At 41.5% G+C, this 71,811-nt stretch overlaps 1 protein-coding gene and 2 long non-coding RNA genes across 3 annotated transcripts in view; 1 reads left to right on the top strand and 2 right to left on the bottom strand.

The window, feature by feature from the left end:
* The first annotated feature begins 21,009 nt into the window (after positions 1-21,009).
* LOC111483338 lies at positions 21,010-43,376 on the top strand. Its single transcript, XR_002718348.1, has 3 exons — positions 21,010-21,545; positions 41,778-41,783; positions 43,363-43,376. It is a non-coding gene; the product is annotated as an uncharacterized LOC111483338 (long non-coding RNA).
* Positions 32,216-32,500, bottom strand: LOC111483318. Its single transcript, XM_023129512.1, has one exon. The coding sequence runs from the start codon at positions 32,432-32,434 to the stop codon at positions 32,216-32,218; it is 219 nt and encodes a 72-aa protein (XP_022985280.1). The 5' UTR covers positions 32,435-32,500.
* Positions 43,377-66,461: 23,085 nt separating the features above from the next.
* The window catches only part of LOC111483324, a 10,194-nt gene continuing 4,844 nt past the window's right edge, over positions 66,462-71,811 (bottom strand). Inside the window, exon 3 of the long non-coding RNA XR_002718335.1 lies at positions 66,462-66,475. This is a non-coding gene — a long non-coding RNA (uncharacterized LOC111483324). The remainder of the gene's footprint in view (positions 66,476-71,811) is intronic.

Raw genomic sequence — 71,811 nt, 5'->3', positions numbered from 1 at the left:
AAGATTGCTGAATGAAAGAAGAAAGATTCTCTGTCAAGCCTCTCAGGAAGGGGAAAGCGGTATTCTAATTTGACGAACTTTCACTCTTAGGAAGATCTTTCTCGAAAAAGCCCTCATAGCCGAGAAAATCGAATCTCTTGGAAGAAAAGAAGGGACAATTCGTCGTTGGGAATAACGAAAGAGAAATCCGTCACATATCCTGTTTTTGACCGCTACGCCCTCTCATACCCTACTCCAACTTTGCTCTCTCTTCTTATACTCTAAAATAATCAAAGAAAAATGGAAGCAGGGCTAGTCGAATTGTTGACCAGGGCCTTTAGGCTCAAAAGGTCTAATAAAGAAAGTATACCCCGAACTCTTTGAACATTAGACTCAACTAACCTTACCGAAAGGAGCTTATGAAAGAAGATCAGTCTCTTATTCTTAATCAGACTTTCCTCCTTTCTAAGCAAGAGAAGGGCTTTATGGCTAATGAGATAGATGAATCACTTGAATCAGTTGACAGCTTTCTTACGAATGCTTTCTGACTGTGGGATGATAAGAAAACTTCCGTCCTCGTATGAAGGAATTCCCAGAGTATAGAGTTGATGGAATATGAATAGCTAAGATTAACTAATGCCTTTTCTTTCTATTGCTTTTTAGCGGATGTAGGCGACAGACAAAAAAGGGAGCTTGGTTGAAGTGGAATAATCAATCCTCCGGTCTAGTGAGCGTATATGCCTCCTTCGCCTCCGGCTTCTAGCCTTCTTAGCTTCGCTACCCCTGCCCTGTGGTCCGTCAAGAGAAAGAAAGAAAGAAAGGGTTGGCCCATAGGTGAAGCAAAGAAAGAAGATAACCTTACCCAGTTGTGCGTTAAGCAATTACCATTCCATAGCGGATTATAAAGAAAGAAGATGGATTCCCCTCCCGAAGATCAGTCGGCTATCCTGTTTTCGTCCCGGGTTGACAAATGCAAATCAAATCCTTTGGTACACAGCTGTTAAAAAAAACCTCCCTTTGGACAGAAGAACGGGAAAGACGAATCCGATTCTGTTCTATCCATAAAGTTCTACTACCTTTGATACGTGGGCGAGAAAGTCAGATGCTTGCTTCCTTCTGTCGGCTCTGGGGCTCTTAGGGAATTCTCTTGCACTCCCGTAGGACAGCTATCTTCTTACCGAGAGGGAAAGGGGTTTAATCAATTATCTTCCTTGTAAAGAGAAAAGAACTATATATGCTCTTGCGGTAGTCTTGATCAATCGACTCTCCTACCTAAATCATCTCAATTATAGCGCTTATACACTCCAAACGAAAGAGGTTATTACCGGGAGAGCCCGCGTACTGCACAGTACTTTAGTTGACAGTGAAAGCTATCTGAGTCAGATTTCAAATGAGTATCCCCAGCGGTTCCGTTGCAGGCGGGTGCCGGTCCCCAGATGGTCTAAGTCCTTTTCTGACTTGAAAAAGAACAACAAAAAGTAGACAGGGGAAGGTCGGATGATATAAGAAAAATCACCCATGAAGCATGGAAGGGCGTTGAGCGGGAGGAATAAAGCAGACAGACGTTCACTTGAAGCCGGGGGCGGGAAGCCCATGTAGCGGTATTCACTAAAGAAAGCATTTATGAAACCGGTTCGTATCCTCGGGAATGAAACTAGTGCCCGGGGAGGGACGTAATGAAATGAATAAAGATTAGATAGAATACTAGACAAGCTATATCTATAGAAGACTCTCATAGAACATAGAAGAGATCCGATAAATGCCTACAGTGATTACCAGGCTAAAACAAGAACCATAGAGCACCGCGGCTTGGTTTCTATTCTATATCTCTCCTTTTCATTCCATTTGTGTTGTGACGAAGACTCGGGTTGTCTTAACTAGGTGCTACACCTCAAAGCGTAATCCGATCTAAAATGAACTGGCTTGGCCGGCCTTGGGACAGTCAAAAGAACGAAACTAGTTACCCTACCTTCTCTGCTTTCTTCTTTCGCCCAGATTCCCCATGGGTGAGGAGCTAGAATCAATGTTTTTATATCTGATATGAGAAACCTGATCCCTTTCGAGTCTTTCATTCCACGCTTTCTGTCCATGTCTGGTCACTTAAAACGCTTTCTTCTCCGATGATAGAAAGAGGTAAGAAATAGATAGGGAAAGAAAACTCAAAAAGACTCTTAGCAAGTAGTGCCTCAATGTCCTTAGGCAATGCACCACGGCTGTCATCTCTTTCTGTGTCCCGAAGGAGAGCTGCTTTTAAGCAGGTAAAGAGCTGGTAGTGAGGGTCTTCCATCACTTTTCCTGTGGCTTGAGTTCTGAGACGAAGATCAGGCTTGACTTTGAAGGGACATATAGAAGAACGAGGCATCTACGATGCGGAGATCCATTTGTGCTTGCTGCCTATCCACTTGGCGAGGCAGAGGCTCTGTGCAAGAGTGGAAGGTATTCCTTGTGCCTTTGGTTGCTCTTCTTAGCCTTAGCCTAGCCGGTTCCTTAAGTGGTCATTTAATTCATGATTGGCTTAGTCAATCCGTTCACTTTCCTATGGCTTTCCCTGCCCCTTTTAGTTTAGTAGTGCTTTAGTCATCCCCGAACCCCCTCCTCCCTCTTCTTTTCAGTCGAGACTGATTCTAAACCTTTACAGAAGATTAAATTGTTTAGAATCAAACTTAACCGCTCCGGAACCTATTTACCGAGTTCAAGAAGGGAGATGAGAGAATATGTGAGACCGAGTTTACAGGAGAGGAAATTAATTAGCTGCTTTACCTTTGACTCTATTCCCCGAGAAGGAAGCTTACAATTTATGCCTTTGGGTTACTCTCGACAAATTCTTCTTTTCTTACTATTACAAATGTAACAGCTTAGAATAAGACAAGAGCTAACAGGTGACGGTCAAGGTATCTCCACATTTCCAACCGATAGGGAGAGGATTGATTGAATATGATGTGAGACTGTAAAGGAGAAGGAAGCGAACAATTTATGCCTTTGAGGTTACGAGAGACAAATGATGATTTGATTACGAGAATCTTCTTTTTCAGTTCAATTCAGGTGAACGAGAGAATAGGAACAGGAGTAAGTAGCTCGACTCTAAAGGTGAAGGATAATTAATAAGGAAGAGTATTGATCTTTTTCTTTTACCGACTGTAAAGGGGAAGTAGCTCTTTTTCGATTTCTTCTTCTTTTCTTACTGTAAAGGAGAATGAATCTTGTTTCGTCTTCTTTTCTTTGAGAAAGGTAAACTCTAGCTCTAAGCTTTCTTTCCTTTGATTCTAGAACGGTAAGGAAAAGGGTTGGTTTCGGTTTCTTCTTCTTCTTTTCTCTCCTGTAAAGGAAAAGGAGGTGAAGGTGAAGGTTTTCGGTTCAGTCTTGAAAAGCAGCTAAGAATTGAATTCTTTTACTCTCCTGTAAAGCAGCTAATGAATGGATTCCCCCTTCAAACACTATGTAGGTTTCGGAGTGAAGGATCATTAATCTTGTTGAGTTGAGTCTTTCTTCTTGTCTTGCTTTTGGATTGACTTCCTCTTCACAATCACTTCTTTCTAATAACTCACAATCACTGACGAGGATAGAGGTTTAGTTGCTTTACCTGATTCTCATCCTATTTCCCTTGTTCAAGAGTGAAAGCGAGCCAGCCAGCCAGCCAGCCAGCCAGTTCCTTCCAACCCAGCCAGCCCAGCAAGAAAGAAAGAAAGAAAGGATAAGATCAAGAAAGAATGAATCTTGCCTGCTGGAGTCTTGCCCTTGTTCAAGAGTGAAAGCAAGCCAGCCAGTTCCGGTGATTGAGTTCAGGAGTTTACAGTCAAGTAAATGAATTAGTACAGTGAAGGGAGAGCCCATTCATTGAATATGCTTTCCCTTGGTCAAGAATAGATCAACCTGAGGGAAATGGCCTAAAAAATAGGGAGAGGTGAACAAGAAGTTAAGTCTCATTCATTCACAGGCAGGCAGGAGAGGAAAAGAGTGAAAGAAGGTTCAAGGAAGGTTAATTAATAAATCAAGGTTCAGGGGCAGGGGCGAAGAAGCTCCACGAGAAGAGGCGCGAAGCGGCTCGACTGTAAAGGAGAGGAGAGGGTCGAAGCCACGAGACCGAGTTGGAGAGGTGAAGGCAATGGAATTGAAGCTGCTTTACCTTGTTTACTGTGAAAGAATAACTCACAAGAATCATCCTCCAGTTCACCTCCTGAAATAAGGGAAGGGAATAGAGGTGAGGGAGTGAAATCTAGTTCGTGAAGTAGTGATTTCGTTTACCGAGTGAAAGAGAAAGAACAAGGAACAATCACTGAAGGTAATATCAGGGAAGGAGAAGAGAAAGAATGAAGGCAATAGCGGGTCAGTCAGGACTGAAAGCAAGCAAGAAAGCCAGCCAGTTCCGTAAACTCTCTCTCTCTCATTCATCTTTTGTCTTGAAAAGCAGCTAATTCATTTCCAACTCTCCCCTCTTGAACTGTAAACTCTCAGTCATCTTTCGTCTTTCCTCTCCCTTCCGGTCGAGCACTTCGTTCCTCTCCTAACAGCTAACTCCTGAATTTCTTCTTTAACTGTAAAGAAAGATTAGCTTTACCTCTTGTCTTGCTTGAGTCTTTCAAACACTGTCAGCTAATTCCTTCATTTCTTCTTTAACTTCTAACTCCTTCATTTCTTCTTGTTTCGTCTCCCTATCACTGTAAAGGAATAGAATATCTTCTTCGAATTCTTTCTCAATCAGGTTTAGGGGAAGGTTTTCTCTTGAGTCTTTCCTCTCCTTTCCTATATTATTGATGGATAGGGTGGCTACACTCCCTTTGAGGTGAGGTAAGAACAGTTCCTTTTGATTCAATTGCAAGAAAACAACCTCTTTTTAGAGTTTGATACGAAGACTAAGTTAAACAGTCTATTTATACGTACAGATTCCTCAAAAATGAAAGAAGAGACTATCATCATATATGACAGAAGCATCACCATCACTCTGTCTGTAGGTTGTTGGATGCCCTTCTTCCTGGCAACAAGATCAGATCAAGAATAGCCAACTAGGATAGCACAGTCAGACTAGTGCCACGCCCAAAGCACCAAGACTGCTTATTCCGCTAAAACAGTAAAGAGAAAAGACCTCTTATGCCGGAAAAGAAAGTCAAGTGCTAACGTGCAGCTCCCATTCCTACACCAAGAGAAAGCCTAAGAGAAGACCATGCTACCAGTCCTAGCTGGCAGCGAAGCCAAGGGAAATTGAACAAGAGAATGAAAGAAGAGCTTAGTCGTATTCAATGCGGGTCGACCCAGCCTCCCAGATCTGCATTAACGAGTGGTGTGACGATGACCAACTTGATTGAAAATAATGATTTGAATGTAATTGCCTCTGGAAAAGAGAGAACAAGCGGAACAGCTTTATCTGTTATATGAGAGGACGGCTGCCACTTCCGTATTACCATTTATTTAGACAATCCCCGATCCTTACTAGACTAGATAGGGGTCAGGAGATTCTGATTAGTGTCAAATAGCCCTAGCCTCATTCACTCCCGGTGAAATAGCAACTACGCCCCTTGGTCCCGAGTGTTTGAACGAATCCCAGTCTCTTGAGCTCTTTATGTATGGCAGCTAGTCTAGATCGATTCCTAATAGGATTGGAAAATCTTTCTTTGTTAAGACAGAGGAGAGATTGGAAATTCTAGAGAAAAGAAAGGTTTGTAATCCCCTAACCCAGACCAGGATGCGCCTTTCTCCCTAAGCCTAGAAGCAAGTCAAGCGGTAAGAAAACCCATATCCCTTGAGTGCGTCTTTTTTTTATGATCTCGTTTTCTCAGATAGGACAGGTCAGGGGCAAGTGTCTTCGATATGCTATATCCGAGACTCTTTCTCAAGTGGGTATGAGATATCCGATATGCGATGCGAGATGCGCTTTCCGAACAGGCTATATTGCTTTATCTCTCTGTCCTTTCTTTCCGTCCTCTCGGGCTGGGCTATCGCGTGTCCTGGGTCAAATCAGATCAACCAGCGATCGGTTTACAGAACAAGGAGTGAAGCAAGGGACAGGAGATTGATAGAAGAACTTGGCCTAAGCTTGACTAAAAAGGGCTTGTCTTCAACTCCGGGTGTTGGCTGGTTGGAAGGGATTGCTTTCTGTCGTCTGTTTTTCCCTTCAAGATCTTCTCTTAGCAAAGTAGGTTCAAGTCACACTTTTGGCTTGCTACAAGCTGGGCTCAGGGACTGCAGTCAGCCGCTTCTCCTGTAGTCGTCAGCTCGTTCTTGACAGATCCGATCAGGTGTTCATAATCTAGAGTAAAAGGATTCGAACCTTTGCATGCCGGTACCAAAAACCAATGCCTTACCACTTGGCTATACTCCATACGGCCTTGTTTTGGATGGTAGAAGGGGAGAAGGGGAAGGGAGAAGCATGGCGAGACCGAAGGGAGAAGAGTTGTGCAAGAACGCGGGGATATAGCAAGTAAGCAGCAAGATTCTCTCTTGTTTGTTGGACCGACTACAACAAGCTCGCGACTGTAATAGAAAGAAACGGTAAGCTCTACTCTGTTCTATTTGCTTGCAACAATGCTATACCTATCAAAGTTGGCGAACGCTTCTGTAACCTTAGACTCGTTACGCTGTTCGACTGAACTCGTTGGCTCCGCGTCCACCGAAAGTAGGTTACCTTCGTCACCGTCAGCATTTGGTACTCTCTCGATAGCTTCTCTCGTTCACTTCAAGCCTTTGGTGTAATGATGACCCGTAAGCCCTGAAGAAAGAAAAACATCAAAAAAAGAAATGGTTGCGGGAAACGACGTTCCCTTTGTAAAGTCGACCTTTTCCTTTTCTAACTAATGTGAGTTTACATGAAATGGATCACGGAAGAAGATGTATCCGATGAATGAATGATTCAATCCCCTCCCACCCACACCGGTTCTTCGATTCTATTGACGGGGTTCCCCTTCTTCTATGTGAGGTGGGGCGTACGTTAGAGCGGAACCTATCTCAAACGCGGAGCACTGGCTCTGACCTTAGATACAGTTACCATGCTTACCAGCTCTGACCATTGCCATAGATATGGGGGGTAGGCGAAGGTAGCTTGCTTCTCTTCTCCTAGGCTACTAGCACATGTGACTCGGGAAGAAAAGGCAGCGAGCGGTTCTTCGCTTTCTTGTTCTCGCCCAGCTCTTTTTCTTTTCTTATTATTTATTATTTCCTAGAAAAAAGAAGAAGCTCCTGAATCAGCACAGGGCAAAATCAGCTGCAGGAGAACTGTACTAACCTGCCGCCGGTGACTTGGGCTCCGTAGGAGAAGAAAGAAGGTCCGGGGCAAATTGATAATGAAGCATAGGTCCCCCTTACTCCCTATTCTCTCTTAAAGCTTTAGAAAGCTCTAACTAAGATAAAGGGTTGGTTAAGAACTATTTACTGTAAACCATAGCAGTGACAGTCACTCAATGGAAATGTTCGCCTTTGGAATGAAGATGTATGAGCACTTGAACCTGAAACTGATGAAATTTGGGGGAAAGATGGAACCGGTCACTATACTGAGGGGAGCGAGACATGACCGCGACTGAAGATTCAAGTACCGTTGAAAAGACCAAAGGAACGGGGGGAATGACTACCTGTAATAAAGCACAGGCTACTAGACCAGAAGAAGCAAGGCTTAGATTACTAGATCCTGGACACAATCTTCCTAGAGAGAGCCCCTTGCCTCGCCTTTTCTAGCCTCTCTCTCCTTCTTGCTTGCTTACCTAGCTCTTGTCTTAGTGACTCTTCTTCCTCTTTTCTAGGGTTTTTTCTGGTTAAAACGATCTATTTTTCATTTGCCAACGAATTGGATCCGCCCCGATTTGATCCATAATGGGATTCTTGGCTAGAAGAAAGGTTCTGTGACATGGACGCCCTACCCAACTAACTCGGTTGGTTGTCCCACCTAACAGATGATGAGATTCTCGATCGATTTGAGAGAATTTGGAAAAGTCTTTCTCACTATTCATTATATTCGAGATAGGGGGGAGCTTTCGATCAAGATGTTCTCGCCTCCCTGGGCTCTCGCTCGAATCGGAACCTTTATGAGTTGGTAGGCTTTCGACTCAATCTAATAGCCTACTGGGCGACAATCAAAGATAAAGTTGTCGCATGGGCTCATCAGATGATGCAGAACAGATTTCATAACCACCATCCAGCACCAATTACATTCCACATCCCACTTCAAACTTTTCTGTCGCTTCCTCGGGGGGACTATTCTATTTAGAGAAAGGCATTCCAGGAAGGAGACTGCTGAGATTGGATCGGATCCATCCTACTCGAAGCACTCCCCACGAATAAGAGTCAGAAGGTTGGATAGGCAGTCGAGATAGGAACTCCTATCTGTAGGGCGGGCTTTCAAGACAGAGATGCACTACTCCATCTAGAAAGAGCTTTACCTCGTGAAGAAAGAGAAGAACACCTGATTTAAAGTCAAGGCCAGAAGGGAGTAAAAAATCAATAGAAAAAAGACCTTCCCGGCGGGACTCTACTACTGGGTCTTATTCCATCTCAAACTCAGATTAGGAAGAGTGCTCTTGAACTACAGATCAATCATAATACACAACACAAAAAAGGAAATCGATTCTCGACGAGAAAGAAAAAAAGGGGGGAGGGGAAGAGGAGATTCAGAATAGTCACTCCACTCTATATCTCGAGAACACAGATTCTTCTTTCATTTGCAATTTCTTTCTTGAGTGCGTCTTTGATGATCTCTTTTCTCAGATAGGACAGGGCAGGGGCAGGGAGAAGGGCTTCTTCCGCTTTACAACCGGAATAAGGAACCTTAGAATGAACCCTACCTGCTGTCGATCAAAAAAGAAATGGGATTGGAGAGGTGAATGAGTAAGTAGGGAGAGGAGAAAGAGAAGAGAAAGAATAAAACACCTATGTTACCTTGTTCAAGAATAGTGAAACCCTAGTGAAATGAACGAAAAACTAGGGAGAGGACAGAAGGATCATTCTTCTTTCTTTCGTCTTGACTGACTGTTCTTTCTCATTAATCTTGAGTTGAGTTTTTGACAAGGGAGAGAAATTGAATTAGATTAGCTGCTTTACCTCAATAAATGACCTAAAAAATAGGGAGAGGAGTGAAAGAAGGGTCCGATTCAGGATTGAATTAATTTACTCAACTGTAAAGGACAGGTGATTGAGCAAAGCAACTTTACCTAGTTCAATCAGGGAATATATAAAAGAAAGCTAGCTCGGCTAAGTCAGATAAAAGAAAGCTAGCTCGCCTAAGACAGAGAGGAGCGCAGCAACGAGACCGTACGTAAGCTTTACCTATTTACCGAGTGAAAGAAGGGACAAGAAAAGTTCAGAAGTTTCTTTCATTTTCTCTCCTGTCAAGTTTCTTCAAATAGCTTTACCTCCTCAGGGTAGGGAATAGAGGAAAAGAGTGTTTGAATCATCCTACAGTTTACCGAGTGAAAGAATAGTTAAAGAATAAAGAGGAGCGAGCGCAGCAATGAGACCGTCAAATAGCTTTACCTATTTCCTTCCCTTGTGTTTGACTGAAATGACCGTAAAAATAGGGAGAGGACAATCAGTTTACAGTTAGGTTCCGGCTCAGGAGAAAGAATATGTATGCTTTCTTTACCCAATTCCAACAGGGGAAGTAGTTCAGGGAATAGAGGTTCAGTCGCTTGCTGATCTTTCTTTCATTCTCTTTTCATTCATTTACTGTGAAAGAAGGGAAGGGAATAGAGTAGAGGTGAAGGATCAAGAACCAACCAAACACCACCCATTTTAATTACCGAGTGAAAGAATGAATAAAGAGGGTCGAAGCAACGAGACCGATAGGGAGAAGAGCCAAGTCGAGGTTCAGGTTTCTTCTTTTCTGACAGATCCGGTGAAAGAGTGAACTCGAATCAATCAAGAGTTATTACAGGAGATTTCTCTTTCATTTTCTTAGTTTACAGTGAAATGAGAAGAGAAAGAAAGAAGAAAAACTCAATTCAGAGAATAAAGAGCACACAGAACAGACCGAGTGTAAAGAAAAGATCAGTGAAAGAATAAATCAAACAGGTGGAAAAGTAGAATGAGTGAAAGAAGGTGAAGGAGAACAAACCGAGTTGGATAGGACAGAAGTAACCTATTTACCTAGTTCAAGTTAAGTAGGCAGAGGAGAAAGATCCATGAATAAATAGGTGAAGGAGAGAAGCCGAGTCTTTGAATAGTCTTTCCCTCGCTCAATCAGTAAAAGAGTTCCATCAGGGACAAGTTCAGGAGTGAAGGATAATTCTAGTTGAGTCTTGACTTTCAACACTTTCTCTTTGTCGGTTTCTTTTTCTTTTCCAGTTCAACGAGAGTCAAAGAGTGAAATCAAGGCTAAGATAGAGAGGAGGTAGAGGTAACCAACCTTTGAAGGAGTGAAATCAAGGACGGACAGTAAATTCATTAGCGGCTTTCTTTCCCTTGGTTACTGTGTTTGACTTCTCCTTAATGCAATAACTGCACACTTTGACGTATAATTAGATTCTCAGATCAAATCTTGACTTCCTTAATGAAAGAAGAGATGAGAGACCGGCCAATAAATAGAATAGGTTCAGGAGAGAGAGGGGAAGGATCGATCATTAATTAGGAAATAAGGTAATCATAGCCTATTTACCTTATGTTTGAAAGGACAAGTTCAGTAGCTTAGTTCATAAACAAGAATGAATCGCAAGTCTTTCCTTCCGAATTACCGAGTCTTTGAATAAGAAGGAGTCGGAATGATGTTTGTTCAGTTTTATTCATCTGGCTTGATTCTTTCACTGTAAAGGCTATTAGGATAGGGTTCAAAGTGATAATGAATGTTGAGGATTGACTTCCTAATTACCTCGATCAATAAAAGAGCTACTTCATGAATCGAGGTTACAGTCTTTGAATAAATAGGTAAAGGAGAATGCATCTTGAGTTGAGTCTTTGTTTACAGTTTCGGATTTCATACTCGAGAAGAGAACGAATGAATTTCATATGCTTTGTTTACTGTGAAAGAATAACTCACAAGATAAGGATCCAGAGAAGAGCTAGAAGGGGAAGGAGTTCATTCATTTAGCTTTACCCCGAGTGAGTGAAAGAATAGTTCAATCAAAGATCAGAGAAAGAATGAATCTTGAGTCTTGCTTTCGTTGAGTCGTAGTTTACCGTTTAAGCAATCAGGTTCAGAAGAATGAATATCTTGTTGAGTTTCGTCTTGAGTTTACTATCTTTGAAGGAATAAATAGGGAGAGGACAGAAGGATCATTCTTGTTGAGTCTTGACTTCCAGGTTCAAGAGTGAAATGACAGAATAAATAGGGAGAGGAGAAAGAGCAGTGAAAGAATCCATAGGTTCAGGTTCAGTAGTGATTCAGTTTACCTCGTTCAATCAATCAAAGGGAAAGGGTTGAGTCTTGCTTGACTTCCTGTTCTGAATCATTCATCCTTCTTACAAGCAGGAGAGTCAAAGAGTTTAGGTTCAGTAGTTCACTCTCATTCTTGGTGAGTCTTGACTTGTTTATTACGAGGTTCAGGATAAAAAACCAAAGAAAGCTAGCTAAGGAGCGGCGAAGCAGACTGATAGATAGTTTATGCGCGAGGTGAGGGATAATCTTGAGTATTGATCTTTTACAGTGTTCATTCATAAATAGGAAAAGGAGTGAAGTGAAAGAAGGGACAGGAGTTTACAGTGAATCAATCAATAGGTTCCGGAGTTAAGGATAATTCTGCTTGATTTCAGTCTTAGTTTACATACAGTGAAAGAATCAATCAATAGGGAGAGGAGTGAAAGAAGGATTGAAGGAGAGAAGCTGATGGTTTACGAGGTTCAGGTTCAGTAGTACAGTGTCATTCTTCTTTCGGTTTTGTTTACAGTTCAGGGAGGGAAAGTCAAACAAAGAGTTCCATCCGGAAAAAGAGTTAAGGAGAATTGAGTATTGATCTTTTACGGTATAGTGTGAAAAAATAGGTTAAGGGGAAGGATCCGAGAAAGAATAGTCTTTCTCTTGTTCCATCTATCAAAGGGTGTCAGGTGTCGGTTGAGGCTTCCTTTCTTACAGGGAAATCAGGGACAAGTGATTGAGTTTACCGTACTGTGAAAGAAGGAATCGGAGAATGCTTTCGGCTTTACAGGCAGGAGAGTAAGTTAAAGAAGGGAGAGGCGAAGGAGCAGAGCTTGACCTTCTTCTTTTCTTACAGGCAGGATAGTCAAAGAGTTCCAGAAGGGAGAGGAGTGAAAGAGTTTACCGAGTCCGAGTTTACTGTTCAATCTGGCAAGGCAATAGAGGAAAAGGAGTTCCATTAGTCTCATTCATAAGAAGAGTCTTTACAGTCGAGGAAATGAATTAGCTGCAGCGAGACGAGGAGTGAAAGAAGGAAAAGGGTTGAGGTTCATAAGTAGCTCAGGCAGGGAATAGAGTATAAGGAGTTCTAAGGAGTTAAATCAGGTTAATCAGTAATAGTACTGTTCTCTCTAATAAGGAGTTTCGGCTTTACCTTGGTTCCAGTTGAGTAAATGAATTGAATATGTATGCTTTACCTTATGTTTGAAGGAATAAATAGGAAGAGAGTATAGGGAAAAGAAGTGATTAAGTTCCATTCGTCAACTCTCTTTCGGCCCTTGCTTACGGTGTTTGAATAACTCACCTTAACAATAACAGATTCTAATATATAAAAGAGGTTCATGAGTTCGGTTTCTTCTTCGTTTACTAGGAACAGAATAAATAGGTGAATCAGTCAGAAGTTTACCGAGTTGTAGAGGTTCAGGAGAATGAATAAGGAGTCTCCCTGAAAGAAGAAAATCAATAGAAATCGGAAAGAAAAGAAAATAGAATGAGTGAAAGAGGTCAATCAGGTTACGGAGAAAGAATATGCTTTACCTTATCTTGTTCAAGAATAACTCAACACAATCACTTCGTTCTAAGTAACTGACAATAAGAAGAATTAAGGAGAAAGATCAGAGCTCAGATTCCCTACTACAGGTCAAGAAGGGAAAGAACAGAGAAGATACCGTAAATAAAGGATAGGTTGGTTCGTTCAGGGGCTAGGATAAAAAATCAATCAATAGGTTACGACGGAGTGAAGGAGAATGAGTGTTGAGGCTTCCTTTCTTACAGGAAAATCCGGGACAAGTGATTGAGTTCCGTCTCTAGAATCTATCTTGAGTTGAGTGTTTACTGGTCAATCCGGGAATAGAGTAGATTATAAGGTTCCAGATTGATGAATTTCCTCCCCAGTAAAGGAATGAATATCTGATTCTTCTTCTTTCTTTCCTCTTCCGTCTCTAGAATCTTTCGTTGTGTCTTTCAAAGCTAAAGCTGCTAACTCCTTTATTTATTCAAAGACTGTAAACAACTATCATTCATCTTTAGTCTATCCTCTCCCTTCTTTCAAACAAAGACTGTACGGATAGTCAGGTTGAGTCTTTCAAAGCTGCTACTGCTAATTCATTTATTTAATATCCCTTATAGAACTGTATAGGTTCCGATTCAGGTTCTTCTTCTAGCTTGACCTCCAGAAAGAAGGTGAGGGAATAATAGAGGGGCAGGTTCAAGGTTAGTTAAGGTTGAGTCTTAGTTTACAGACAGTGAAAGAAAGGAGAATCGTCCTATTTACCGAGTTCAATCTGTCTGATTCATCTTTCTTCTGAAGGAAAAGAAGCCAAGCTGCTCGACCGTAAAGTAACAGAAGATGCTTTAACCTATTTATTACCGAGTGCAAAGAAGAAAGAGGAGAAGAGCACTCTCTTCCATCCTTTCATTTGTTTACAGTCGAGTAAAAGAGTGAATGAAAGAATCATCCTCCTCTCCTATTTCCCGCCTTCAATCAGGTTCAGGAATCTTCAGTCTTTGTTTACAGTTAATAACGAACCATACAGGTAATGTAATATCGATTGGAAAAGCAAAATGAGTAAGTTAAGTAGTGAGAGGAGAAAGATCAGTTCACTCTAACGAATAAAGAGAGTTGAGTCTTGAAAGCAAGCGGAATATCAAACAAAGGAAAGAACAGAGAAAGAGAAAGAAGTAGTTCACCCCTTCAGTCAGCGAGTAAATTAATTAGTAGCTTGACCTTTGAGTCAAAGAGTGAAATCAGTCATAAGGGTGTCGGTTTCGTCTTGACTTCCTGGCGAAGTCTCATTAAATAAAGGGTCAGGAGAATACTGACTATCTATTTACCTTGTGGAAAGAAGGGACAAGTGATTGGGTTCAGGGGAAGAAGGGGGTTTGTTTCTCTTGAGTCTTTCCTTCTAAATTGAATTACCTCGTTACATCGGGTTCAGTAGTGAAGGAGCTGATCCTCCAGGTTTCCTTTAGTCTTTAGAGTCAAATAAATTAACAAGAACTGATGGGAATAATAGAATCAAGAAAAGGTGAAGGAGCCCTTGAGAAGGAATCGGAAAGAACCAAGCAAGCAGTTTATAGAGTTAGAGTCGAAGGGGAGCCAAGCTGAGGTTATTTAGTTATTGAGTTTACTGAGTGAAAGAAGAAATAGGTGCACCAGCAAAGCAACTCGATTAGAAGAGGAGTGAAGGATCAAGAATGTTGAGTCTTGACTTACATTGAGAATGAATCTTGCTTGAGGCTTTCCCTTGGTTACTTTGATTAACTCACAGTAACAGAAGGGAAGGAATAGTCAAGGAAAGATGAGGAAGGGGAAGAAGCGAAGCAGCTGGCAGGTTTAGGAGCTAAGTCAGTTTAAAGAATGGGAACAGAGAGGAGAAGGAATTGATAGTCTTTCCTCTCCCTTCAATCAAACAAAGACTGTATAGGGTCGGTTCAGGTTCCTTCATTCATTTACTTACTCTCCTTCCTGAAAAGTAGCTAATTCATCTTGAGTTCAGTCTTCACTTTCTGAATAAGGATCAAGATCAGAGAAAGAAGGTGAAGGAAGTAGTTCAGGCAATGAATGGGTTCAACCGACAGAATAAATAGAGGGAGGAGTGAAGCAGTTTAAGAAGGTGTAGGGGCAAGTGTAGGTCAGGTCATATCGGTTCAGGTTCAGTCGCTTCTCTTTCTTGACTTTCTCTTTTACCCCGACTGTAAATGAACAAGAACTGAAGGTCATATCGGGGAAGTAGCTTAGGAAAATGCGCTTCTCTTTCTTGACTTGACTTTGTTGAGTCTTTCAAGCGAGTTAAAGAATCAATAGGAAAAGGGGCGAGGCCACGAGACCGAGTTCAATCAGTCGAAGGGTTACGATCATTTGTATAGGGAAGCAGCTTTACCCACTGGTTCAGGATCATTAATCTTTCGTCTTTCAAGTAGAAAAAAAAGAAGAAGAACAACAAAGAACAGACTAAAGCCTAAAAAATAAATGAGATAGTTCCACCCCAGTCTTTGAATAAATAGGTGAAGGAGGGAACGGGAACTCTCATTAATCTTTCTCTTTCGTCTTGACTTCTGAATTACCGAGTGAAAGAGTGAAATATGTCTCATTCATCTTCTCTTTGCTTTCTTTCATCTTGACTTCCGAATTACCTTGTTCAATCAGGGAGAGTCAATTCAATCCTCAGCTGCTTTACCGCCGAGTAAGTTCAAGAATCATCCTCCCGTTTACCTCGTTCAATCAAAGTCCAATGCAGGGTTGGTTACTCTCAGAGCTTCTCTTTATCTCACTGTAAACTCTCTTTCTTTCATTCTCTGATTCATTCATTCACTCTCATTAATGTTGAGTCTTGCTTGAGTCTTTCCTCATTACCTCGGTCAATCAAAGAGCTATTCTATTCATTCTATTTACCTCCTCGTAAAAAAGAAGGTGAATAAGCGGAGCAACTCGACCATAAAGAATAGGTGAATGAGCTTGAGCTTCTCTTTCTTGACTTTTGCTTAGTGCTTGCTTTACCGAGTGAATAAATAGGTGGGTGGGAGTTCCGTCTCATTAATCTTCTTCTTGAACATCCTTTCATTTGTTTACAGTCGACTAAAAGAGTGAAAGAAAGAATCATCCTCCATCCCTTCAGTCGAGTAAATGAATTAGTGGCTTTACCTCCTGACTGAAAGAAGCGAGAGAAAAGAAAAGATGTAGGTCATGGAATAGAGTCAAAGGTGAATAAGTTCAATCAGGTTCCAGCAATGGAATGGAAGTTTACCTTGTGTAGGAATAGTGAAAGAGTGAAAGAGGGTGAAGGTTCAGGAGTTTACAAGAGAGAGAGTCCATTCAAAAAGATAAAGGAGTGAAGGAGCCAGAGTGAAGGAGCTTGCCCTTCTTCTTTTCTTACTTTACTTACTATTCAATCTGTCTCATGAATCGAGAGTTGAGGATTGATTGACTGTTCACAATCACTGACGGGAATAGAGGTGAAGGAGAAGAGAAAGAATAGTTCCACCCTCGCTCGGGAAATGAAAGAAAATAGGCAGAGGTGAATGAGTTTGCAGTTCAATCCGTCTCATGAATAAGGAGTGGTTACAGGAGAGTCAAAGAGTGAAAGGTGAACAATCACTGACTGTTCAGTCTCATTCTACTTGAGTCTTGACTGACTGTGAAGGATCATTTTGTCTTGCTTTCTTTTACTCTTGCTTGAAGGATTGAATGAATGGGCTCTTCTGTCAGCTAATTCATCTTTCATTTGATTCCCCCTGAACTGTAAAGTCTCATTAATCTTTCATTCTCTGATTCTGAATGAATAATAGGGAGAGGGAATAGAGATTCGTTCAGTAGTTCTGTCTCATTCTTCTTCATCCAGTTCAGTAGCTGATCTTTCTTTCATTCTCTGATTCTTCTTCTGATTCAGTAGTTCAGTCTCTTTCCTCTCCCTTCTACAGTTACAGTCGGTAAAAGAAAAAAATCAATACTTCTTATTTATTAATTAATTATCATGAACCTATTTATTCTTTCACTGTAAACTCGGTTCATTCAGTAGCTCTTTGATCGAATTTGATTCTGCTTGAAAGACTCTTCAAATGAAAGAAAGATCAGCTCATTCACCTTCCCCTGAACCAACAATTCTGTTTCGATCGAACCCCCTTTCTCTAATAAGTGGAGGTCTTCGTAAACATGTTAAAGGGCTAATCTTATCCCCGTAAGTGAGATGAGGGTACTCTACTTGTTTGAACTCTACATGTGAGGCCTTCTCTCTCTTTCTTCTGACCGTCATCAGTCTTTTCTTCTTTATTAGGAAGAGATTGCAGCAAGAATTGAAGAAGAAGAAGAATGCAGCTAAACCTCCCAATCCAAGAGCCATCTCTACTTCCTTTTTTCTTCTTTCATGAGGATCAAAGGGAAAGGGGTAATCCTTGATGCTTTCATCCATCCTCAGAATAGCACAAAAAAGAGTCCCCTTCTTGGTATCCATAGGAATCACAGAGAGAAGAAACCCAAAGGTCTTGAATTGCCACCAATCAACAATGTGAACTGTTGAGCCCTGTCTGTTAGAGGCAGAGAAACCAAGAAACATGCATTCAATCTTTAAATTGCTTGGAGAGGTAAATTGGGAAAGAAGAGGACTTGTAGGCCTAATCGACGAGTACCCGATTCACACCTGGATCATTTTCATTGCATCTCTGTACTCAATCCAAACCGTTATCTGTCTACCACTGGTCAAATCAATCCCCCTTTCAACAACATTAACGGAAGCCAAAGATACTCGCTTATATACCTAGATGATTCCCATTGATGTCAACAAGCGAAGGGTCAAACTGGTATCAAATTCCACAGCGATGAATGAATCTTCCCCATCCCATCTAAGGATAGTTCTGGGAGACCCATATACCCTGGAAAGAATCCGCATTAGAGGTGATCAGAAAGGCAATCCCATCTACAGAAGGACACAGTGGGGAAGATAGTTTTGAGAAGGAGAAACGACATGAGAAAGATGCGGTGGAGTTCGTCTCGGAATCAAGAAACCGAATAGGGTAGACATAAAAAGCTCTGCCCACGCCTGAAGTAGAGGAAGAAGAAGAAGAGAGGGACTAATTGAGTGAGACTAATGGCTTTCTTTCTAAAGTAAGCATCACCAAAGAGGGTGACATTCTTTGCAGGCAAGAAAGGTGTACAAAAGCGTGGGAATACTGAAGATGAAAAAGAAAAAGAAATGGCTCCGGAAGAGTCAAACAATAGGAGAATGCATTATAGAGTCACAAATAGGAAAGATCACTGGGTAGAGACTACGAATTAGACAAAGAGAGCTCCTTCGGCTGAGAAACTTGTAGAAGATCAAGAGTCAAGAGATTTTATCGCCTCTTTGATTGGGTCAATCTTCTTTCTCTTGGAAGTTTACCAGCTTGTTTCCATATGGCCTCCTCGTTTTGAGACATTATCACTTTGGAGTGGTTTATCCGTGGACACCCCTAGGCTCTGCTCTCGCTTACTTTCATGTACACTTCTTACCTCTTCCCTACAACCCATGACATACCTTGCTTTCTATGCCATGCTTCCTCCAATACTGGAACAGGGCCTTTCCTTTACTTTAAGCTTAGGCTGACCTGCTTCCGTAGCTGTCCTTCCTTTTCTCATTGCCACTAGGCTCGGGAAAAATACTAGATTTCCGAACCTTTCTTTCCCACCCCATTTAATGGAGGGTTGTAACTGAAGCAAGCACTTGGCTTTATAGCCCTATCACGTAAGGGAGAAGAAAGATTGAATGTGTGAAGCGGGGGGTCAGAAGGGAACTTCTCCCCCTATCTGTCATCTGCGACCAATGCACTCAATTTATCTTGATTTGGGCAGTCACGGGCGGGCTCTTTGAGGTCCTCCACAAATGAAACAACCGCAACCCTTCTTCTTTGTTAGGTTTACCAAGCTTGTTCCCAGCTCTTTGGTAGCATGTTCTTCCCCTTTCTTTTGCTCTCCACTCCCCCCTTCTTGTTGCCTCGAAGAGATTTCCCCTTTGTTTGTGCGAATGAGTAGGTTTTTCCATGTCATCTACCATTCTTTCTGTAGCAATGATCGCTTCAGCCAAATCCGGTACATTTTGCCAACGAAGTTCTTGTCTAGCCCAAGGATGAAGACCGTTCGGGAAGAAAGCCTTCCTTCCCTGATTTAAGGCTTTAAGGCTGCAAACACTGAACTCTGTTTTCCCTCTTCAGGCACTAGTCTTCGCCTCAACGGATCTCCGACAACTCAACCTCACTCCTGAATGGTGGCTTAAGGAAGCAAGGAGGCTCGTGGAACACAGTAAGATAATGTGACAGATAGCTAGACATACAACAGGAAAACTAAACTAAGAAGATGGATAGACGGTTGTGAGAAGAGATCACTACTTTATGCTGCTATACAGACCATAAGAACAACAGCTACTGCGCTACGCTCATTCCTAATCGATTTGTACCATACCAAAATGCAAGGAGGATGTATAGCTGATTGACTTAGAATACCAAAAGAAGAAGGAGCTGAAAAGCTTTTAGTGGAGGAGAAGCACTCGTAGTCCTCTTGATATATACGCATCGCATGGGGCTCCCTCAGAACTACCTACCTCCGAAAGAATACATGACGAAGTCAACTACCCCTCACTACAACATAGTTGCTACAACATTACATGGTAGTTGGTACTCCCGGAACGGTCCGGGCCTTCCTCTATTCGCTTTGCTCATAGCGGACCGGTATTGAACAAGTGAAAAACAAGGAAAGCCTCTTAGCAATACAGTGCAGCGCCTACTTACTAACAGCTTTCGAGCCTACTGTCCTACATATGCTTCTCTCTCCTTTACAGTCGAGCATATTCAATCCTCTCTCGCTCTTCAAGCCTAAAAGCGCTCTCGAAATTAAGCACCTTTCCAATGCCTAATGCAGCTCTAGTTGATGCGATAGTTGCAGCTCCTTAATGCACTACCCTGACTTGGCACTTGACTTAACTAACCTGCCTTCGAGACAGAGTGATGGTGCCCCCCCTCATGAGCAGCCCTTACCTGCCTTGAACTACAGGAGCGGCATACACACATATGTAAATCAGGCCTTTTCTCGAGAGTGATTCTAGGCCTTAGTCAAAGAATTTACTAAATACTAGAGTGCTGCTACAGGGAATGCTACCTTGACCNCTTTACCTATTTACCGAGTGAAAGAAGGGACAAGACAAGTTCAGAAGTTTCTTTCATTTTCTCTCCTGTCAAGGTTCTTCAAATAGCTTTACCTCCTCAGGGCAGGGAATATCGGAAAAGAGTGTTTGAATCATCCTACAGTTTACCGAGTGAAAGAATAGTTAAAGAATAAAGAGGAGCGAGCGCAGCAATGAGACCGTCAAATAGCTTTACCTATTTCCTTCCCTTGTGTTTGACTGAAATGACCCTAAAAATAGGGAGAGGACAATCAGTTTACAGTTAGGTTCCGGCTCAGGAGAAAGAATATGTATGCTTTCTTTACCCAGTTCCATCAGGGGAAGTAGTTCAGGGAATAGAGGTTCAGTCGCTTGCTGATCTTTCTTTCATTCTCTTTTCATTCATTTACTGTGAAAGAAGGGAAGGGAATAGAGTAGAGGTTCAGGATCAAGAACCAACCAAACACCACCCATTCTATTTACCGAGTTCAAGAATGAATAAAGAGGGGCGAAGCAACGAGACCGATAGGGAGAAGAGCCAAGCCGAGGTTCAGGTTTCTTCTTTTCTGACAGATCCGGTGAAGGAGTGAACTCGAATCAATCAAGAGTCTTTACAGGAGATTGATCTTTCATTTTCTTAGTTTACAGTTCAAGGAGAAGAGAAAGAAAGAAGAAAAACTCAATTCAGAGAATAAGGAGCACACAGAACAGACCGAGTGTAAAGAAAAGATCAGTGAAAGAATAAATCAAATAGGTGGAAAAGGAGAATGAGTGAAAGAAGGTGAAGGAGAACAGACCGAGTTGGATAGGACAGAAGTAAGTAACCTATTTACCTAGTTCAATCTGTCAAAGGTGAATGAGTAAGTTAAGTAGGCAGAGGAGAAAGATCCGTGAATAAATAGGTGAAGGAGAGAAGCCGAGTCTTTGAATAGTCTTTCCCTCGCTCAATCAGTAAAAGAGTTCCATCAGGGACAAGTTCAGGAGTGAAGGATAATTCTAGTTGAGTCTTGACTTTCAACACTTTCTTTTACCTTGTTCAATCAGGTTCGTTCATGAGGTTACAGTAAAAGAAGGGACAAGTGATTGAGTTCAATCAGGGAGAGGTGAACAATCGCTACAAAGAAAAAGGGAGAGGACAATGAGACCATACAGAATAGGAAAAGTAGCTCTTTGTCGGTTTCTTCTTCTTTTCCAGTTCAGCGAGAGTCAAAGAGTGAAATCAAGGCTAAGACAGAGAGGAGGTAGAGGTAACCAACCTTTGAAGGAGTGAAATCAGGGACGGACAGTAAATTCATTAGCGGCTTTCTTTCCCTTGGTTACTGTGTTTGACTTCTCCTTAATGCAATAACTGCACACTTTGACGTATAATTAGATTCTCAGATCAAATCTTGACTTCCTTAATGAAAGAAGAGATGAGAGACCGGCCAATAAATAGAATAGGTTCAGGAGAGAGAGGGGAAGGATCGATCATTAATCAGGGAATAAGGTAATCTCAGCCTATTTACCTTATGTTTGAAGGGACAAGTTCAGTAGCTCAGTTCGTAAACAAGAATGAATCGAGAGTCTTTCCTTCCGAATTACCGAGTCTTTGAATAAGAAGGAGCCGGAGTGAAGTTCGTTCAGTTTCATTCATCTGGCTTGATTCTTTCACTGTAAAGGCTATTAGGATAGGGTCCGGAGTGATAATGAATGTTGAGGATTGACTGACGAATTACCTCGGTCAATAAAAGAGCTACTTCATGAACCGAGGTTACAGTCTTTGAATAAATAGGTAAAGGAGAATGCATCTTGAGTTGAGTCTTTGTTTACAGTTCCGGATTTCATACTCGAGAAGAGAACGAATGAATTTCATATGCTTTGTTTACTGTTCAAGAATAACTCACAAGATAAGGATCCAGAGAAGAGCCAGAAGGGGAAGGAGTTCATTCATTTAGCTTTACCCCGAGTGAGTGAAAGAATAGTTCAATCAAGGATCAGAGAAAGAATGAATCTTGAGTCTTGCTTTCGTTGAGTCGTAGTTTACCGTTCAAGCAATCAGGTTCAGGAGAATGAATATCTTGTTGAGTTTCGTCTTGAGTTTACTGTCTTTGAAGGAATAAATAGGGAGAGGACAGAAGGATCATTCTTGTTGAGTCTTGACTTCCAGGTTCAAGAGTGAAATGACAGAATAAATAGGGAGAGGAGAAAGAGCAGTGAAAGAATCCATAGGTTCAGGTTCAGTAGTGATTCAGTTTACCTCGTTCAATCAGTCAAAGGGAAAGGGTTGAGTCTTGCTTGACTTCCTGTTCCGGATCATTCATCCTTCTTACAGGCAGGAGAGTCAAAGAGTTTAGGTTCAGTAGTTCACTCTCATTCTTGGTGAGTCTTGACTTGTTTATTACGAGGTTCAGGATAAAAAACCAAAGAAAGCTAGCTAAGGAGCGGCGAAGCAGACTGATAGATAGTTTACGCGCGAGGTGAGGGATAATCTTGAGTATTGATCTTTTACAGTGTTCATTCATAAATAGGAAAAGGAGTGAAGTGAAAGAAGGGACAGGAGTTTACAGTGAATCAATCAATAGGTTCCGGAGTTAAGGATAATTCTGCTTGAGTTCAGTCTTAGTTTACATACAGTGAAAGAATCAATCAATAGGGAGAGGAGTGAAAGAAGGATTGAAGGAGAGAAGCTGATAGTTTACGAGGTTCAGGTTCAGTAGTTCAGTCTCATTCTTCTTTCGGTTTTGTTTACAGTTCAGGGAGGGAAAGTCAAACAAAGAGTTCCATCCGGAAAAGGAGTTAAGGAGAATTGAGTATTGATCTTTTACGGTACAGTGTGAATAAATAGGTTAAGGGGAAGGATCCGAGAAAGAATAGTCTTTCCCTTGTTCCATCTGTCAAAGGGTGTCGGGTGTCGGTTGAGGCTTCCTTTCTTACAGGGAAATCAGGGACAAGTGATTGAGTTTACCGTACTGTGAAAGAAGGAATCGGAGAATGCTTTCGGCTTTACAGGCAGGAGAGTAAGTTAAAGAAGGGAGAGGCGAAGGAGCAGAGCAATGAGACCGCTAGGCTCAGGAGCTTGACCTTCTTCTTTTCTTACAGGCAGGATAGTCAAAGAGTTCCAGAAGGGAGAGGAGTGAAAGAGTTTACCGAGTCCGAGTTTACTGTTCAATCTGGCAAGGCAATAGAGGAAAAGGAGTTCCATTAGTCTCATGAATAAGAAGAGTCTTTACAGTCGAGGAAATGAATTAGCTGCAGCGAGACGAGGAGTGAAAGAAGGAAAAGGGTTGAGGTTCAGAAGTAGCTCAGGCAGGGAATAGAGTATAAGGAGTTCTAAGGAGTTAAATCAGGTTAATCAGTAATAGTACTGTTCTCTCTAATAAGGAGTTTCGGCTTTACCTTGGTTCCAGTCGAGTAAATGAATTGAATATGTATGCTTTACCTTGTGTTTGAAGGAATAAATAGGAAGAGGGTATAGGGACAAGAAGTGATTAAGTTCCATTCGTCAACTCTCTTTCGGCCCTTGCTTACTGTGTTTGAATAACTCACCTTAACAATAACAGATTCTAATATATAGAAGAGGTTCATGAGTTCGGTTTCTTCTTCGTTTACTAGGAACAGAATAAATAGGTGAATCAGTCAGGAGTTTACCGAGTTGTATCGGTTCAGGAGAATGAATAAGGAGTCTCCCTGAAAGAAGAAAATCAATAGGAATCGGAAAGAAAAGAAAAGAGAACGAGTGAAAGAGGTCAATCAGGTTACGGAGAAAGAATATGCTTTACCTTACCTTGTGAAAGAATAACTCACAACACAATCACTTCCTTCTAAGTAACTAACAATAAGAAGAATTAAGGAGAAAGATCAGAGCTCAGATTCCCTACTACAGGTCAAGAAGGGAAAGAACAGAGAAGATACCGTAAATAAAGGATAGGTTGGTTCGTTCAGGGGCCAGGATCAAGAATCAATCAATAGGTTACGGCGGAGTGAAGGAGAATGAGTGTTGAGGCTTCCTTTCTTACAGTGAAATCCGGGACAAGTGATTGAGTTCCGTCTCTAGAATCTATCTTGAGTTGAGTGTTTACTGGTCAATCCGGGAATAGAGTAGAGTATAAGGTTCCGGATTGAATGAATTTCCTCCCCAGTAAAGGAATGAATATCTGATTCTTCTTCTTTCTTTCCTCTTCCGTCTCTAGAATCTTTCGTTGAGTCTTTCAAAGCTAAAGCTGCTAACTCCTTTATTTATTCAAAGACTGTAAACAACTATCATTCATCTTTAGTCTGTCCTCTCCCTTCTTTCAAACAAAGACTGTACGGATAGTCAGGTTGAGTCTTTCAAAGCTGCTACTGCTAATTCATTTATTTAATATCCCTTCTAGAACTGTATAGGTTCCGGTTCAGGTTCTTCTTCTAGCTTGACCTCCAGAAAGAAGGTGAGGGAATAATAGAGGGGCAGGTTCAGGGTTAGTTAAGGTTGAGTCTTAGTTTACAGACAGTGAAAGAAAGGAGAATCGTCCTGTTTACCGAGTTCAATCTGTCTGATTCATCTTTCTTCTGAAGGAAAAGGAGCCAAGCTGCTCGACCGTAAAGTAACAGAAGATGCTTTAACCTATTTATTACCGAGTGCAAAGAAGAAAGAGGAGAAGAGCACTCTCTTCCATCCTTTCATTTGTTTACAGTCGAGTAAAAGAGTGAATGAAAGAATCATCCTCCTCTCCTGTTTCCCGCCTTCAATCAGGTTCAGGAATCTTCAGTCTTTGTTTACAGTTAATAACGAACCATACAGGTAATGTAATATCGATCGGAAAAGCAGAATGAGTAAGTTAAGTAGTGAGAGGAGAAAGATCAGTTCACTCTAACGAATAAGGAGAGTTGAGTCTTGAAAGCAAGCGGAATATCAAACAAAGGAAAGAACAGAGAAAGAGAAAGAAGTAGTTCACCCCTTCAGTCAGCGAGTAAATTAATTAGCAGCTTGACCTCCGAGTCAAAGAGTGAAATCAGTCATAAGGGTGTCGGTTTCGTCTTGACTTCCTGGCGAAGTCTCATTAAATAAAGGGTCAGGAGAATACTGACTATCTATTTACCTTGTGGAAAGAAGGGACAAGTGATTGGGTTCAGGGGAAGAAGGGGGTTTGTTTCTCTTGAGTCTTTCCTTCTAAATTGAATTACCTCGTTACATCGGGTTCAGTAGTGAAGGAGCTGATCCTCCAGGTTTCCTTTAGTCTTTACAGTCGAATAAATTAACAAGAACTGACGGGAATAATAGAGTCAAGAAAAGGCGAAGGAGCCCTTAAGAAGGAATCGGAAAGAACCAAGCAAGCAGTTTATAGAGTTAGAGCCGAAGGGGAGCCAAGCTGAGGTTATTTAGTTATTGAGTTTACCGAGTGAAAGAAGAAATAGGTGCACCAGCAAAGCAACTCGACGAGAAGAGGAGTGAAGGATCAAGAATGTTGAGTCTTGACTTACAGTGAGAATGAATCTTGCTTGAGGCTTTCCCTTGGTTACTTTGAATAACGAACAGTAACGGAAGGGAAGGAATAGTCAAAGAAAGATAAGGAAGGGGAAGGAGCGAAGCAGCTGGCAGGTGAAGGAGCTAAGCCACTTTAAAGAATAGGAACAAAGAGGAGAAGGAATCGATAGTCTTTCCTCTCCCTTCAATCAAACAAAGACTGTATAGGGTCGGTTCAGGTTCCTTCATTCATTTACTTACTCTCCTTCCTGAAAAGCAGCTAATTCATCTTGAGTTCAGTCTTCACTTGATGAATAAGGATCAAGATCAGAGAAAGAAGGTGAAGGAAGTAGTTCAGGCAATGAATGGGTGAAACCGACAGAATAAATAGAGGGAGGAGTGAAGCAGTTTAAGAAGGTGTAGGGGCAGGTGTAGGTCAGGTCATATCGGTTCAGGTTCAGTCGCTTCTCTTTCTTGACTTTCTCTTTTACCCCGACTGTAAATGAACAAGAACTGAAGGTCATATCGGGGAAGTAGTTCAGGAGAATGCGCTTCTCTTTCTTGACTTGACTTTGTTGAGTCTTTCAAGCGAGTTAAAGAATCAATAGGAAAAGGGGCGAGGCCACGAGACCGAGTTCAATCAGCCGGAGGGTTACGATCATTTGTATAGGGAAGCAGCTTTACCCACTGGTTCAGGATCATTAATCTTTCGTCTTTCAAGCAGAAAAAGAAGAAGAAGAAGAACAAAGAACGGACTAAAGCCTCAAAAAGAAATGAGATAGTTCCACCCCAGTCTTTGAATAAATAGGTGAAGGAGGGAACGGGAACGATCATTAATCTTTCTCTTTCGTCTTGACTTCTGAATTACCGAGTGAAAGAGTGAAATATGTCTCATTCATCTTCTCTTGCTTTCTTTCGTCTTGACTTCCGAATTACCTTGTGAAATCAGGGAGAGTCAATTCAATCCTCAGCTGCTTTACCTCCGAGTAAGTGAAAGAATCATCCTCCCGTTTACCTCGTTCAATCAGAGTCCAATGCAGGGTTGGTTACTCTCAGAGCTTCTCTTTATCTCACTGTAAACTCTCTTTCTTTCATTCTCTGATTCATTCATTCACTCTCATTAATGTTGAGTCTTGCTTGAGTCTTTCCTCATTACCTCGGTCAATCAAAGAGCTATTCTATTCATTCTATTTACCTCCTCGTAAAAAAGAAGGTGAATGAGCGGAGCAACTCGACCATAAAGAATAGGTGAATGAGCTTGAGCTTCTCTTTCTTGACTTTTTCTTAGTGCTTGCTTTACCGAGTGAATAAATAGGTGGGTGGGAGTTCCGTCTCATTAATCTTCTTCTCGAACATCCTTGAATTTGTTTACAGTCGAGTAAAAGAGTGAAAGAAAGAATCATCCTCCATCCCTTCAGTCGAGTAAATGAATTAGTGGCTTTACCTCCTGACTGAAAGAAGCGAGAGGAAAGAAAAGGTGTAGGTCATGGAATAGAGTCAAAGGTGAATGAGTGAAATCAGGTTCCGGCAATGGAATGGAAGTTTACCTCGTGTAGGAATAGTGAAAGAGTGAAAGAGGGTGAAGGTTCAGGAGTTTACAAGAGAGAGAGTCAATTCAAAAAGATAAAGGAGTGAAGGAGCCGGAGTTCAGGAGCTTGCCCTTCTTCTTTTCTTACTTTACTTACTGTTCAATCTGTCTCATGAATCGAGAGTTGAGGATTGACTGACTGTTCACAATCACTGACGGGAATAGAGGTGAAGGAGAAGAGAAAGAATAGTTCCACCCTCGCTCGGGAAATGAAAGAAACAATAGGCAGAGGTGAATGAGTTTACAGTTCAATCCGTCTCATGAATAAGGAGTGGTTACAGGAGAGTCAAAGAGTGAAAGGTGAACAATCACTGACTGTTCAGTCTCATTCTTCTTGAGTCTTGACTGACTGTGAAGGATCATTTTGTCTTGCTTTCTTTTACTCTTGCTTGAAGGATTGAATGAATGGACTCTCCTGTCAGCTAATTCATCTTTCATTTGATTCCCCCTGAACTGTAAAGTCTCATTAATCTTTCATTCTCTGATTCTGAATGAATAATAGGGAGAGGGAATAGAGGTTCGTTCAGTAGTTCTGTCTCATTCTTCTTCTTCCGGTTCAGTAGCTGATCTTTCTTTCATTCTCTGATTCTTCTTCTGGTTCAGTAGTTCAGTCTCTTTCCTCTCCCTTCTACAGTTACAGTCGGTAAAAGAAAAAGATCAATACTCCTTATTTATTAATTAATTATCCTTCACCTATTTATTCTTTCACTGTAAACTCGGTTCATTCAGTAGCTCTTTGATTGAATTTGATTCTGCTTGAAAGACGAAACAAATGAAAGAAAGAGAAGCTCATTCACCTGAACCTGCCCCTGAACCAACAATTCTGTTTCGATCGAACCCCCTTTCTCTAATAAGTCGGAGGTCTTCGTAAACATGTTAAAGGGCTAATCTTATCCCCGCAAGTGAGATGAGGGTACTCTACTCGTTTGAACTCTACATGTGAGGCCTTCTCTCTCTTTCTTCTGACCGTCATCAGTCTTTTCTTCTTTATCAGGAAGAGATTGCAGCAAGAATTGAAGAAGAAGAAGAATGCAGCTAAACCTCCCAATCCAAGAGCCATCTCTACTGCCTTTTTTCTTCTTTCATGAGGATCAAAGGGAAAGGGGTAATCCTATCTGCTTTCATCCATCCTCAGAATAGCACAAAAAAGAGTCCCCTTCTTGGTATCCATAGGAATCACCGAGAGAAGAAACCCAAAGGTCTTGAATTGCCACCAATCAACAATGTTCACTGTTGAGCCCTGTCCGTTAGAGGCAGAGAAACCAACATGCATTCAATCTTGAAATTGCTTGGAGAGGTAAATTGGGGAAGAAGAGGACTTGTAGGCCTAATCGGCGAGTACCCGATTCACACCCGGATCATTTTCATTGCATCTCTGTACTCAATCCAAACCGTTATCTGTCTACCACTGGTCAAATCAATCCCCCTTTCAACAACATTAACGGAAGCCAAAGATACTCGCTTATATACCTAGATGATTCCCATTGATGTCAACAAGCGAAGGGTCAAACTGGTATCAAATTCCACAGCGATGAATGAATCTTCCCCATCCCATCTAAGGACAGTTCTGGGAGACCCATATACCCGGGAAAGAATCCGCATTAGAGGTGATCAGAAAGGCAATCCCATCTACAGAAGGACACAGTGGGGAAGATAGTTTTGAGAAGGAGAAACGGCATGAGAAAGATGCGGTGGAGTTCGTCTCGGAATCAAGAAACCGAATAGGGTAGACATAAAAAGCTCTGCCCACGCCTGAAGCAGAGGAAGAAGAAGAAGAGAGGGACTGATTGAGTGAGACTAATGGCTTTCTTTCTGAAGTAAGCATCACCAAAGAGGGTGACATTCTTTGCAGGCAAGAAAGGTGTACAAAGCGTGGGAATACTGAAGATGAAAAAGAAAAAGAAATGGCTCCGGAAGAGTCAAACAGCAGGAGAATGCATTATAGAGTCACAAATAGGAAAGATCACTGGGTAGAGACTACGAATTAGACAAAGAGAGCTCCTTCGGCTGAGAAATTTGTAGAAGATCAAGAGTCAAGAGATTTTATCGCCTCTTTGATTGGGTCAATCTTCTTTCTCTTGGAAGTTTAACAGCTTGTTTCCATATGGCCTCCTCGTTTTGAGACATTATCACTTTGGAGTGGTTTATCCGTGGACACCCCTAGGCTCTGCTCTCGCTTGCTTTCATGTACACGTCTTACCTCTTCCCTACAACCCATGACATACCCTGCTTTCTATGCCATGCTTCCTCCAATACTGGAACAGGGCCTTTCCTTTACTTTAAGCTTAGGCTGACCTGCTTCCGTAGCTGTCCTTCCTTTCCTCATTGCCACTGGACTCGGGCAAAAAACTAGATTTCCGAACCTTTCTTTCCCACCCCATTCAATGGAGGGCTGTAACTGAAGCAAGCACTTGGCTTTAGAGCCCTATCACGTAAGGGAGAAGAAAGACTGAATGTGTGAAGCGGGGGGTCAGAAGGGAACTTCTCCCCCTGTCTGTCATCTGCGATCAATGCACTCAATTTATCTTGATTTGGGCAGTCACGGGCGGGCTCTTTGAGGTCCTCCACAAATGAAACAACCGCAACCCTTCTTCTTTGTTAGGTTTACCAGGCTTGTTCCCAGCTCTTTGGTAGCATGTTCTTCCCCTTTCTTTTGCTCTCCACTCCCCCCGTCTTGTTGCCTCGAAGAGGTTTCCCCTTTGTTTGTGCGAATGAGTAGGTTTTTCCATGTCATCTACCATTCTTTCTGCAGCAATGATCGCTTCAGCCAAATCCGGTACATTTTGCCAACGAAGTTCTTGTCTAGCCCAAGGATGAAGACCGTTCGGGAAGAAAGCCTTCCTTCCCTGATTTAAGGCTTTAAGGCTGCAAACACTGAACTCTCTTTTCCCTCTTCAGGCACTAGTCTCCGCCTCAACGGATCTCCGACAACTCAACCTCGACTCCTGAATGGTGGCTTAAGGAAGCAAGGAGGCTCGCGGAACACAGTAAGATAATGCGACAGATAGCTAGACATACAACAGGAAAACTAAACTAAGAAGATGGATAGACGGTTGTGAGAAGAGATCACTACTCTACGCTGCTATACAGACCACAAGAACAACAGCTACTGCGCTACGCTCATTCCTAATCGATTTGTACCATACCAAAATGCAAGGAGGATGTATAGCTGATTGACTTAGAATACCAAAAGAAGAAGGAGCTGAAAAGCTTTTAGTGGAGGAGGAGGACCCGTAGTCCTCTTGATATATACGCATCGCATGGGGCTCCCTCAGAACTACCTACCTCCGAAAGAATACATGACGAAGTCAACTACCCCTCACTACAACATAGTTGCTACAACATTACATGGTAGTTGGTACTCCCGGAACGGTCCGGGCCTTCCTCTATTCGCTTTGCTCATAGCGGACCGGTATTGAACAAGTGAAAAACAAGGAAAGCCTCTTAGCAATACAGCGCAGCGCCTACTTGCTAACAGCTTTCGGGCCTACTGTCCTACGTATGCTTCCCTCTCCTTTACAGTCTCGCATATTCAATCCTCTCCCGCTCTTCAAGCCTAAAAGCGCTCTCGGAATTAAGCACCTTTCCAATGCCTAATGCAGCTCTAGCTGATGCGATAGTTGCAGCTCCTTAATGCACTACCCTGACTTGGCACTTGACTTAACTAACCTGCCTTCGAGACAGAGTGATGGTGCCCCCCCTCATGAGCAGCCCTTACCTGCCTTGAACTACAGGAGCGGCATACACACATATGTAAATCAGGCCTTTTCTCGAGAGTGATTCTAGGCCTTAGTCAAAGAATTTACTAAATACTAGAGTGCTGCTACAGGGAATGCTACCTTGACCGTGCTATGCTACTTCTAACGCTTAAACTGTCCTCGCTCCTCTCCTCTTGCCAATCCTTATCAATTCTGATTCTTTCTTTCTCCTTATCTGATTCTTTTTCTATTGATTCTCAATTCTTCTTCTTTCATTTTCGCCTTGACTTGAGATTTGGAAATGAAAATTTAGTAAATTCCTTGAGAGCTACTCCTGGACTAATTGAACTCGGTAAAGCAAGCACTAAGAAAAAGTCAGTTCTTGAACAAGGTAAAGTTGCTTCTCTCCTGAACCTCGGTAAAGCTGCTTCTTTCCTCTCCCAGGTCATCATAAGAAACCCCCATTTTTCCGAAGCACTATCTGTCCCTTTCTGCGTCTATAGTAGTGTAGGTCTAACGAGATCAACAAAATTCTTAACGAACTAGTTTCATCACATAATTGTTATCTAGTCCTATTTTATTTTTCAAATCCAACCTTATTCTACTGTATCTACCCCAGAAAACCCTCGATCTCCAAGCCCCTTGTATAGGTGGTTGGGCAAGTTTGGATGCCCCTACTCCCAACAAGTTTATGGTCGGGATCGTGGAACTATCGCTTGAGAAGTAAGTAAGTTGGTCCTTGTTTGGTCATAAGGATAATAGTTCTTATTAGGTCAGGGGCAGCCGGCCCGGGGGTTACCCGCGATTGGTAATGGCATAACCAGAAGAGGGGTAGGGGAAAGAAGGTTACGTGCTGGTTAGCGCAGCGCATCTGTTTCGGGTACAGAGGCGACGAGGGGTGCTAACCCGACCACCCAACCCAGCAGGTCAGGGGCGGGCCGGCCATAGGTTCGAATCCAGCCACCTTTCTTGTGGATCATCCTGTGGTTACCGGATGATGGGAATAAGAAAGCATACATTAGGAAATGAGCACGAAATGTCAATATATGAATTGTTTCATTATTCGTTATTTCCCGGTCTTTTCGTTGCATTTACTTACAACAAGAAAGAACCACCAGCGTTTGGTGCAGCACCTGCATTTTGGTGTATTCTTCTTTCTTTCTTTGGTCTTTCGTTCCGTCATATTCCTAATAACTTATCCAATTACAACGTATTAACCGCGAATGCACCTTTCTTTTATCAAATCTCAGGGACATGGTCTAATCATGAGGGTAGTATTTTATCATGGTGTCGGATCCCAAGTTTTTATGGATTCCTTCTTTGTTACCGGGGTCTACCCCGAAGCCATAATGTCTCAAAACGAGGAGGCCATAGAGAAACTCTTTTTTATTCCTTTCTTTCGAACTTCGTGAAGAACCCCATTCGAGATCTCCCTTGTTACGAACATCAAAGTGGGGTTGCGCCCCTGTTGTGCACTCCCTTCGTTCTACGAACCCTTGTTGATTCTGAACTTCGTTTGCGGAGGAACAGGACTTTTGACGGGCCAACCCTTTTTTATGCGCCGCTTTACCTTGAAAGGAAAATGAGCTTTTCTCCTCTGGGCTCCCGGCGCTCCCGTGGTTCGCGAGAAGGAAAAAGGACTCATCCTTTTTTGCATCTGGCACGAGATGATAAAGAGAGAGCTTCATCTATTGATGAACAGCGGATTGACGGAACTCTTGGTATTGCTTTGTTTTTCTCTCCTTTCCTATCAGCGAGTTCCGATCCTTTTGTTCGAAATTTCTTCGTTCGTACCGAACCGCTTGCAAAATCAAATCCTGTTCCACAAGATCCTATATCAGCTATACATCCTCCTTGCATTTATGCCGGAGACGTCGCCAGTGCTATGGGTTTTGGCTTATGTAGATCCAAAATGATGAATGGGATTGTGGCACTTNCTTATCATATATTTGCCATAGAGGTTCATTTTCCTCACTCAGTAAACGATAAAGGGAGGAGGGCCCAGAATTTGAGCCCGATTCCAAGCAAGCAAAATTGGAGAAAGAACATCGTCATCTAATCTAATTGCTCCTGAACTCGTCCCTGAGCCTGAGGCCCCCCTTGTGATAGATGGGAAAAAAGAAAGAAGGTTTCNACCGCCAATGCGGAAGGATGCCCCCGAAAAGAATGGAATGCTGCTTCACTCTACTGGACGGATCCCGTATAAGAAGCGAGCTTTTTACCCTCAAATTCAAAGATGTGGGCGTAAAATGCTATCCTGCTCTATTGTTGCGTAGCAATAGAAGCCTGCTCATGCTGCTTCGGAGGCGCTTTTTTGCCTTCTCTTCCCTCTAGGCGGGAGGGCTAGTGGACACGGGGAGGGAGATGGCGAAGCGTGTCGTTCGTAATGCAAAGAAAGAGACCACTACTTCACTTCTTTGTTGGACCGGCGGCGCGAACACAATGGTCTCTGACCAGGACCAGGAACCCATTCGAATTTGGATCTTGATATGTCTGTGCTTTTTAATCGNTTGCGCTTAATGGCTGATATCATTCTGGAGTCTTATTTGGATTCCCTTGCTCATGAGCGATACACCTAGTTAGACGTAACACAAAGTCTTGCTCGGTCAGCTCCAGGGATATAGTCACTCGAGATGAAAGAAGTATGCTACTCGACCAGTTGCATAATCCGGGCAGTGAAAACGGTATTCAAGCCTTGGAGCTCTTNGGGTGGCTGGTGGTTTTGGGATCCCGTTGAAAATGCTTCTTTTCTGCCTCGGGTATTAGCCACAGCTAGTATTCATTCAGTCATTTTACCCATTCTTTATTCTTGGACCCCGTTTCTTCATATTGTGACTTTTCCATGTTGTGTCTTAGGAACCTTTTCAATACGGTCCGGATTGTTAGCTCCCGTTCATAGTTTTGCTACAGATGATACACAAGGAAGATTTTTATGGTGGTTCTTCCTTCTAATGACCGGCATATCAATGATTCTTTTCTCCCAGATTCAGCATCAGGCATCAGTCCGTAGAACCTATAAAAAAGAGATGGTTGTGGCGCGAAGTACTCTTGTGCACCTACGGCACTCGGCTCGCGCGCAACCCCACCCCATTATGTTATGGAAGAATTGAACTGATTGCAGGGCTGGTTATTCAGAGCCAGCAATTGGCTGCCGCCATTATGTTATGGAAGAATTGAACTGATTGCAGGGCTGGTTATTCAGAGCCAGCAATTGGCTGCCGGATTTCATCCCGCAACTAGAGGAAGATCGCATCGGGGGTCACAGTGGCGTGGCTGAATGTAGAGCAATCCGTCCGCCCGCGTTTGATCAGTCGATTCTTTTTTTCTTCGGAAGATGGTCAAGGTAGCTTGCTTCCAAGCCACTGCACTAGATGCGCATGTAGTCGTAGTAGTCGGCTCAGAATGCCTCTGTTCTATACTAAAAGACTACTTCCTTCGGAGGGGTCTTTGCTCTGCAAAATCAGGCAGACGGTATACCATTGATTCTTTTGATGGTTTTCTCAGTTTCGAATAGTATATGAGCGGAGCGAGAGCGACTAGAGTTTACTTCAGGAATAGAGGTTTTTGACGTAGTTGCGCACGTTTTTGCTTTTTTCATCGAGATTGGGTTGGTATTAAGCGCTAGTACAAGATCGAAAAGAATTCATAGCATTTTAAGTGAGATGTCCAAGATAAAAGGAACGAAGGGAAGAGTCGACGAGCTTTTTAAGCCCCAAAACTCCGAATCTATGGAATGAATGTATCTAAATCCATGAAAAGTTCTATTCTATCTGTATAGATAGGGAGGGGAAACCCAGAGAGCTTGACTTTAAGATAGCTCGGGCAAGCAACTCCTCTGTCTTTATTAATGATCTTTTCGTACTTGACTTATTCACCTTTGACTGATGTAACTCGGTCTCGTGGCTTCACCCCTCGTAAACAAGGGAAAGCTATTTTACGGTCTCATTGCTTCGCCCCTTGACCTTACTTATTCAGGCCTTTAGGTGAGCTTGTGTAATCGTAATAAGTAAGCACAACTCAACTCTTCTACGGGTGACTGGATCGCCTCGGTGGGGTTGCTCTAACTCGGCCCTGAGAAGCGCAACACTCTAGTAACTGATCCTTTTGTAGGTTCAGGGGCAAAGAAAGCGTACCTTCTTTGATAAGCTCCCTTGGCGTTTCACTTCTGATGTTCTGCCTTGATGAGTGGGAGAGGTAGCCGAATTAGGATCTAACTATTGGCACGGACACAGCGCAGGAAATTTCGATCCTCAAAATGGGAAAGAAAGATGGAGGAAAACACAGCCCTTTCAGTTGCTCTCTACACGGTGACTGTCCTTTTGGGTGTTACCTACCTTATCATATATTTGCCATAGAGGTTCATTTTCCTCACTCAGTAAACGATAAAGGGAGGAGGGCCCAGAATTTGAGCCCGATTCCAAGCGAGCGAAATTGGAGAAAGAACATCGTCATCTAATCTAATTGCTCCTGAACTCGTCCCTGAGCCTGAGGCCCCCCTTGTGATAGATGGGAAAAAAGAAAGAAGGTTTCCGTTTCATTCAACCAACTATCTTTTTGAAATAGTGAACAGTGCTCATTCTATAGATACTGGAAAAACCAAAGAGAATGAAATTGAATCTTAGTCAATTGAAATTGAAGAACCACATCCCGACCCAGCCACAAATCCCGAACTTTTTGGCTTCGACCTGCCCGCATCGGATTCCGCGGATACTTTGCGCTTAAAGGCTGATATCATTCTGGAGTCGTATTTGGATTCCCTTACTCGTGAGCGATACACCTGGTTAGACGTAACACAAAGTCTTGCTCGGTCAGCTCCGGGGATATAGTCACTCGAGATGAAAGAAGTATGCTGCTCGACCAGTTGCATAATCCGGGCAGTGAAAACGGTATTCAAGCCTTGGAGCTCTTAATGTCATAAGTGGCAGGATAGGAGAGGGGTGGGTCAAATTGCTTCGAGAAAGAGAAAGATAGGAAAGATGCCAAGTCAAGCCATGTACTACTATCGGCCATACAATGATGGCATTGTGGATCTCATTCGTATTCCAGTTTTTTGGACTTAGATGTGGCCTTTCATTCCTTAGGGAGTGAGAGGGATAAGGGGAAAGAGTTGGTTGCCCCTTACGCGCTTTTTTAGGAGGAGTTCAGTGTAGTCGGATGGAAGGGAAGCGCATATCGGAAAGGAATCGGGCATCTATGGAAAGAATAAACCTTCTGCCTTGTCTAGTAAGCTGCCATTTTCATATATTGAATGAAGAAGAAAATCAAATCGACAAATTGATGAATAGGGAATCACTTGGGGTCTGAATAAGATCAGCAGGAAAGACAATGGATAGGGCTTCTCAAACAAAGGCAGTCTTGCAGAAAAAAGAGCTTTTGTCTTCTTCAGTTAGTACAAATTCGGTCGATATCGACAATCCAGTTCCGCAGGAAGGAGGCCTAGAAAAGGTCAGCGGAGCAATCAAAAAATACCTGCTTTTGACGCTACGCTGTGCCGACCCGGGATGCTACTCACGAGCTGGTCAGGGACAGGTTCCGGTCACTCTTTCGATGCCATGCCATTGTGGTGGCACGGGAACCACTGAATGGGGGCGGTTTGAATCTCATCGCTGGCGTGTGGAATACAAGTGCATCCAAGCACAGCGCAGCCAAGAGGGTCCAAGATTGCTTCGTCGAATGGGTTTTAGAGAGCAGTAGAATGTTGGGTTAGCTCTGCCTTGTTGTGATAGGGGGGTGAGAGGAATTGATGAAGAAATGTCTTAGTTGGTTGAGGGGTGACCGATCCGGTCAGTCAAAAAAGAGGATAACAAAAAAAGGTGTATCTGGTCTGGTGTAGCTAATGTGACTTTCTTGATCTATAGTTCCTCTTCTTTCTATCTCTTGACCAATGCTCCGGCTTCCCTCACTTAAAAGATCGGCCATTGTGGGTGTATCGAGGAGGTAGGTCGTAGATTGACTATAGAAGGAAGGGCTCGTATTTGACAGATTTCGAGCAACCCCCAACCTGTGAGAAGGCCACTCCTCTCTCTTCCGGCTTGTTGTGACCTGACCACTTTCATGCTTCGAATGAGAAGTTGCGCTTTCGATCTTGTTCTCAGCTCCGGGTCTGGTCCTTTAGGCGAGGCTCTTGACTTTACAGGGTGGTTCCCTGTTCAGGAATTCGTGGTTGGTTGACTTTTCTTTGTTTGGTTACAGTTCATGCCCACTCATAATGAACCCCCGCCCGCCCCGATGTGGAGTCGCAACTCTTCCTGTAGAAACCTCCTTCAACTGATTCAAGTGATTCAGTCAGTAGGAAAGTCAGATGCCTCTCCTGTAGGCCGAAACATTGATTGATTTTGTCTCGATGCGGTTCTCCCCAAAAGAGTGAGCGCTCACTCTTATTATGGTGCGCACCCCCTTTTTTCTTATTAGTAAGATAGGTTGCGAAATCTCACCTCTTGGAAATCTCTCATAAGGGGAAGTAGGAGTATAGGTTTTTTTGAAGATCTCTCCCTTCTCCATTATTCTAATCATTGAATTAGGTAGGACCGATGAATTTCCCCCCGGTTGTTGATGTAGTTGGATCTTCTATCTTTGCCGGAATTCGTTGATGAGTAGCGTTCTTTCTTACTTCCGTCTGTGATTTCGTGGAGAGAAGGAAAAAGAGCAATGGATGGGATTGGATTCAATCCACCTGGCCATTTATGCCCATTCAATTCTGGGCAAAGATGTCAAAAATTAAATAAATAGGGCAAAACCTGGCAGCCCGCTCAGAGTTTGCAGGCAGAACCGTTGTTGAGTCTTGAAAAGCAGCTCCTTGATTCTTTCACTGTAAAGGAGAATGAATCGAGAGTCTTGACTTCCTATTCCGGATTGAATGAATAAAGTATATAGGGTCAGGTCATAGAGGTTCAGGTTCAGGGTTTCGGTTCAGTCTTTGTTTACAGTTCCAGAAGGTGAAGGAGAGAAGCCGAGGTTAAGTCTCATTAATGTTGAATTAGATTCTTCAATCAATTAATTCTCTTTTCTTTTCTTTACTCTCCCTTCACAGTCAAGGATAGGTGTAGGAGTTCTGGATCATTAATAGTAGTAGCGAGACTGTAAAGAAAGGAGAGGGGCGGCGAAGCAGCTCGACGAGAAGAGGCGCGAAGCGGCTCGACTGTAAAGGAGAGGAATTCTCATCATTTCTTAGGTCTGAGAATAGGAATCTATTTGATGAAAGATTCTGGCTTTCATGCTTGACTCAAGTCTTGATTGAGCAGCCATTTTTCGTAGTTACCCAAAAAAAAGCATCGAGACTGAGAAGGAGCCGGCTTTCGTGGAAAATTCAGACTTTCTTAGCCTCTCTTTTTTGCATATTCTCTCTACCCATTCACTTGAATGAGACAGAGGAGAGTGGAATGTCGTGAAGCTTGCGGTAGACTTTTCACAAGCTCCGCGAAGTGGCCGCCTTTGCTCTGAAGACTGGGACCGAGAGGGAGCTGAAAAGCTTTTTGAACCCTCTTGAGTTTCGGCCAAGACTAAAGGAGGTTTCCTTTGTCCCAAAAAAATGAATAAAGGGGAAACTGATTCGAGCAACTCGGTCTCACTACTTCGCTCCTCTCCCGCTTGCCTTGACTCACGAAAAAAAGGGTGATAATTAATCAATCTGCAAGGAAAGGAATGACGTCGTAGCATAAGACATTTTGTTGAGCAAGAGGCTTTTTGACCAATTCAAATGAAGTGGGCTAGCTGATGTTGGTCAGAAAGAATCACGACAGATTGAAGAATTCCCCTTTGCCCAAAAAGATGGACGAGCTTTCTCACAATGGCTTTCTCTCCGTTGGACGCCGTAACTTGGCTGCAATCGTTGGAATTGGTTGGTCACTTGCTTTCATCTGATTTTTGCTCTCTTTGAAAAATTTCCTTTTTGCCAGAGATATTCTTTTTGAATGATTGAGACGGGAGAATCTTTCAAAAAGAGAAAGAAGATGAATCCAAAAATTACTTTTGTCGTCCGAAATTGGAAGTGAAATTTGTTATTTGTCTGTTCCTAGTCGTCATGGGAAAGAAAGGAAGAAAGAAGAACATCCACCAGCGATACGGACTCGCACACCAGAATCAATGAGGTTTTACGAAAAAACGCTAATTGTGTTGGGAAGAGACTGAAACAGAAATCCCCGAAGACTCGGAAGTGGGCCCCGGACCCAGACTTTCTAGCAATCAAACAAAAAATCTCTCATTTCAAATGAGAATCGTAGAAGGTCTGCCCGAAAGAAGCTCAATTTGGAGATAGGGGGACCCGAAGATGGCAGCGAGAGCACGAACGAGGTAACTGATGCTTTCCGGTCCAATATTTGTTCATCAATCCTATGGCCAGATTTCATCCTCGAAACGTCACTAAGTTCTTAGATAATCGGCATTATTTCAATTCAAAATAATTTATTGGCCTTCTGTGAAGACCCGTCAAGAAAGCGGCAGGCTTAGTGTGGAATGAGTCCAGAATCCTGCTGGAATTTCTGAAGAATGCTCATTTGGGTCTTGATCACGTGGTTGGGGTATCGATCAAGCAAGCTGTCAAGAAGGGAAAAAAACTCATATGGGTCCGCTATCCTACAGTTTTCAAATAGGGTACAAGAACTTCAGCTTCAAGAACTTTTCGGCCAAATTTCTCACTGAAGCAAATCGGTATATCTGATAGCCTGAGATACATTTGTTAAGCAATTGTTTGGCTTTATGCCAAAAATGAGAAAGTACCTCGATTCAGTGGAGTAGGTTCCGTTGGGCATTCATTCTGGGCAGAAAGATAGACTAAGCTACAACATCCTATGCTATGAGCTTGCTGCTTGGGCAGAAAGATAGACTGAGCTACAACTTCCTATGCTATGGGCTTGCTGCTTTTCATCTTACCTAAAAGTCCCGGGAAATAGTTGAACGAAGACCCGCATTATTCATTGGGTTCTGGTTGATTCACCAAGACAAGTCAAGACAAAGTAATAAGAAAGAAAAGCGTAATGTTTGATTACTCAAAATGAAGGACAACAAAAAGGTACCACAAAGAAAGTGAAAAAAAGATGATGAAGAAGAATCGGAGAGTACATATAGGAAAGAATCTCCAGACCTTTATTCCCTCTTTTGGACGGCCACTATCTTAGACAGTTAGTTTACCCTAGCTAAATAGTAGTCATGTCCACAACTGACAGCTTTCGTTGGCCTGCAGGGAGTCGTTTCTGAACTTCAATACGCTTAGATCCCGGGCGAGCCATAAGAGAGAGGCTTTCTCATTTAGCTACATTAGTGTTATTAAGTATATATAGTTGGCATTAGCATTTTCTTTTGGAGGGAATAAGGTATTGGGACAGAGAAGGAATAGTTTCTTCTCGTCGACTCAGAGTTCCAAGACCCCCTCCCCCTTAAATGGCAAACGGTAAAGAAAGGTAACGTGCAGACTTGATAATATATACGAATAGAATCAAGGCGGGCTTAGATGTTCTAACCGGGCATTGAAATAATGGTTGAAAGAAACGAACGGAATGACTTCCATCGTCTTTCTATGTACTGGAATGACAACCATTTTCATGGTCACACAGGATCCCCCACCCTTCCATCCTTTTTAAGACGTAGTCTGTTTATTGAGACTCTGGCTTGGCTCTCCCTCATTCGACCGGCCTACCTTTCTGATCCTCCAGCTGCTGGCTCGCTTTCGCAGTAAAAGCTTGCGCTCATACTTCAATCTTATCCGGTCTTCTGTTATCGATCTTCCTGGAATGGCATTTCCTGCTTTCTCGAGTCTGGATACCCACATTCTCATTATGGGTTTCCTTCGCCACCCTTCCTTGCTCGAGCCTTCGACCCTCTTTATTTGGATCTTGGTGGTTGAATGTTATAGTTAGCGTGCTAGCCGGGTGTCAACCTCTACCCGAAGGCAACTATCCCTTTTCTTTGTATACTTAACTACGACCCTTTGTTCTACCCGGTGGGGTACATACACAACCCTCGGGCTCAACGGTTAAGTTCGACTCTGGTCTCATCGGACACCCAATGAAAGGTTCACATTCAATTACGAAGCAGGCATATATATGAGATGAAGCACACCCAATGAAAGGTCCTGGGGCTTGCGTTCCTTACTTCAGTCTGTCTTTCAGTATACTGGATATCTTCTTTTTAATGGCTGCCATCTTCCTTGTCGCCGTCCTTTGGCTTGGCTTATCAACTTTCAACGCCATCCTGTCTTTCTTTCTACCTTGTTCTTTGGATGCTTTCCCCGGGGTCTTAGCTACTCACTTTCGAAGGATCTTCCACCGCCTTCTGAGTTCTGGCCATAGACTTTGTCTTAAGGGCTGAGTTGTTGTTGCTGCCCTTATAGGTAGTCCTTGTTGGAGAGTCATAGCTTATCTCAATTGAGAGTCCTGCGTTGCGTCTTATCTAGACCGCTGGTAGCCTTAGATAGAGCCACTGTATGTAAGATTGGGGTCAAATGTGTCCTGCCTTGAACGAAGATGAACAGAGACTCCTTGGGACGTCAAGTTCGGATCTTGGCCTTTCCTATCCGCCAACAACCTGCGCGGTTGGAACCCAACGTTGTGCGGCTCTAGGCATCCTGGGCTGACAGCACTTCGAATGGTCTCGAAATTGGCTGAAAGAAGAAGTGAAATTAGGTAGGCTCGACCTATTGGTAAGCCCTATCATTGGCTTTCACTGGTCCTTTGCTAGATGCCAATGTCGCATTGCCAACAACCCTTGCTTTGCCCCTTGTTCGTAAGGCTTATTACCTTTCTCATTTTCATCGGTACATATAGTAAATGGATGGGGTTATTCATTCTGTACAGTATTGGCGTTGTGCGACACTAGACCTGTCGTCCGCCTTATTAGTTGGGAGACATTGATGTACGCAGTCAGCCATGAATAGGGTAAAGGATCACCAAAGATACCTTCAAAAGTGACCAACCGGTAAGTTGCTGTCGTTTCCAGCTCTGCGGCTAACGAATGTGGGAATGAGTTTGCTCCTATGGGGGAGATTTGTCTTTCCCACCCTATCTCTAAAAGGCAGATCCATTTCAATCCCCTTTATTTCCTCCTACTCATCAGAAATCACTGTTATTGGTGTCGTAAGGCGACGCCCGGTGTCTCGTCACTTTGACCCCCTGTTACCCCCTCTCGTTCTTCATGGCCTAAAAAGAAAGAAAAATAGAAAGAAAGAGAATAGAATATCTATATCAAGAAATGGAAGAGAAAGCATATCAAGCCCAATGTTGGGATTTCAGGCTTATATGTAGGACCTTGACAACTACGATCGGGATCTTGAGTCCTTTCCTCTCCTTGACTTGTATTACTAGAGCGTTCTTCATCTAAAGGCTCTGAATATCATGAACTTGTCTAAGTCAAACTCTGATTGTTGCGGGAGAAAGTTCTGGTAAGCTCGTCTCAGGTGCTGGCGTAAGTCATAAAATAACTCCTACCCTTGCTAAAGCTTGATATTTAAGGCTTTTCACTCCGATTATCCTTATTTAAGCGATATCACAGAGAATCTTTCCTTTCGTCATTCTGGCAAGGGTTTGAAGTGAAGAGGGAGGGGCTTGGTAGCTAGGAAAGTCAAGTCAGGGAGGAAGGCACTGTACTATTGGGCAAGTAGCGGTTGTAGTCTCTTCTTTCTTGTAGCTTTGGGATTTTGCTACTGACAGATTCAAAAGAAGGCTGAAAGCTCAAGTGCAAGCTGAGTAAACTTCTTCCGTTTTACTGCAAGTCTAAAGATAAAGAAAGGGAGGGGAAAAGTCCACTCGCTATTAGCTCGCAACAATCTCTCCACTCGCATAGTAAACAGCGCTCGCCCTAGCCAAATCTGGATCTCGTTACCAGAAGAATGAATACCGAGACTCCTTTCTTTTACGCCTTATTAGTTATTCAAGTGGATCACTTTGTTTGTAATTCAAAGGAAAGAGAAGAAGGCTGTAGATCGAGAGTCTTTCAGGGCAATGAAAGCGGTAGGTCAAGTGAAACGAGATTTGTCAGGCTTAAGGTAAAGGGCATGAGAGAAAGAAAGTTCTTGTTTCCACGCTCAACTATGGGAATAGGGGAATAATAGTTGGCGGTAAGTGAAGAAATTCCTTCTGGTAGTGGATGCTAGTGAATCAGAGTCAAATCTCTCTTTTCTTTCGGAAGCGAAGTCGTAACTTATACCGTTCGAAAGGTGCTACTGCCCTTATGGTTATGGATAAGGAGAAATAAATAGAACCGTTCGTTCTTTGCGGTTATGGTAAGCAAGTCGATTAGTACACAACACTCCCTCCTTTATAAAAGGCGAATAATTCACTTTACTGACGAGCGTGAGAGCGATGCACTTTGTCTTTTGGTTTTGAACTTCTAAGAGCTTTTCAGTCGAAACTCAAAGCTAGTGCGTTAAGCAAGTTTCTTTGTTGTAAGGCTATCAGATTAGAGAATTCCCTCTTGCTCGCCCTACTTCTCAATAGAGATACTAAAGGGAAAGCAAGTGCTGTGATGAGATCTGTCCTTCGGCTTGGGAGGCAATGGAATTGTGAGACACAATAACCTTTTGTTTACACACAGTTCAATCTGGTGAAGGAAAGAAAAGAAAAGAGACCCTAAAGGATAGGAAAAGGTGAAGGGAGAGGAAAAGAAAGAAGAAAGAAAAACGAACAATCAAAGATTCGAAACCGAGTCTTTACAGTCTTTGAATAAATAGGAAAAGGAGTGAAAGAAATATTGAATATGCGAGTGAAGGAGAATGAATCGGAAAGTGGCGAAGCAGCTCTCCCGAGTTTCCCTCCTAAAATAAGGCAAGGGAATAGAGGTGAAGGGGAAGGAGTTTACAGTGAAAGAATAAATAGAGAAGTGATTGGATTGAGTTTCGGAGTTCAGTCTCTTTCCTTATTAATTACCTCGGGAAAGAAGGATTGAAGCAGAGAAGCCAGCCTATTTACCGAGTTCGTTCAGTAGCGGAGGGAATAGAGGTGAACAATCACTTCCTGAGAATAACTCACAAGAACTGCACACTGTTACGTATAGTAATCTGACCATCAAAAATCTTTCCTTCCTTAATGAAAGAGCTACTGAATCTATTTACCTCGTGAAAGAATAAATAGGAAAAGGAGTGAAGGAGAATTCATCTTTCTTTCTTACAGGAGAGAAAGTAAAAGAGTGAAATCAGTCGAATGAATAAGGAGTATTGATCTTTGACAGTGAAGGGAGAGTATTAGAGTGAAATCAAGGATCAGATCAAGAATGAATCTTGAGTCTTGACTTCGTTAAGTCTTAGTTTACAGTTCAAGAAAGGGAGAGGTTCAGGGGAAGGAGAAAAGAAAGAATGAATCTTGAGTCTTTCCTTCTTTAATGAAAGAACTGCACACTGTGACGTATATCTATATTCCCATCAAAAAGCTTTCCTTTCTTAATTCAATGAGCAGAACACTTGATATCTGCTGTCTCAATCAAAGACAGTTCCATTCTTCTATCTTAGACGATCTGAGGTTACTCGACTGTTCAGCCCCGCAGGGCACTATTGGAGTGTTCATTGAGGCCCGCCGCTTTCTCAATAAAAAATGAAAGCTGTAAAGATGAGCTGCTCTTATTATCTATGTCACTTTGCCCGAAGAGAAGAGAAAGAGAAGTAGCGAAGCCACTTTACCGTTCAAGAAGGAAAAGGTTTGAGGTTCAGTCTTTCCTTCCTTAATGAGCGGAAGACTTTCTATCTGCAGTCTCAATCAAAGACAGTTCCATTCTATCTTAGACGATCTAAGGTTACTCGATTGTCCGGCCCCGCAGGGCACTATTGGAGAGTTCATTGAGGCCCGCCGCTTTCTCAATATCAAATGGAAGCTGTCAGGATGAGCTGCTATGATTATATATGATATTTTAGTTTCTTCCTTAAATCAGAGAAGATCAAATGAGAGTAAGGTAAACTAAGAGTTTCTAACTAGGTTCAGGTTCATTCTTGTTGAGTCTTGAGTTGATGAATAAGGGAGAGGTTCAGGAGTGAAGCCGAGGTTCAGGAAAGAGCTACTTACTTTGACCTCTAGAAATAAGGGAAGGGAATACTCAGGGGCAGGAGAGAAGCCAGCCACTTTACAGTGAAAGAATAAATAGGCTCACAGTAGTTAAGGATAATTAATTAAGCTTGTCCGAGTCTGATTCTTCAATCAATTCATTCTCTTTCCGTAAAGGTTCCGGTTCATGAGCTTCTCTTTCTTTTCTTCCTGCCTGCCAGTTCCTTCTTCTTTAACTCAAAAATGACACTTTACAGTTGTAAAGCATCAACTCTAATTAATTGAAGCTGCTTTGGTTAGTGAAAAAGCTCTTACGAAACTTTACAGTTATATGGAGCATTAAAAGAATGAATTTCCTATGCAGCTGTTAGTGAAAAAGCTCTAACGAAACTTGACAGTTATATAGAGCATCAAAAGAATTAATTTCCTATGCAGTTGTTAGTGAAAAAGCTCTTACGAAACTTTACAGTTATATGGATCATCAACTAAATAAGAAATGGTCTTTACACGAGTTCAATCAGTCCAATGAATAAGGAGTTGAGGATTGACTTCCCTTCCGGTTCAGTAGCTCAGGGAATAGAGGTTCAGTCTTTCAATGAAACACTTTCTCATCCAACCTATGTAAAAGAGTGAAATCAGGGACAAGTTCAGGAGTTTTCCTTATTCAATGATCTCAAAAATAGGGAATATCGTCAAAGTTTCGCTTTCGTCTTTGTTTACTGTGTTTGAATAACTCACAATAACAATAACTTATGGTAATACTGGTGAAGGGGCAGGTTTAGGTTCATGAGCAAATCTTTCTTTCATTTTCAGAGTCTTGAAAAGAGACCGAGTGAAAAAGGGAGCAAAGCTTCGAGTCTTTTCTTGATGAATAAGGAGAAAGATTAGAGAAAGAGAAGGAGCGAAGCAAGCTGTGAGACCCATAGGTAATCTAAGCCTATTTATTTACCGAGTGAAAGATAAGAGAGTGCTTTACCTCCTTCAATCAGTCCAATGGAGCAGAAAGAAAGAAAGACCAACTTACCGAGAAAAAGATAAGAGAGTGCTTTACCCCCTGAAATAAGGGAAAGGAAGGTAATATCAAGAAGAAAATGAAAGATCAGAGAAGAAAGAGACCGATAGCTGAATCACTTGAATCAGTTGAAGGAGCGAAGCTGCGAGATCGATAGTTGGAGAGGGAGAGGAGCACCGTTTATTTATAAATAGAGAGCAATCATAGTACGGTAGAGACAAGTGAGATATTCTGTTAAACCAAGATGATATTCTTGACCTTTGCTTTCATTAGCTTTCTTCCTGGGACAATCAGTTTAGCCATTCCTATCTCAAGTCCAATAGGATTCTGCCTCTTCAAACAAAGGAAGAAACTCTAATTTATGATCCAACTCACTCCCCCTTCCAAATTATCTTGAGCCCTAGCACCACCCTTATTGCCAAAATCTCCCTATAATACTGAGATTATATCAACCACTCACCTCCTATCCTACTCCTCCACCCTCACCTAAAATCTGCCAAAGTCAGCCTTAGCCATGGAATCCAAAAGCTTGTGAGGTACCTTCCTTAGGTTGTTCTTTTACCTCTCTTTCCCATCAAGCCTCTTCAAGGAAGCTAGCTCAAGACCCTCAGGCGGATCAAGACGACTGACTGACCAAAGGGGGCGAAAGTATGGATCACCCGCCGATCTGTGATCAAAGAAAACTATACGTGAAGAATGGGATACAGATTGACCAGCACAAAGCCATCTCTATCAATCTACGCTCATTATTGAGACAGCGACATAGAAAAGAAAGTCTACCAATTGTCACCCCCCTTTTTTTCACTGAAAAGTCAAACAAAAAGAGAGAGAACCTTGGGAAGTTTAATAGGGTGGGATCAAGGATGGAATTGAATAGCGAATGCACTTGCGGTTAAGACAGGTCCTGCATCTCCTACCTAATGCAATTGACCGACCCGACATCTCTTTCGTTCATTAATGCCTTCGCTTCCAGATACTATTTACCAATAAGAATAGGAAAAAGACACTACTTGAATTGAAGAAGCTCAACCTTGAAAAAGAAAGGTGGTAGGCCAACGTTGAACGCTGAAACTTGGCCACTAAAGAAGGCGAAGACTGGGCAAAGACTAGGCCCACTTACTGCTTACTGCCATGCCATGGTTTAAGCTTTAGGCTCCATAGACGAAACTTTTTTTTAGGTATTAGGGAGGGGGGGACACTACTCAGCACCTAAGGTGGGGTTCAATGCCTAACAAAAACGACCAAAAGAGATGTGGAAAGAAAGAACACATGCATAGAGATTTTGTCTGTCGGAGGTTCGAGAATCTATAAAAGGACATCTAAGGCTAAGGAAGAATGAAAGGAAGTCCATTACTGAGGGTATAGGCGATCATTGGATACCTTTTTTTTCTTCTATACGCTACGCTATTTGGCTTGTTAGGACAGCCAGAAATCAATCCTCGTCTCCAAGTCCTTAATCCCCAGGTGCGAAGCGTGTGGGCAGTAAAGGTTGCTAGCCTTCTCGAAGGGGAGTAGCCAATTAACATATTCTTTTTCTTGAGAGAGACCGTGTGATGTTGGCTCCACGCGAATTCCATTCGAGAAATATAGCACAAATTCAAATCCGCAAGTTGTTTGAGAGGGAGTCGAGTCTCTTTTTTCCACGTTATCGGAGAGCTATCATTGGGGAGAGCCCTGTTATCTCATTTTGGCCCTGTAGTAGATACTCGGACTCTCCCCTGCGCCTGCTATTATCAAATTCTCATCTACTTCTCCTTCTTCTCCTTTTTTTCAAGAGGTATGGAGGGCTATCTTGTAGTAGTTTAGCGTCAAGAAGCTAGGGGGCAAGCGTTGTACGACAAATGACTTATCCATGTATGGTAAAGGTCAAGGGACTACCTCCTGGAAGTGCTTTCTTCAAATAAATGAGAGTGCCCCCAACAACGTGTATGTAAAGTCAAGTACATTTGGTTACCGACAGAGGTGATCAATTGACATTGACCTCTCTTTGAACTAAGTCATTCATTTTCACATTCAAAGAAAGAGAACAGCAGAAGTCAGGGGTAGGAAATCAAGCAAAGCCATTCTTCAATTGTTGATAACAAGCCGTTCATCACTCCCTAGGTTTCTCGCCGTGAAGAGCACCTTTGGGACATCCAATCATCGATAAGACCAGTAAGCATGCCTCTTGTTCAAAGCGGGATAATTCTCTTTCTTTTTGAATGGAAGAACTCTACCTCTGGCTACCGAAGGCCTTATTGTAGCAGCAGCTCCGTGAAAGACAGTCCTCTTACCTTGTTTAGCTATTTCAGGCATAGTTAGGAGGATGGTCTAAATCGTTGCTCAATCCTGGTCTTTTCCCTTCTAAGGAGTGCTCGCTTCTCTTTATGTTGTCTTTCTTAGCTTTCCTTTAAGCCCCACAAAAACCAACTCTCATTCTTTACACAATCCATCATCTTCTTTGATTTCAGGCGTGAGGATGGTTCAAGGATGGTAATTTGAGTTAGGATGGGCCAATCCCTTTCTTTGCTGAAAGGCTAGCTGTAGGCATCCATGGTCTTTCTCTGGTTTATATAGCTTGACTGACCTTTGTTTGTTTATTTGAAAGTGGATCAATGTTTAGGGAATTGGGGCTAAAGCAGATGGATTGATTCTTTGCTCTAGCCACTAGACATACGGTTAGAGAAAGAGAATTAGATGGAGGGGTTTCTAAGGTTTAGGTTCAGAAAGCAATGGTGGTAAGTCAAGCATGCTATCAAAGAAAAATAGCAGCTATGGCCAGACAAGTGAATAAAGTGTATATTAACAACCTCCTTGCCACTACTTCATTTACTCAATCATCATCTCTAGATATTTAGAGTGAGTCAAGCCCCTCTTCAGTCGGTCGGTACTTAGGAAGTCAAGAATGAAAGGGTAGAACTAGCTCGAAAGAGAACAAGGAAGATGCTTATCATAGCATATAGAAAGACTTGGGATTGGGATCCTCCCGGACAGAAAAAGATTGCATCGATTTGATAATGATCGAGTGAGATTGCTTCTTCGGCCCGAACCCAGGAATCACTCGTAGATATGATACAAAATGGATCTTGTTCTATCATTGATCAGAGATTTCTCTATGAACAATACGAATCGGAAAGAAGGGGAAGGAGTCCTCGACCCGCAAGAGATAGAGGAGGATTTATTCAATCACATAGTTTGGGCTCCTAGAATATGGCGCCCTTGGGGCTTTCTTTCCATTTGATTGTATCGAAAGGCCCAATTCATTGGGATTTCCCTATTGGGCTAGGTCATTTTGGGGCAAGCAGATCATTTCTGATTCAGAGAATGATTCAGAGTTCTTGTAGAGTGGAACCGTGCAGTACCAGACACGAGATCAACCTTCCAACGAACAAGACTTTTTTCGAATAAGCCAATTCATTTGGGATCCCGCAGATCCACTCTTTTTCCTATTCAAAGATCAGCCTTTTGTCTTTGTGTTTTCGCATCGAGAATTCTTTGCAGACGAAGAGATGTAAAAGGGCTGACTTCCCAAACAGATCCCCCTACCCTATATGTATATAGAAAGGCAGGTTTATCAAGAATATGCAAGAAAAGCACTTCGGATTGTTGATTCATCACCAGAGACGGCTTAGAACCAATAGTTCATTATCGAATGGATTTTTCCATTCTAATACTCCTCGAGTTATCAATATTTATCAAATTTGTTCCTATCTAATCTAACGAAACGCTATTGGATCAAATGACAGAGACATTGTTGAGAAAAAAATGACTTTTCCTGGATTCAATCTTTTTTGCTATTTGTTACAATAACGAATCATTGGTTTAACTGAATAACTAAATCAAATAGACCGGATCTTCTCCATTGAAAGATACCCTACTATATGGAGAATACACTGGATTCTCTTTCAGGTAGGCCCTGAAAGGAGAAGGAAGGCTGGAATGCCAACAGGCATCTATTATTGAATTCACCCGCCCCGATAGTACCCCATTTTTGAAACGTCCAGCCAAAGTCACTGAATGGGTAAGTAGCCAATCCCTAAAACGGACTATGTAATGTACTTTTTGGGTTACGGGTGGGCATTTTCCCAGAACCCTTGTTTCATTCCTATTGAAAGCATATACTCGAGGGTGCAGGGCGGACAATTTCAAAGCGGACTCCCATTCAAGAGAAGAACACCAAGATTTCGTGATCCGCTGCCGAACTTATTCCTTCCAATTCAACGGGCATTCTCAACATTATATGCCTTGAAGAGGACTCGAACCTCCACGCTCTTTAGCACGAGATTTTGAGTCTCGCGTGTCTACCATTTCACCACCAAGGCATCTTTCAAGCATATTCCATGAATATGATATCTATCTAGTGTGATGTATGGAATATATGAGGTAGAATGTTTGATAAGAAAAGAAACCACTACAAGGAGAGTAAGATTCGGATTACCTTGTTGATCGAATATCTCAAGGCAAGAACATTGTTTGAGATTCGAATCACTCCACAAGCAAGATCGATCATGTCTAGCTTGAATGATTCTTGTTGATCAAATATCTCAAGGCAAGAACACTTGCTTGAGATTCGAATCACTCCACAAGCAAGATTGATCATGTCGAGCTTGGATGATTCTACATGCAACCTAAACTACATAGAATTGCAAAGAAACTTAGCCATTAACTAAAGAAGAGCACAAATGCTTCTTTTTACTATATTTTTCAAGTCTCCTTACAAATACAACACACAGCTTTATAGAGTCTCAAAATCAAACTACTAAAGTCATTCTAAAAGTTGTAACATTTCATACTTAATGACCATAATTAACCTAAAGTGAATTAAAAGTCTTAAAATACATTAATGAAATATAATAACTCTCAATTGTAACCCACCCCAAAATTTATAACAATCAAACTTCATTCTTCTTCAATGTGTCATGAATTGAAACATCTTTTGATAATTTTGACAACCTTTTCTTCACATCTTCATTGAAGTATATTGTATGATTGATGTCTTTTGGTTCATATCAGTGTTAGAGTATTTCTATTGCTCGGTCATGTCATATAGGTCCGAGGCGGACATCCAATTGCTTCGATTTGAATTATCCGGAGGATGCCTTACTATTATATAGAAAAGATGGACAATCAACCCTATTTCTCGATTCAATAGAAGCCCAAAGAATAGGGTCCCAAATAACGAGAGATATGTAAAAGGTCTGTACGCCTATTCCTAATCCTAAATGGAATGGAAGGACGTAGGGATCCATATGTAAACATAGGATCTATTTCAATACACTTGGATGACCCCTTCTCATAATTCGAATGTATATAACCTAGCCGTATTCCTCTGGCCCCGTATGGAATGAACTTAGAATCATGGAATCGACTCGATCATCAGATTATAGATTCTAAATAACCCCCCTAGCCCATTCCCATTTTGGGCGGAACAGATCTACTCATTCTTTGATTCCAGTTAGTCAGAGGGATCTTGAACTAAGAAATAGATTCTAGAAGCTAAACGAAAAAAGGGTATCCTGAGCAATTTCCATAATAGGGTTCATTGATATTCCTGGTATAGAGATGCTATCATATCACACATACAATCATACTCAATTTGATGGAATTGTTTGATCTTAAAGGAGGGAGATCTTCTATCATTTCGCACGTGAGGGGTTATTTATTGGTTTAGTCATTAATCACTTGATTATTTTGATCTAATAGTAGATAGAAACAACGCTCGTAAGGAGTCCTATTGAAACCAAGAAATATAGGTTGCCATCCACACCAGAATCAATGAAATTTTCCGAAAGAACCTGCTACTAGTGGAGGAAGACCTCCCAAGGATAAGAGACATAGGGTTAAAGAGAGAGCCAAAAGAGGATTGTGTAGAATCCTGCATAATCTCGAATGTTATCAGTTCCGGTACGTAGACAAAATGATACAATGCGAGCAAAATTTCTGTCATTCATGGCGATATAGAACAGCATATAAGTTATCATGCTTGTCCACCATTAGAGTCTCCAACAATTTCTTATTCCAATAATGACATATTCGATTTGACGGACGAATACGCAAGCATACCTTTTTTCATGCTTGTTTGAGTAATAGCAATGAGATTCCCCAATATCATGCTAAGAATAGCTAGGATTTCCAGAAGAAGATGTCGTTTGATGAGAAAGAAAAAGGAATATAGAAAAATAGAGTGGCTGAAGCTGAAGCAGCTACTTTCGAAGTAATAGAAAGAAAAGCAACGACTGGAGTGGGAGAGTCAGAGTCTAAAAGAGGATTCCTCACACTTCTTTCTCTCATTCAAAACTGTGCATCAGACTTTCATCTCGCACAGCTCCTAAGCTATATGGAAAAGAAGAACTCATCTTCTTTCCTTCCTTTTTTTATTACCTTCCTCGCGTATGTATAAAACCAAATCCATTCTCTTTCTAAAATGACTAATCCTTCACTTTTCGAGGAATCCTACATGGTTGTGAATGACTGATTTTGATCAACCACTGATTCAGAGTGGAGGGGACTTCTTTTCCCTGTATTCCTACTCTTAGTTAGTCTGTTTCGTTCCTAACTGTAAGAGCTTATTTATTCGAGCCTTGTCTTAAGACTTGACCAACTCTCCCTCCTTCTAGTCTTTCCTCTGCAACATCAGAAGTAAGCTAGCTATCTTCTTAGAATAAGGTGAGATCCTTTATCAATGAGTTTCTTTCTCGATGCGAAGAAGATCACTAGTTTTAGCCCTTGCGGTTCGAAGGTGCTTGATTCCTCAGTTCCCCGCCCTAACCTTTTTTAAGAAGAGAGGTGTTCAAAACCGATAAGAACGAATTAGAATTAGAAATAGTAGCTACTCATTACACACAAGAAAAGAGTGTAGGTTTCAGTTCAGGCTACAGTCTCCTCAACGAAAGAAAGATATCACTCACACTATGCCATGCTTTCCTTGGGAGTGAGAAGTGAATCAGGGATTTGCCATGGATACAAGTTCAAGGAGGGGTCTGAAATAGTTCTGCATCAATTTCTTGACTTTTATCTTGATTTATGATTTAAACTGCATTCTAGAAGTGTCAGCCTCAGTGTCCTTTGCCTGGGTACACAGCAGGCTTGATCTTTATCACGATCATGGCTACAAAATATGCCTATCTGGGTTTTGCTCTTTTTCCGGGTCTCGCCCTTGCTACATTGTCTCTAGATTCCATTCCGGCGGGCTATAAAGGTAATTTTGAACACTACCCACATATCTTTTCAAGAAAGATGAAACAAGCAACTACGCAAACGGGGGCAACAGATAGAACATAACTATCAAACGGAGGGGAGGCGTCTACTGGCAGTAGGCCCGGGGAACTGGGGCAAGATACGATACAAAGAAAACAACATCACAGAACTAGCCCTAGCAATCAGAGGTGACGGAAGCCTTATTATCGTACCGCTTCAAGTAGTTCACTGTATCAGTGTCAATGAATAAGGTTGTTCGTAGGTGACAGTTCTGGAGATCGAATGGAATTGATAGCTTAAAGTCGTAGTTCAGGCTGTGTGCTTGAACTGACCTTTAGTGAAGAATGGGGCGCAAGGCAGGCTTTTCTTTTTTCTTTTTATCCACTCCAAGGTGGCTTTCGGAAGCAGCGAAGGTTATCAACAAGTCAAAATGCAAAATGAAAGGAACAACGAGTAGGGGGAATAGACCAAGCACTAATTCAATTCCAGCTGCTGATTACGATGCTGATTCAACAAGTTCGGATGGTAGGCTAGGGCTTGATGCAGCTTCGGCTGTGAACTCTGAAGAATCGACTACTAGCCACTATCTTATAGTCGAGAGCCCCTTGATGCTGAAAATGAGGATTAGTCTGAAAGTATAAGAATATAATAAGGAGAGCCAATACGTGAGGTAAGGGGTACTTTGATTTGGATCAGTTTAAATGATCCAATTCCCACAACCTATGTAGTTCCATTTCCAGCATATCTCTACCTTGTAGGCCACTCCAACCGGATAGCATACAACTTAGATGGAAATATATGCCTTTCTAATTAGAACTTCACTTCAACTGGAAGGGCAGCAGAAAGCGAAGAGAACTTGACCTTGACAAAGAGCTAGCAAAAGATGAAAGGGGATGGAACAACATTCGCTTTTTGCCCTAGAACCTGCTATCTTTAACGCGTCCTAGTTTGCCTTTCCTTAGAATCGGTTATCAAAAGCAAAAGGCCTATCCCGCCGCTTTCACTTGATCGAAGGAATTTGACCTCGTCTACCAATAGTAGTTTAGTAGTTGGGTTGGAGCTCTATTTCCACTCCCGACCCCCTTTTAACGGGTGGATAAGGTATGCTATAAGGCAGAATAAGGACAATACTGCGAGGTAATGCTAATTTTCTCTTTCTTAGAGGACCCCATCCTATAGTTATAGTATAGCCCTTTTTCGAAAAATGGATTAACCAATAAAAGAAAGGATAAGATTAGACTGGGACCTTCCTTTAGAACCAAGTGGTGCTTCGAAATAAAGAAATGGAATCACTTCAAGCTCTTATGCACGAGCTTCGAAAGTGTAGATGCGAGAGAGACCTTCTTTGCTGCTGCCTAGCCATACTGAGGTGAGATCTTTGTCTTTCCCCCCTATTTTCGCTATCCGACCTCTTTGCCTAATAAGAGAACCCCGAAAAGCCCAACAATTGATCCCTTTTGTCGTCGGAAGAGATCAAACTTTCTCCATTCGTCACCTCTATCATACTACTTAGAAAAAAGGTTTAGTATTCAATGAATGCATAGATAAAATCATGTATTGTATCTGACAATTGGAAGGCATCTAGCCCATACCACTCTATGGGGTTCGAATCCTCTACTAATCAGGCTATCAATGTATTAATAAAGCGGAAGACAGATCGATATTGGATTTTCACAGCACTCTGGGGATGGTTGGTTTCGACATTCAACCCTTTAGCTCGGGTGCAGGAAAACTCCGTAGAGATCACTACTGATTCATTTGTGAAAGCAGAACAAACACTCATATTGCGAGCTTTGCTCTATCTGAGTCTAGTGCCATTCATTTCCTAAAAAGGGGATTGATTCTGACTAAGTTATTTCGCTTCCTTCTATAGCTGATATGCGCATGTATACCACCAGCTTCAAGCAGATATGCAATAGTCTACCTTATTAGTTGCTTATTCTAACTAGTAGCAGCGCATATGCGACAAGAAAGCAGATATGTTGGGAAAGAAGGCAGAGTAGCACTAGCGGGAATGGGATGGATGTCACTTGAAAGTCTGAAGAAAGAGAAAGGAGCGGTCCTTCTTTCGATGTATGCAAGGTATGCCAACTTAGAAGTTGCCTCAACAAGCTGTGATAAGTGAGAAATCATCCATCTATGCACTCATGAAAGAGAGTTAGCTTCAGCCGAGACAACTTTTACGTGTAGTCGAGTCTGAAGGAGAAGAGGATTCTGGCAGATCTTTCCAATAGACTAGGGTTATTCGGGCAGAGTTGCGCCAAGGCTTAGCTTATCTTTGCTTCAGCCGCGGACGTTAGCTCCTCTCTAAGCCAAGTATCTGTCAGAGAAGGGAATTCTCTATTAGTTACGGAGCCCGAACCCAATCTCGATATTCATCTCCCTTGCTTTTCCACAACAAGAAAGATTCTCCCTATCTTTCCTCACTGAACCAACTTCTTGATTTGTCACACAAGCGAAGAAAGGATGGGCTTAGGTAGCGTTGTCATTGCCAAATCTTCCAAAACAAAAGGGCGAGCTTGTTGCTTCTATTTCGAGTTAGAAGAACTTATATTAAGATATTAATAGTCGTATCTGTTCCAAAGGAAAAGTGTCTTTCAGTCTCTTCCTCAACATCAGAGTGTCTATTCCTTCACGCACAGGCGCAAAGCTCTTTCAGAGCCTCCTTCCTACGTGGCTTCCATCGATTATGGAGAAAGAGAATCTATTCATAGGAGAAGAAGAAGCGGGATGATGCTTTTTCCATGTTAAACCCAACTTTTTCACTTTTGTTGACCTCGGGCTAAGTCGATACCTCAAAGGGGGGAGAGAAGAGAGCCTCAGTAGCAAACTGTTAGGCGCTTTTACCTTCCAAATAGGCACTTTCGGGCAGCTTTCCCCTCTCTCTTTGCTTTATTGCTATTGGACATCCAGGCTAACTAGTCCAAGGGATAATTAGCGACCTGTACCTATATTGGATCGACATCCTTTCCTGCCAAATACTCATTCCCCGGATAACTAATTCCTGCTACAAGGTAAAGGGCGATCCACGACATTAGCTTCTCACATTAGCTTATCAAATTCGTCTTTCCTTCTCTAGGGCTTCCTAGGATACTCATTCATTTTAGCTTCTTGGCCTCACCTTGTTGAACCTGTTGTGGATAATGGTGGAAGGATTCAAGTTCTTCCTCCGAGAGGTCTTTTGGACGAAGGCAAAGTGGAGTGGGAGTGCGGATCCCTAGTTATGGGTTTCAAACCGTTTCCCTCATAATCAGAACAAGAAGTGAAGATAGAGTTGGTGGGGAAGGCTTTCCGGGGCGGCGAACGAGGAGATAGGCCAGGTTTCGATACATGTCTAGTTGGCACAGTTGGAAGTTTCTTGGGAAGATCTGTGCTAGTTGGTAGACTTGCTGGGGGTTTTTGGTGACATAGATCCATAGGTATGTGCTTGCAGTCGGCTCATAGAGCACTGCAGAAATCAAACTCAAGTCAAAGGGCTAAGGTGTAGTCAGCTTCCCCACTCAAGTTTCGGGTTGCTAAGGTCAGATTCTTGAAACAACAGTCCTAGGTGAGCCGATTGATTGAACGAGATGGGAATCAATGCCTAGTCAAATTCAAGTAGAGTACAGGGCTTGTTTGCTCCTTCGTATAGGTTCCGTGTAGGCGTCTTTCCATACGATCAATTGAATATTGGAAAATATAGATATTCACTACTATTGATATCTGAAACTTTAGACTAAAAGTATACTGCTTACTCATTTGATTTTATAGTTCTTCGGAATCCATACAGGTCGAGTGGGCCTTACGGTTTGCTTGCTTGGCTCTCAGTTACCTTTAATTCAGGCGAATATGGCTTATAAATGAGATATTTGCATTAGATAGCTGTTAGTAGGGGCGCATTGGTTAGCCCACTAGAGAGAGGTTGTGGGGCTGTTCGAGGTTGAGAGGAAAGCAATTGGAGGTGAAGGAACTCCACTCTCATCTAAGCAAGCGCCTCCGCGAGCACTCTTGCAATAGGAGAATATGCTTTTCATTCACCACTCTAGTGGACAGAGACAACTACTATCGGATTCAGTTGATCCAGCCTTATGAGGTGCCTTAGTGCGCTAGGTGGTAGTTTAGCTCTAAGCGTCAACCAGTCGAAAGGAGAACTCATAGCAGGGGAGGAAGCCATTTCAAGGGAGAGAGAAAGTAAGATAATGAAGGGACTTTTGTATAGTTGATTATTTAAAAGTCACAAGAGGAAAAGAAGAGGAAGGCGAATCGGAATTGAGAAGAAATAGAAAAAGAAAGAAGAGAACTTCTATGCGAGACTGAGTGAAAGAAAAGAAGAAGAAGAAAGATGAATCAGAACCAAACAAAGAAGAAACAAAACAAGAATGAGACGAAACGAAAGAAGAAAAGAAACTGATATTCACCTATTGATGAATTAGACTGATTGAACTATGAATGAGAGTGAACAAGAAGTAAAGACGAAAGAGAAAACCTTAACCTTTTCCTCTATTCAGTTATGTATGGTTCGTTAAACAGTAGGGAAACTCCTGAACTCAATTACTTCTATTTATTTATTCACTGTAAAAGATATCAATACTCCTTTTATTCATTGGAACCACTTACTCATTCTTCTTTTCCTATGTTACCTGACCCATACCCTCTGGAACTGCTCTTTCTCCTTTCTTGCTTTCACTCTTTGACTGACTCTCTGGTAAAGCAGCTAAAGCAGCTAATTCATTTACTCGACGACTGAAGGGTTGAACTAACTATTTTACGGTCTCTCATTGCTTCGCTCTCCTCTTTATTCTTGCTTGAACCCAGTAACTAGGTCTTTCTTTGATTCTTTCTCTGATCCTTTCTTGCTTGAACCCGATAACTAGGACTTTTATTCTTTCTCTGATCTAGATCCTTTCCCTATTCTTGAGCAGTAAGCATAGACTGTATGATCCGCTCCTTATACTCTATTCCCTGATCCCTTATTATTTCATTAAGGAGGTAAACTAGGTCTTGTGGCTTCGCACCTTTCCTATGCATTCTCCTGAACCTCTCCAACAAGTCAATACTCAACCTCATCAAACCTTTTCCCTTCAAACAAAGACTGTAAAGGAGAGTCCATTCATTAGCAGCAGCTTTACCTATTTACTTACCTGTTACCTTCTTTAATTAAGAGGACATATGGCCGACCTGTTACCTTCTTAGGACATATGGCCGGTCTGTCTCTTCTCTCTCTTTGCTTTCCTTCACCTTTTGTAACTGCTTCACTCGTTCACCTTCAAGTGTTTGTTTCAAGTCAAGACGAAACATTCCTTACTCCTTTACTGTGTTTGAGGGAGACAAAAGCAAGACAAGAAAGATGCATTCTCCTTGACCGTAGGGAGAGTCAATTCATTCAATCCTTAGCTGCTTTCTTTACAGGGGAGTAAATTCATTAGGAGCATTGAAAGACGAAAGCTGAACCTTCTCTTCTTGAACAAGGTCAAATCCAATTCAAAGATGGAAGAGAAAAAGATTGATTAATTCGACTGATGTAACTCGGTCTCGCAACTCCATTGCCTGAACTACTGAAGAAACTCGGTAAATAGGCTTCTCTCCTTCACGTTCTTTGTTTACGAGGAGGTAAATAGAATAGATGGTTGATTGAACGAGGTAATTAATAAGGAAAGCCGAAAACAAGACAAGATAAGATTCATTCTCCTTAACTCCCTCCCAGATTGAACAAGATAAAGCTATTGCATTGCCTATTTATTCCAACACTCAGTAATGAGGAAGGAAAGATGAAACCTTAAACCTTTGACTCTATTCCCGGACCTGTTACCTTATTGATTAACCAATTACCTTATTGATTAACCTTCCCTTCACCTTTGACGATATTCCCTATTTATTCCTTCAAACAAAGTAAACAAAGACTCAACGAAAGATGAATTATCTTTTACAGTGAAATAAGAAATTCAGGAGTTAGCAGCTTTGAAAGACGAAACTCAAGTAAGATTCATTCGAGTTCAGACTCAACTCTCGATTCATTCGACTGAACTACTTGTTCCGTTATTGTGAGTTATTCTTTGACAGTAAACTCGGTAAAGTCAATCAATCACTACTTACTCAATCGAAACCCTTTTCCTGAACCTATCCAACTCGAGTTTCACTATCTTTTTTCCTTCACCTTCTTGAACTGTAAACAAGGTGTGTCTCGAATCTTTTCTTTCCTTCTCACCTTTAAAGACTGGGTAAAGCATATTCGTTCACCTTCACCTGTCCCTATTTCTTCTTTAGAAGTCTGTAAACTAAGAGAAATACTCCTTCCTTATGAATGAGAGTGAACTATCAGACTCAACCTCAAACCAGAACCGGAACCCAATCTTCTTCACCTGTCCCTATTTCTTCTTTTTCTTCTCTTTCTCCTTAATTCTTATGAGTTATTATTGAACAGTAAACAAGGTAGGTGTGTCTCGAATCTGTTCTTTGTCTTTTTCTTTCACCTATCTATTTAACTGATTGAACTGTAAACAAGAAAGGAAATAAATCATTATGAAATCCTGAACCAGAACCGGAACAAAGAAGGGAGGGAGAGGAAAGAGACTGAACTACTGAACCTTCACCCGATATAGAGTAGAGAAAGAAGGGAGATGACACATTAATCAGACTCAACCTATCCCACTAATAGCCTTTAAAGGGAGATGACACATTAATCAGACTTGATAGTTCTAGAAGGGATATTAAATGCTGAATTAGCAGCTTTTCTAGCCGAAAGCAAGAAAGCTGAACCTATCCTTTAACTGTTTTCAAGAAAGAGTAAATTAATGAAGATGCTACTAAACCCGGAACCCTGACAAGAAAGAAGAAGAATCAGATATTCTATTCCTTTATAGGGGAGGAAATGAATGAAAAAAAGATCAGCTCCGGAACTCAATCACCTGTCCCCGGTTCCTTGTCTCACTGCTGGCTTCTTTCCTCTTCCTTCTTAACTGCTCCAGAACAGTAAGGAAATCCGAAACAAGAATAAATGAATTAGCTATTTTTGAACCTGAACCTCTATTGCCGGAACCTTATACTCAATCACCTTTATTGACTGGAAAGGAAATGAACTAGCTTAACTCCTTTACAGAGAAAGAAAAAATTAAGCAAGACAAGCTTAATGAGAGTGAACCTATCTTTACAGTTCAAGAAGAAATTCAGGGAGAAGAAGAATGAGCTACTGAACGATCAAACACTCTTTCACTCAGTAAAAGCCAAAGAGAAAGGGGAAAGAACACCCGGACTGTCTACTCTTCTCTTATGTGTGTGGCCATGGGCTTTCCCTTCTGTAAAGTCTATAAGGATTATAAGGATCAAGTCTGGGCTAAGCACCGTCCCCCTCTTAGTTCAAGTTCGCTCGAAAGAAATGGTAACCTGTCTTCCCTTCCTTTTTCATTCACTTATATTCTCTTCTTCTTCGATTCCTTTCCATTAAGGTAGGTATAGACTAACTAAATCGGAATTCATCAGATATGAAGAAAACCAACCACTTATAGGACTGCTATAACGTCCATAGGAAAGAGGCTACGTATGAGTTTATCAACGATAGGTATTAGTTTCAATACGTATCTTTTCGTTACACTCATTCAGTCGAGCTGCTTTCGCTCCTCGAAAGGAAGTCAACGTTAATTTCTATGTTTATAGTGGAACACTAGAAAGAATTAAAATCTAGACCAGTAGTACTAGCGAGGGAGAGACCACCGATAATTCACCAATGGGGACTATGAAAAGAAAAGCAGTTTAGCGCCTTTTTTCAAACTCCCTATCGAAAGTGTCCATTAAGACAATATTGAATAAGACCCTGAACCCCTTAACACAAAGTCAATCTCAGCACAAGAGCCTCAACAAGTCATACAACTTTTGTTAAGCGAAATTATGGAAGATAGGTACGAAGCAAGGGATGGAGCTAGCCTTGCTCTTAGCTCTTACGATAGGTAGTACCTTACTCGCTTACTATAAGTTTCATGTTCCTGGATTGATCGAATGTAGTGCACATCTTCTTAGGTGAAATTGGCTTGGTGTTCAGTGTGGGCTGTCTCCCCTATCAAAAAATAGTCAGAGTAAAGAGAAGGAAAGGGGGTGGAGGAATTGGTCGACTCATCAGGCTCACGGGTGAGGAGAAGACTCAACTCTCCATTTTACCTGGCATGATAAGCCCCGTGACCTCTCTGTCTCCAGCCATCATTCTATTCTTAGATAATCCAAGCAGCAGTTCCACCAACAACTAGCATCTATTAGTTAAGGTTAAGTGGTTGGGGTACGGGATGCGGAAGCATAGGGAGTGATAGCAGCAATTGATCCTGATCTGGTTTTCTCAAGACCAAGAGCATTCCTACCTATGGAATTTAGATTAAGAACAACCAATGGTGGAGTGATCTTAATCAGCCAATTAAGAATTACAAGACAGGCTATACGCCGGAGTGAAAGGAAGGCAAACATGTGGAGGCTAATATGATGGCACAATCCTGGAAAGCAAAGACAAGCCAATATGGATAGCGGTAACGGGAGTTCGAGTAAAAGGCTGCTTTGTAGTACGAAGGTAGGAGTAGGAGAGGTGGGTAAGGAAGGAGTTCTTTCTTTTTTTCTTTTAGTAGGAAGGCAAAGTAGCTGAATCATCTGCAAGCTGGACACTGACTAAGCACAACGCTCGGAAATCAGAAACTGGGAAAGCGTGAACTAAATTCAAGCTTGCTTGGCATGAAGTACACATTCAGTTAATGGCATTTAGGTTCGTCATGCTTTGGAATCTAGTTAATAAGTGAGCATGAAGCTTTGGCTCTGTCAGTCATATCTTTCTTATCTCCCTCTAGAGACAAAGAATAAAAGAATAAAGGGGATGGAAGTTGACTATTCCCAATAGGCGAATTTGTGGGGATCTATTATAGCAAAGAGGTTCAGTATGCAAAAAACTTGGGTTACAAGGTTATACCGGAGATTCTGATTTGAAAAGTGTTCTAGTCCTTTTCTCAAAATGTATCTCATCACTGCAAGTAGACAAAAATCTAATCAATCTAAGAAGAAAGATGAAGAAGCTATGTCTTATATAGAATTCTTCTTCTTATGAATGCACTATACTATATTGGGAGATTAGGTATTAATCCAGAAAGTAGAGTAATTGAGATAAGATATACGCACTAGAGAGAGATTTGAAGAATTGATAAAGAGTCAATCTTTCTTCGATATTAAGAATCTGGGGGATCATTACTTTTGACTTATAAGATAAAGACTGCTGATGTTAACGACATTGACTGGAATCCACCTAGAATTAGCTGTTCATATGTCGGCTGCTATTACAGCTTATTCATATCTACAAGTACATTTTCAGAGAAAACTATTACTGAATACTGTTACTATACTGACTCAGCTGTTCCAGTAAGTCTAATACCTGAAGAAGAGCTTTCATCGACTGAATTGGGAAAATGAATGAGTATAAAGTAGAGACGGGTTACTTCTTAGCACCTAAATCCTATCTATTAGTGAGTCAAAATGATGATATACTTTTCTACTTAAACACAAAGGTCCAGCTAAAGACTTAGTAAGCCGTGAGTGGTATCAATCAAAATACAATGAACCCAACCAGAGTGAAGTAATTACATATACGCGTAATTTCTTTGTTGATAGAAAAAAAGCAAATTAGTTTGAAAAAAGATATGAATATCAATCTTGGAATCAAAATGGATAGAAAAAGATATCCAGTCTATGATCAGAATCATCTTTTGGTTAATACTCAACCTAAATAAAGAAGTAACAGACTTATGTGGTCTAATTAACAACTTAAATAGGATGAACCGAAAGAAAAAGAAGATAGAGACGAAAAGACAATTCCGACTATCAAGTATAAATTATATAAACTAAAACGTAATAGAATAATAAGAATAATAGAAGAACCAAGAAAAGGTGACTCATATTAGATTAGATACCTAATACAGAATACAGAGAAAAAATGTATCAAATTGCTTGATTTTGCTTTCTATGTTATATAAATCATAATAATATGACACAAGCGCTTTATTCTAGTCGAGCGACGGAAGGATTCCTCTATTAGATCTCGCCTGAAGAAGGAGGAGATTTCTTTGCCCTTGACAAATAATCTTTACCTTTGAGAGTGGGCCCCTGAAGAAATGTGCTACAGATGATTTCGCTGCAGTTATTCCTCCACTTCTTCTTGGCATCAAAGAGAGCTGCCCTTTATTCCTTGCATCAACAAGGCAATCTCGCAGAAAGGCTACTGACTTGGCTGATTCAACAAGGAGGCATCCATTCAAACAGCTCCCATTCCTATCTTGACACAAAGAACAAGAAAAAGGAGGGGGCTTTCTTTCTATCCATTACTTTGAATAATCATAAAGGCTTACTAAACCAGCAAGATACGAGTTAGAAAGATCACATCTTCTTGAAGTACTGCGGAGGAAAACTTCTCGTTGCTGATCCTGCAAGAACCGCTATCGACACCGACTCTATCTTAACGTCTATCTTAACGACCGGTAAAAACCCTCTTTCTAGGATATGTCACTGCTCGGGGAGGAGTTCATTCTTCTCCAAATCACCTCTTCCTTTATTTCAATTTGAGAAAGAAGTCAATTTATCTAGATTCAAGTTAACCTAATAGTTAATAGTGCAGCGGATTCTGTAAGATAGAAGGAATTTGATTGACATCCCAATGAGAAATGAGAAAGAATAGGATATATAAAGGATTTAATCCAGTCTCAAGCCAACTTTCTTTACCAGATCTTGAGAGGTCTGCCCGTCTGGTGAGAGAATCCACTTCGAAAATCGTTTCCAATAAAACTTGGTTAGAATTTTATTGCAGGGATTTTCTCAAAAGCGACTTTCTAGCAGCTTTCCATGCTTATGACACTTCCTATGATTGATTCCTTAAGGAAAAAAATAGAACATTTTAGTCACCAGATAAATAAGACTTTTAGATTGATGTTTAGTCATATTCATTCATGTTAAAGTCATGGGTGTTATCAGGTAGTATTCTTTTCTAAGTATATGCTACCCTAGTATTCCACTATATTAACTCATAGAAAGTGAAGCGTATAGTTAGATTCGTGATTTTGCTAAAAGCGGGGCAACCACATTTCTTTCTTCTTGCTCACTATACCTTGACTATCATGTTTGCAACACTATTTAAGGTATCCGTAGAGCTGGAAGAGAGAACCTACCTCAGATCTACTCTTTTTTTGAGGAACTGAGCAAACGGACCTCTAAACGAAATTCGGTAGAACTACATTCGGGTCTGATACCAATACTATTTCCATCATTACTATAACCAACCTTAGAAGATCTCGTTTTTGATCTTGAGTAGGTTATGTAGGCACTTGTCCCTACTCGTGTATAGCAATTGGAAATGGCGGGCTCGACCTTTGACCAAAAATCAAATTAATGAATGAACTACACTGACGGCGACGGCTAGAAGGGATTGCTATACCAGCGTAACCAGACCAGATTCTATAATGAATTGAATAATGAAAAGCTAACGAAGAAGCCATTTAATACTGAAATTTCCTTAAGGATCGCAGTGTAATAGCGACTAGCGAACCCACCCCCCTTAAAAATCATTATCCCTTGGAATTTCCATCTTCGAGTTCTTCTGAAAGACCTCAAGTCACAGCTTCCCAGTCTTAGTGGAATCGGTGAAGTATTAAAAGAGCTAGTCAATTAGTTCAGTCTTATTATTCCGTTAGTCACTTAGTGCGTGTTCCTTTTAATCAATGGAAAATACAAGACAATAAAAAACATAGTTCTATTATGTTTATCTTACACTAACTTTGACTTTCAAGCCAAATCAAATAGAAAAAAAGATTATTCTCAAAATGAGCTTAATCAACAGACTTCCAGCGCCAACAGGAGCCTGCAAATTCAAGATCTATTATTCCTAATAATCTGACTCTTAGTTCGTTAGGGGTTAAAATAAGAGTCCATCATAGCGAGCCTATGATGAGGAGTAAAGTCTTCTCTCCTCATACCCTTCCTTCCTGGAACTAATAGCATCTCCCCTCTGAATGAATTGCTGCTGGATTTGAGATCGGCACGAGTTGTTCATACAAGTTGCTCAGCTAAGCTCTTCACAGGTGATGCATCAACATCTTGTAGTCAATCTCATTCCACAATTCCTTCCTCCATTATTCTTAGGATATCTTTTTTGGGACCAAATAAATCCCTATCTCAGAGATAGATAGAAGTTTTCATAATATCTATGAAATGATAGATTTGTTAAATATTAGATCTACGCCTATGTAGAAGATAATCGTGTGTCAGAAGAATTCTTTGATGCGGCGGAGCAATTGTCTTCAAGTGAAAAGGCATCATTGGTAGGCTGACAAGCAAGAATTCCTGTGTGATTGGGAATAGGTAATCGTAGTGAATCGGGCAATTCGTTACAGGATATCTGTATAATAACTACCTTTCTAAAACCATACCGCTCCTCATTTTGATTCTGGTAAAGGGTGGGAATCAGTCCACGAATGAGTTCCTTCTTTAAAATCTCTCCGGTTTACACCAAGGCATAGTAGCTTGTTTATGTCTGATTAACCTCAAGGCGCCTTTTAGAGAAAACAAGGTGATCCCGCATCCATATAACTCTATCTTCTTGCTCACTGCTCAAGGGCCTTATGGCTCTGATACACTCCCCCATTTCTTGCCGATCTTGTTTTGCAGCTGCAGGGGGGGACCATCTGGAATTATGAATTAGAAAGTCTGTCTGGTACTTTTTCACTTTGACATTTTTGGGAAGACCAGACTCCCCTATGATTTGCTTACCATACATACCTTTCCACTAAAGAACCGATAGGCAGCCAAGAGTCATACCAGAGAGATGTATTGGTTCCATTGCCAACATCATGTATAATATCTCTTATAGCCAACTCTCTCAACATCTGTCAAACTTTCCTACAAACCCAACTACCATTATTTGGTGGGTTTAATACACCAACAAAATGCTCCTATTTTTTAGAAGCATTCTATGTATATCCTAAATAGCTGCACCAATGAAGCACCTTCTTTTCATTTCAAATAAATAGGTAAAGGGCCAAGCTACATTCCCTTTGAACCATATTAGGATCGGACCATAAGAACCTTCTGTCTTCTTCTCAATTGTCTTCAAATCAAAACCTGCACTGGCAGTATGAACACAGTACTCAAGTAAACACTTTCATGCTAAGGAGGGCACCCTGAACCTGTTGTACAACATATTATAGGGCTTTTACAGTCCATCTCTATACTCTAGCTTTGATTCTCTCAATTAGAGTAGAGGCAAACAATCACTAACTGAGAGACTGGCAATCCCAGGTACTTCATTGGCATTTTACCTTCATTGAAGTCAATTAGATTTTCAATATTTCACTTTGCAGCATCAGATAGAAAGATCTCCATAGTAGATTGGACTCTTGGATATGCAGTAAGAACAGAAAGATTTTGGAATTCTTTTAAGCATTGATTGACCACAACAAATCCTTCTCATGAACTAGAGATTTAGCAATCAACTGAGTGACTTTCGCTCCTTGGTTTATTGTCTATCGACACCTTTTTCTTTTGAATTCATTGATAGAGCTTTTGGAGCGGATGTAAAGCACTAGATTTTTCAACGAGTACCAAGAAGAAATTCATTCACTAGACTAAGAGAAGAAAACAGAACAAAAAGAGTCTTGGCTTAAGCTCAGCCGCCTCCGGGAATTCATCGGGAGGAAGAGCCCCAAGGGCGCCTTATTCTAGGAGCCCAAACTATGTGATTGAATAAATACTCCTACATCTGTTGCGGGTCGAGGACTACGGAACCTTTGACTTTATTACCTGACCGGAACGAAAGCTTAATGAGAGAGTGAGAGTTTACAGTTAAAGAAGAAAAGTTTAGACATGAAAGAAAGCCAAGGTGAAACAAAAGAAGAATGAGACTGAACAGGAAGGGCTGAAGAAGAAGAAAATGAAACATAAATTATCCTGAACCTATTTCTTCTTTCAATTCATGAAATCAGGGAGACGAAAGCAAGATGAATGATCCTGAACAGTGTTTGAAGGGAGAGGAAAGCCAAAAGATGAATGGAATGAGAGTGTACAGTCTTTGAATAAATGAATTAGCTACTGAACCTGAACCGATATGACCTTCTTTCACTCTAAAGCTATTATGTATGATTCGGAGCAGGAGAGTCAATTCATGAGCTACTTCACCTTCACCGGAACCTATTTCTTCATTCTCCGCGGAACCTCTGAACCTCTGCAACTCTGTCTCATTCATTGCTGAGCTCCTTCTTTCACCTTTTCCTTTTGGAACTCTAACGGACAGACGAACAAGAAATTCATTCTATCTCTCCCTTATTTTCTTGATTAAAAAGTCTATCATCTATTTATTTTTTGGGATAAAAGAGTCCATTTGACCTGTAAAAGAGTGAAAAAGAGGCTAAATGGGACTGATTGAACCCTTTTTACTGTTAGGACCATTAATAAAGAAATTCTATCATCGGTGTATTTTTAGGGATAAAAGTCTATCCTTTGTCTATTTTTAGGGATAAAAGTCTATCTTCTATCTATTTTGAGGATTAAAAAGTCTATCTATACGTGATTTTTTTTATTCAAATTGTTGCTTTACCCTATTGAAACTATAAAGACTATCGATGAATTAGACTGATCCTTCCAGGACCATTAATTCATTTTGTCTATCTTCTGTCTATTTTTTTTTGATTAAAAAGTGTATCTTTACCCTATTTTTGGGATAAAAAAGTCCATTTTCCCTGATTTCCCTCTGGAACTCGACGGTAAACACTCAAAAAACAAGAAAAATCCTATCCACTGTCTATTTTTTTGATTAAAATTGATTGAGGTAATTAATTAGGAAGTCAAGACTCAACTCTCGATTCAACCTCAAACACTGTCAAAGATTAAGACTCCTTACTTATTCATTCGACAGAACATGACTATGACTGATTAACCTTCTTCCACTCTTTTACTCGACTGTAAAGACTCAAAAAAACAAGAATGATCCTATCCTCTGTCTATTTTTTGGGATATTTTCCTATCCTCTGTCTATTTTTTTGGCTATTTTTGGCTAGAGGTAATTAAGAAAGATGAGAATCAGGTCAAGCTCATGAGCTTATTCTTTATGGTCTCATTGCTCCGTCCTTCCCCGATATTACCTGACTGACCAGATTGGATTTCACTCATTTACTCTCCTGCCTGTAAGAAGCCAGAATGAGACTGAACTACTTCACGAACCTGATGGAATAGGGAGGGTAAACTGGATGGACTATTCTTCTTGAACAATATTCCCTTCCCTTCACTTTACAGGAGAGGAGAGTCAAATGAAAGATTCTTTGTCCTTCACCAGATTGAACTATAAACAAGAAAGCAAGACGAGATTCATTCTCCGGGAAACCGATATTACCTTCCCTTCAGAGAGGAAAGAAAAGAAAAAGAGAAAGCTGAAATCTTCAACCTTTTCCTATCCTTTAACTGTATTTGAAGGGAAAGAAGGGAGACTCAAGCAAGACAACAAGACAAGATGAATTAGATTGATCCTGTAAAGACCATTTCTTAGAAAATTGATGCTTCACCCTATTTTTTGGGATAAATCCTATTTTTTCGTGTAAGGACCATTGATTATTAAATCAATGCTTTGCCCTATTTTTCGGGCCATTTTAGAGGTAATTAGTTCGAAAAGAAGAAACTCAAGAAGAATTAGACTTGACAGTATTTGAATAAATAGTCAAAGGAAGAAGACGAACACAAGATGAATGAGACAGACTTGACAGTGTTTGAATAAATAGGGAGCCTAAAGAAAAATGCATTCTCCTTCTTTCACTCTGATGGACCATTAATTTGAGCTATCCTCTGTCTATTTTTTGGGCTATTTTGGACTGAGGTAATGTTAAAGGAAAGAGAGAGACTGAGAGTGAACCAGATTTCATTCATTCATTTACTCGACTACCTATAAGAAAAGAAGAATCAACCTTTTCCTATTTCTTCTTGATCCTGACCCTTTGACGATATTATCTTCCCTTCTTGAACTCGGTAGATAGGCTTCTCTCCTGAACCTCATAAACTATCAGTCTGCTTCGCTCCTTCCCCTCATATTCCAGTATCTCGCTTTCTTTTCGTGTTGTCACAATGCTAATGAGGTACTAGCTTTTTTACGAAATTCGTACATGAAAAAGTACAAGTTGTATTTGAAACTACATTAGAAGATAAAGCCCAAGGGGAAAGGCGAAACCGAAAGCCTCCTAAACTTTGGAAGTCTGAATACGCGCTAAAAGCATTTCCAACTGAAATTGCGATAAGATAAGAAAGGAATTCATTGACTTTGAACAACAAAAAGGGGGTCAATGAGCACTAACTCTGACTTTTGTGTTTTGAAAGGAATGCTGCTGTAAAAAATGTAGGCAGAATTACAGTGAAGAAAAAGTCTTGTGCAGGATAGCTGCCGCTAACAAAATTCACACAATTTGTTTATAGAAACAACACAGTACGACTTTTTTCAGGCTCTCTCCTCTCTTCTATTACTTGTTTGAGTTCCCCTCTCTCCCATCCTCTTTTCAAGTCCCACTCTTTTCCCGGTTAAGAATGGCAGACCCTCCACAATAGAGCCCCCTGGGGTCAAAGAACCTTTTGGTAAAGAGAAGCTCTGAAGGTAACCTATGCCCTCATTCCATTCTTTTTTATTGTAGTTTTCTTCTGGGCTTCATCCCGTCCGTTCCATTACATCTAGTGCGTGTCATACTTTGGGGTATAAGCCGTTAAAAAGGCTCTTCAACAACTCTCATCTTTGTATGTAGGTTGTTTAGGGGATCTGGCGTGGGTGGATAGTAGGTTCTATTCTTTCTATTTTCATCGAAACCGAAGCCATGCCACTTTTCAATATGATGAACCCCGACCCTATTCAAACTCGAGAATTTGGGTGACAGGTACCTCTTGACCCATATCAACGACAAACGCAGGCATCCCCTTCTCCTTCAGAGGTTGTTCAATCATACCCACAGGACCTTCTCTAGGATTCACTCGAAAAAGAAGAAAGAAAGAGAAAAGGGAGGAGGAGGAGCGCGATCTCATGACCTCGAGACAGTTTCGCACCACAGAGCAGAGCCTGGGGGAGTTTGACCACAAGGTCAAAATGAGAAAAGAGAGACCAACTCGTGAGGACTAGAAAGATTCTGATGCACGAGCTAGAGGACGCCGCGCAATAGATATACTTTTTTTTGGTGGAACGGGTGGGGATCTGAAATTCCTTGCTCGTAAACAGGCCTCCATTGAAAATGAGAACTCCCGGTTCCTGATGGAATTGGAAAACCAGTTCCAACAACTATTTCCAACCGACAGAGGGTGAATGTAGGTGAAGGCCAGACCGCTTGGTTCGAGGACCCGTTGGTCAAAGGAAATGGGAGGTCCTGATGCCGGGACGGAGCCATATGATAGGAGAGTGTATACTCTTGAACTCCGGAAGCGAGACCCTAAAAAAAGTGAAAGAAGCTATTCTATTCTGAGTGGTAAACTCTAAAAAGAAAGATGGAAAGAGGGGAGTTGGCTGATAAAGATGGACAGTGACGATTGCGTAATATCAATTTCTCGGCCTTGTCATCGAAAGCGGCTTCCAATTGCTCGAAAATTCTCAGCTATATGGGGGGCTTGGATGGTGAGCAAAAACAATTGATCAAGAAGTTGGTCAACTTTCGCATGAAAGAAGGTAAAAGAACGAGAGTTCGTGCTATTGTTTATCAAAATTTTCATCGCCCAGCTCAAACTAAACGCGATGTAATCAAACTAAGGGTTGACGTCGTAGACAATATAAAGCCCATATGCGAAGTCGAAAAAGTAGAAGTAGCAGGTACTATTTATGATGTCCCTGGGATTGTAGCCAGGGATCGTCAACAAACCTTAGCTATTCGTTGGATCCTTGAAGCTGCTTTCAAACGACGTATAAGCTACAGGATAAGCTTAGAGAAATGTTCATTTGCTGAGATACTTGATGCTTACCTAAAGAGGGGAATTGCACGTCAGAAAAGGGAGAATCTTCATAGACTGGCTTCCACCAATCGAAGTTTCGCGCATTTCAGATGGTGGTAAAGTCAAGTGAGACCACATAAAGATCTCTTCCTCATTCAGTCAGATTATTCAGTAAGATATGGTATGGTTTGACCCTTTTTCTTTTCATCTTCATATAGAAAGTCTTCCTTACTCATACTCCTCCCTTCATTCATTGAGTTGGAGGAATCCATAGGAGGCTCGCCCCCGTTATGCATTGCATGAAAGAACCTTTCTTTGTATGACTTCTCTTTTTTTTGCCTCAGGTCGAATGAATACGAAAGGGAGATCCATACAAAAATAGGCCATGAATGAAGAAGTAGTGGGCCTTTCACTCTCTTTCTAGTGACTCGGGGAGCTAATCTGAGAAATGCACTTCAAAGGGAGGGAAGCTAGGTCTCCCATGTTGGTATGGCCGGGCATAAAAGATTGTTAAGTTAGGTCAAAAATCAGAGGTAGAAAGAGAGAACAGAACGGAACCGATAGCCCCGAATTATGTCGGAAAAGGCAAGAGAAAGAAAAGTCAGGACTCTCTCCGCATACCTCTCATTTGGGCAAAAAAAAAAAAAAAAAAAGGCTGTGAAGGTTTGCACCTTTCCTCACTTGAGTAGAAAGCTTTGAAGAAAGGAGGATATCCTGAGCCAAGCACAAACAGTAAGTAGGTCTATCAGAGTAATGAAGTTGGATCAAGAAAGAAGGCCGAAAGCCAGGCAGTCAAGCTCACGTTGTCGACACCTCTTGTCCTGAGTGATTTCTCGTATGTGTAAAGACGGGTAGTATAGCGTCTCATCTCTTTCCTCAAAGTGGTGGATCAAACTTCGATCATGTCACGAGAGTGGATTTGGTTTCCTCGGTCATTCTGCGAACCTAACAGCTATCACTTACTAGTCAATGAAAGTGGGGTCATTTTCAGTCTTCTTCGAAGCTTGAAAGTTAGTGTCATGTACTTGCTTATGGAATTATTGCTTCAAAGAATCATCCTCAAGAATTACAAGATTGGCTTCTTGCTTATCAAGGGCTCCGGCCTTTATCAAACCAAAAGAACAATCTAATGATTGACAGCTTGCATTAGTGTTTAAGCTTGTTCCCTAGAGTTT

Source organism: Cucurbita maxima, unplaced genomic scaffold (assembly GCF_002738345.1).
Source record: "Cucurbita maxima cultivar Rimu unplaced genomic scaffold, Cmax_1.0 Cma_Scf00008, whole genome shotgun sequence".
In the NCBI taxonomy this organism is placed as follows: Eukaryota; Viridiplantae; Streptophyta; class Magnoliopsida; order Cucurbitales; family Cucurbitaceae; genus Cucurbita; species Cucurbita maxima.
Note: the sequence above shows the minus strand (reverse complement) of the source record. Positions and strands in the feature narration are given on the sequence as shown.

What these genes read in the sequence shown, in the direction of transcription:
- LOC111483318 (XM_023129512.1), bottom strand. Translation starts at nt 32,434, where the DNA reads ATGCAAGGAGGATGTATAGCTGATATAGGATCTTGTGGAACAGGATTT.